This window comes from Glycine max, chromosome 6 (genome assembly GCF_000004515.6).
Source record: "Glycine max cultivar Williams 82 chromosome 6, Glycine_max_v4.0, whole genome shotgun sequence".
Lineage (NCBI taxonomy): Eukaryota > Viridiplantae > Streptophyta > Magnoliopsida > Fabales > Fabaceae > Glycine > Glycine max.
Window position 1 is genome coordinate 50,751,031 of NC_038242.2, and position 54,742 is coordinate 50,805,772.

The 54,742-nt window shown below is 32.1% G+C and overlaps 4 protein-coding genes across 14 annotated transcripts; 2 read left to right on the top strand and 2 right to left on the bottom strand.

Annotated features, from left to right (window-relative positions):
• Nucleotides 1–3,382: 3,382 nt before the first annotated feature.
• On the top strand, nt 3,383–12,819 carry LOC100795376 (regulator of nonsense transcripts UPF3). Of its 10 annotated transcripts, none has more exons than XM_006582381.3 (14): nt 3,384–3,747; nt 3,841–3,947; nt 4,029–4,124; nt 4,220–4,318; nt 4,589–4,668; nt 6,289–6,387; nt 7,888–7,990; nt 9,789–9,913; nt 10,252–10,747; nt 10,872–10,961; nt 11,043–11,158; nt 11,240–11,288; nt 12,036–12,145; nt 12,449–12,819. In XM_006582381.3, the coding sequence occupies exons 1-12, from the start codon at nt 3,584–3,586 to the stop codon at nt 11,276–11,278; spliced, it is 1,614 nt and encodes a 537-aa protein (XP_006582444.1). In that variant the 5' UTR covers nt 3,384–3,583; the 3' UTR covers nt 11,279–11,288; nt 12,036–12,145; nt 12,449–12,819. The 10 variants fall into 10 exon arrangements, with proteins under 10 accessions (XP_040872721.1, XP_040872723.1, XP_006582444.1 ...); XM_041016791.1 differs by having other exon boundaries at nt 3,385–3,747; nt 7,888–8,020; nt 12,036–12,351; XM_006582379.3 differs by having other exon boundaries at nt 3,385–3,747; nt 7,888–8,020.
• Nucleotides 12,820–26,479: 13,660 nt separating this feature from the next.
• Nucleotides 26,480–31,496, bottom strand: LOC100795903 (putative methylesterase 14, chloroplastic). The gene is made up of 5 exons (XM_003527537.5): nt 31,089–31,496; nt 29,959–30,198; nt 29,724–29,867; nt 28,828–28,962; nt 26,480–26,916 (listed from the first exon to the last, which is right to left on the bottom strand). Exons 1-5 carry the CDS (start codon nt 31,332–31,334, stop codon nt 26,644–26,646), a joined length of 1,038 nt encoding a protein of 345 aa, XP_003527585.1. The 5' UTR covers nt 31,335–31,496; the 3' UTR covers nt 26,480–26,643.
• A 7,232-nt stretch (nt 31,497–38,728) lies between these two features.
• LOC100789564 (uncharacterized) lies at nt 38,729–42,359 on the top strand. Its single transcript, XM_003526352.5, has 5 exons — nt 38,729–39,404; nt 39,522–39,986; nt 40,106–40,483; nt 40,560–40,627; nt 41,962–42,359. Exons 1-5 carry the CDS (start codon nt 38,883–38,885, stop codon nt 42,161–42,163), a joined length of 1,635 nt encoding a protein of 544 aa, XP_003526400.1. The 5' UTR covers nt 38,729–38,882; the 3' UTR covers nt 42,164–42,359.
• An 871-nt stretch (nt 42,360–43,230) lies between these two features.
• LOC100790094 (O-fucosyltransferase 9) lies at nt 43,231–53,625 on the bottom strand. 2 transcript variants are annotated; one of them, XM_003526353.5, is made up of 10 exons: nt 52,962–53,625; nt 52,786–52,858; nt 52,523–52,590; nt 51,627–51,715; nt 50,291–50,488; nt 48,918–49,122; nt 47,578–47,745; nt 46,104–46,271; nt 45,799–45,989; nt 43,231–43,585 (listed from the first exon to the last, which is right to left on the bottom strand). In XM_003526353.5, exons 1-10 carry the CDS (start codon nt 53,325–53,327, stop codon nt 43,411–43,413), a joined length of 1,701 nt encoding a protein of 566 aa, XP_003526401.1. In that variant the 5' UTR covers nt 53,328–53,625; the 3' UTR covers nt 43,231–43,410. The 2 variants fall into 2 exon arrangements, with proteins under 2 accessions (XP_003526401.1, XP_006582446.1); XM_006582383.4 differs by lacking the exon at nt 50,291–50,488.
• Between the last annotated feature and the right edge of the window lie 1,117 nt (nt 53,626–54,742).

The window sequence follows — 54,742 nt, forward strand, 5'->3', positions numbered from 1 at the left end:
CCGTCAAACGAAAGCAAACAATAAATTAAATACGGTGAAATTAAAAAATACAATTGACTTAAGGTCACTACTAAGAAAGTGTGCAAGTCCATGAGCAGAAGTAAACTTGACAACAACAAAAAAAAGAAAGAAAACCATACAATAATATAGTATTTCCTTCCATCAAAGTTAACTCTAAAGTATATTATTATTGTCAAATTCTAATAACCTAATACATTTAATCAATGAATGGCTTAAGAAAATTTTTTCTTCTTTCATTCAATGCCTTGGCCAAGGTCTTAATTTTATCATAGAGTTCAAACTTATTACTTAGAGTTGATGGATTCTTTCTTGATTGATCATTAATTCTACAAGTATTTAATCATATTCAATATTCATTCAACTATGTCCTAAGATATTAGATGCCCGAAATTAAAATATAATAAATAACTTGTTAATTACTTTGATAATCTCATGTCAAAGGAAATTATTATATTTCTTCTTGAGAACTTCCTATATTGACATATCAAGGTAATATTAATTATCAAGAATTCTCAATTAAGTTAGTTCAATGATGACATCCACATATACATTATCTATATATTCAATTTAATAAATAAGATCTATTAATCTTTATCCAATAAAGACAATTAAATATATATATTTATTGATTTCCTATTCACAATAATCCTACTATCAAGAATAATTTAGATTAAAATTATAAATGACTTGTCTTTTATTATCATAATCTCTATCATGATAACAATCCTCTAATTTTAATCAAGGATTTAATAAATTAACAATTTAATAAAATAATAAATATAATAATAAAATAAAGAATAATATTTTACTAAAATTGATAACATGATGAATTAAATCTTCAACATACATATTTATCAATATTTATATATGTGAAGAATGCCAATCATGGAAAGATGATGAACGCACCATAAGGCCCAAAATGCAAGGAAGGATGCAACAAATAATATAAACGCCTTAGACATGTTCAAAGTTTGTATGATAATAAGAGGAATGTTTGAGGCATCGCTGGCAAAAGAAAGAACTAGTATCATGATCACCTTCATGAAATGGTTTGTAGGTATTACCTCAATCTTGTTTTTTTAAGTTCACACATAGTTTGCTAGCATTTTTAGGTTATGGGAATGCCTAAAGTATGTGCACTTGGAGATTTCAAGAGGCTCTAGGTCATTCTGGAGGGTTTTGGGCTCTCAAAAGAAAATATTTCTCATTCATGTTTCAAGTGGTGGACTTTGTAAAATAGGTCATATCTTTGATGCTATCTTTTGGAGGTAGGACTTGGATTTGCTCAAGAATGTATGCTTATCCTAATCTGGTAGGAAGAAGCAGTTTTTTGGGAGCATTTGAAAATCTCAAGAACGACTAGTGTTGTTGATGGTTTCATCGGAGAAGAAAGAGAGTGTCTTGTCTCATAACCGAGCCGCTACGTTTGCTTCCGATATTGATGATTGTAATCTCATTACTTTGGACTAGTGTTGTAGGGGTTCACATGGAACATAACCAAATTAAAGGGGAATTAACATCCATAAGCAACTTGAAATTCTTTTGTGTGAAGGTTTTCCTCCTTATAAAGGCGATACACCCCTTTTGTTTGCTACCTAGTGTACTTATCTAGAGTGCCCAACTTTGGTTATGATTGCAAGTAGCGATATTCTGAAGGCTCTTACTAATGTTAAGGAGGACTCTTTGGTATTTAACGAAGAAAATTTTGGAAGAGTTGAAAGAAAGAAGAGGGGGTTATTGAGTTAAAGGTTCGGTTGAAAGACACGGAGAGAATTCTAGACACTATTGATTCTCTTGGTCTATTTTATCTTTATTGAAAATTGCTCAATAAGTATGATATTATTCCTTTTTAGTATATATTTGGTTGTTTGTTGCATCATATATAAATTACTTGCGTCTAATTTCTACCATCAATTCAAAATATATATGAATTAACTTCTGATTTTCACATATTTTCCTTGTGACGTGAAATCTAACAAATGTAGATTACAATAACAAAAATATTTTTATGTGCACAAAACTCAAACTGAATCTCTTATGATTATTGTCATATTCACTTATTATCATAGACACTAAGGTTATGAGTCAATAACAAGAAAATATCGATAGAATTTTGAATGAAAGTGAAATTGTTGTTTTTGCTAAGGAGTATTGGTGAAAGTTGTTATTAAAGAGATTGTATTTTTATTTTTTTCTAAAAAATATTTTTCAAATATTTACAATAATAATTGTTTACAAAATAATTTTTAAAAACCAAAAAGGTCAAAATAGATTCTAACAAACATACTGACTTCTTTGATAAACCTATCGATAAAAATTCAAAAAAAAATCTTACTAATTTGAGAAAAATTAAAATTAAAAATGAAACACTAGATATTAATAAAACCACTTTACATAATTAAAAATAGTATATAATTTATAGGTTTCCATCATCTAAAAGTAAATATTCAAATTTATTATAATATAAAAATAAATGCATAAGATTTTCATATAATATAAAATATAAAATATGAGAATTGACAATAAAAAAATAAATAATTTGATGCGAGATTTATTATTATTATTATTATTATTTTCTTTCCCATATAATGGTAAAGTTATTCTTTTCTTTGTGTTTTTTCTCGTAAAAAATGAAACTTTAATTTTTAGGAGATATAAATAAAAGAGATAAATAATCCTTTTCTCACTCAATGTGTAGAGCACTTATAAATTTGTTCCCTGAAAAATAAAAATTCAAGTTTTAGTCACCAAAAATGAAAAAAAAAATACAATAAATCTGTTAATGAAAGAGCTTATGTGACACATAGATAATTTGTCATTGTTCTACACACATTCAGAGACGAAAATGGGTTATTTATCTAAAATATAATTTAATCTTCATTTCCTCATTTTTTTAATCGTTACAAACATGATATTGAAATAAGCACTTAAAAAAGAAAAACAAATATAAATTACCACAAACATAATAATAAACATAGTATTAATTAATAAACATAATTTATTTATTGTTATGAAATTTCTACTGTTACAACATGTAGTAAAAAAAATAAGTTAGAGTCTATTTTTTTTTATAAAGATTAACTTAATAGTTATACATTATTTGTAAGGATTAACTTAATTATTATTATGTTTATTATTATATTTGTTATAATTTATGCTTTCTTTTTAATTTTTAAATATTTAATACAATGATATATTTGTAATAATTAAAAAAAGAAGTTAAAGAATAAATTATATATTGAATAAATAATGATTTTTATCTTTAAATATATTCAGGGCCACCAAATTGTTCTGTGTCACATATGTTATTCCATACTAACAAAGTTTATCTATGAATAGAATTGTCACATTTACTACCATCTAAAATTTGAGTATTAAAAAAATAAAAAGAATAAAAAAAACAGACGTCTGGAGAAAGTCGATGCGATACCAAGAGCGAATTAGGAAACGTTGGCTGGGAATTGGGTGGTAAAGTAAAGAAAGGGTTGAGGCCGAGTTGGTTTCGTGGAAGGAAGAAACCAAGAAATTAACAGAGAAAATAAGAATAAGAATGGTGTGGTGAATGGTGATGGAAAAGAAGATGAAGGTCCGTTCGGAAAGGGAAAAGACGAAAGTTGTGATTAGGCATTTGCCCCCTTCTCTCTCTCAATCCGATCTCTCCCAACACATCGATTCTCACTTCGCTTCTCGCTACAATTGGTTCTCTTTCCGTCCCGGCAACAACAGGTATCAATTACCATTCATTCAAACCATCAATTCGCTCGCTACCATTACCTCTGTCTCTCTCTACCCTAACCCTAACCCTAACCCTTATTGCAGTCACACTCGTCAGAGGCATTCCCGTGCCTATATAGACTTCAAGTGTCCCGATGACGTTTTCGAGTTCGCCGAGTTCTTTGATGGACACGTTTTTGTTAACGAGCGAGGTATTTTATATTTATATTTCGTTTCTCTAACTCTTCAACCCTCTTGAATGACATCGTTTTTACCCTTGAATGTACAATCAGGTGCCCAGCATAAAGTTATAGTTGAGTACGCTCCTTCTCAGCGTGTTCCAAAGCCTAGTGCCAAAAAGGATGGACGTGAAGGGACTATATACAAAGGTTGATATCTTGTTAATTTATTTGTGTAAAATGCTACAACATGTGCTCTTTTTATTCATGATTTTCATTTTTCTTTTAATTTTTCATAAGGACAGATCCAGACTATCTTGAGTTCCTCAAACTAATTGCAAAGCCTCAAGAGCATCTTCCTAGTGCAGAGGTACAATTGGAAAGAAAAGAAGCTGAGCAAGCTGGTTAGTTACTATTTCACCAACTGGATTTGAAATTGAATTGATAAATAAGCATTAGAAAAAACACCATGATCACATAGTTCTCTGACATTACGGGTTCATCTGCCATTGCCTGATAATGTTATGATGGTGTATGTCTTTGTCTCCATTAGTTCTATTGTAAATGTGTTTTAAAGGATCTTAGTACTGGCTTCTAGGCTAAATGTGGTCATTGGGATTTATCTGATGACAGATTTCAGTATCATTGGTCTCATATTGTATCATCCTTTCCAGGGGCTAACAAGGAAACACGAATTGTCACACCCCTGATGGAATTTGTTCGTCAGAGACGTGCTGTTGACAGTGGTATGCAGGTAATGATTCTGGGTCTGCAGAGTCTTTCTTTTTTGTCTTTTCTTTTGTGTTGTGTTTAGGTTCTCCAGGGTGCATTAACTTTATTGATTAAGAGAATGCTTCACCTTGTGTTATTCTCATTTGTGTTATTTGAAACTCTGTACCTTGTAAATTGAGCCTAAAATGCAGATGCACTTGATGCAAAGCTCTCAAATAAATAAAGAAGATAATACATGTGTGTTTATCAAGAGACCTACGAATATTGTTGGTTTGCATGCTTTCTGTCTAATCTAATGGGCTAATGAGAATAAGAAAGGCATTTGACAACATTTTGTGCATTTTTTATTACATACCTTAGTAGTTAATCATGTGCAATAGTTGTGCTATTGTGCCAGAGTGTCGCGTCATGGCACTCTACTGCTCCTCCAAGGGTCATCGCGTCGCACCTGGCCATCATGGCTGGAGGCCTGGAGCAGTGCTTTTGAGGCCAAAATTGTGAAAAATGGTGGCTAGAGTGGGCAAATCATGCTGCACTGCAGTTCTGAAGCTTCCATTGACTGTTCCACTCTCATGGCTGCACTTGCTGTTAGTGGGCCAGAAAAGAGAGATGACCCTATTCACAACCCTAACTCTAAACTGAGACCATTTTTTTTTTTTTAATAACTTGTGTTTTAGTTCCAAGACAAATTGTATTTGGACCTGGACCATCAGTTTTAACATTGCTGGACCGTCAGTTTTAACTATTGGGCCCTTATTCATATTTTCTTACCTCTTTTAATAACAAAAAAAGAAAATCAAAATTCAAATTTGATGTATTATAATCAAACTTGATTTTCTAATCAAAATTTAAATAGATATTTTCTAATGAAGATATTTTAGAAACTGAAATAAAAATATTATAACTAAGATATTTTAAAATTTCAGGTTTAATTTAATAACAGAAAGCTAGAGCATTCAATCAACTTATAAACAGAACGTATCAAGTATTGTTTAGTATCAAACAAAAATTATTTAAATGACGTGATATCTTTTTTCACATACTAATATTTAATTAATAAATTAGTAGCAGAATATTTATTATAATTTTAATGTTATTCTACTATAATATTAAAATATCAGCCATCCCACTATAGCGTTTTGTTTTGTGGGGGAGGGGGGGCTTCACGTTGCTATCTGCTTACTAACTCTTCTGAAGTTAAGACAAATGCAGTGTTATGATTCATGCTATATATTTTCCTCATCATAACATACGTTCGTTGATCATAAATTGATATTGGGAAGGTTTTCTAAATATAATAATTATACTTGAGCTACTAAAGATGATGATATTGGATTTCTAACTTTCAGCCTATCCAAAAGCATGCATTTACAACTGTTTCATATTGTTTAGTGTATGTACTTCAAATTTTGCTTACTTTTTTTAGCTTTTCACTAGATTTTGGGTCTTCAGTGGGTGCATGTGATGAATTTTTTATTTCATAAAATATGGCTAATGTATTACCTCAAAAAATTTGCAGTTTATCACATGCACCCTTCATTTATATTTATAACTTTATATAATTATAATAGCTTATAACTTCCTCTCCTGCTGTGCTGGGTGAAATTATTCTGGTATTATATCTATGTAATTTATTGTATAGGCTTCATCAGCGGTGGCAAAAGTTAGCAGAAGATCCAGAGCTGCTTTGCCTGGCAAGCCTGGCTCAGGCAATACTAAACGAGGATCTGAAAAGAAAAAGGTAAATCTTTGTAATTAAATGCATATGTACTGTTATTGCTGTTGTGGATGTTTAATCACTTGGGTCATTTTGAAGCTTTGACTTCATTCTCATAAAAACTGTAATTTTTCTGTTCATAAAAGAAAGCCAAGAGCCAAGATAAACTATGTTGTTATTGGCTTATTGCCTCCTAATCTGCCCTTGTTAGCTTTTAATGTTCAGTAACAGTATTGATCTAATGAGTGGCCGAGCGAAGAATTTCAAGGAAACTTATTGATGCCTAAAACCAATCTGTTTGTGAACTAAAAGTCAAGCCTATAGAAATGGTTAAATACGTGTATGGGCATACATGTAGTTATCTATTTGCTTTTATAGTACCGTCCAACTTTTTTATCACAAGGATAAAACTGTTAAAAAAAAACTAGTAACTCTCATAGTTATTAGTACTGGCTTATAGTGGTGCTATCATGATGAAGCAGCAGAGGGCATGTCTCTGCTTTCAAAAGCTAGTTGTGTTTCACGCAAGTTTATGGCTAGCCAAATTGGTTTCTGAAGTGCAGCATCACAGCCTGGATAGCAGGAGTTGCTGCTGTGCTTTAGATATTGAAATATTTGAAATATTTTCTTTGCCCGTGCCTAATTGTACCTTTTTTACTGTTAAGGGGATTTTTGGTCTCCTATATCCATCCATGCAGTGAGGCATTTAAGGATTAGCAGCCTCTGTTCTTTATTACACAAACTCATCACACATTGTGAGCCATAGGAATTTCACAGCCTACTGTTCTCATAAACACAAGGAATTTGCATAGCTCACCACCTGGTACAGCAGATTGCCACTACTTCACCCCTGTTTTTGCAATTGCAAAGCTGCATATGCCTGTTTCTCACTCTCTGTACTTTACATCTCACAAGTTCCCAGCAGCCAAACCAAAACACCTGTTTCATGTAGTTTCTTGCTGTGTTTGTCTCTGTACCCTCTGCATTTTCCTGTCCCTCAGCCTCTCTTTCATCCTTTTCCAGCCAAGCGCAGAACTGTTTCACAGTTTCTCCAGTTTTAATTTGAGTACTTAAGTTTTGAGCATGTTTAATATATAGAAACTATTTGCTTTGTGTCCTCTATCTTTGGTATGCTGCTGCTTTGCTGCACCATTTAGGGGGTCAGGTTCACACTATAATTTGGGGGTATTTTATTGCTTTGACTACATGACCAAGGTGTATAGTTTTTACTCTGTAGTATTTGAAAATACTACCAAGCTTTTGCTTTTGGATAAATTTACTTGTGCAACTACAATTCAATTAGGTATCCTTCAATATAAAAAGTTATTGTCTTCTTAACATTTTTCTTTGCATTTTGACTTCCTTTTTTCTAAAGCTAATGATGTTGAAGATTTTTGGTCTTTGGCTTATGTCTGAGTAGTCTGACTTATTCTTTTGTTGATATATGGATATAGATGTTCTATTTATGCTTGCTAAAAGAGCAGTGGGCTGTGTAACTTAATGAATATTGGTTTTGATTGTCAGTATGTTCAGAAGGACAATGCCAAGGGTGTTGCTCGCAAAGAGTCAAAAGACAAGTCAGCCTTTGTTGTGGTCCCCCGGCGAGACAATCAATCAGCTGAATCAAGTATAAAAGGAATTTCTGAAATTGAAACTTGTAATTCATTTTGTTTTATTAGTTATTCTGCATCTCCACATCTAATGTTTTATTATCAACTTTCACTGCATGAACAGAATGCCAAGTGGCATTTCCGTCCCCCCCCAACCCCCCCAAAAAAAAGTTGTATAGTTGCATCCATATTTGAGTTAAAGATGCCTGGCATGTGGTGTAACATGACCTCAGCGTTTGTCTCTCCAGTATCTTCTAACCCATAATCATATTTGCTCATTGCTTATGATTTAGTTCCTAAATTGTACTTACAAAATGCTGTATGATGGCATGATGTGTTGATTAGTATAAACCATTGCATGTCTTAAAATGCATGGACTATCCAATAGGATGGACTAATTACATATTAGATTAAAAACCGTTGCATATCTTAAAAATGCATGGACTATCCAATAGGATGGACTAATTAGTCAATGAGGACAATATTTGATTGATATTTGAATTCAGATATGCTTTAAAGACGGATTATAGAAAAAGACTAATGTGAAGTCTTTCACACTATTTTATAGCAAAGTATTGTGAAAGGAAAAGTACTCCACTGTACCTGGGGTGAGGATAAGGTGCCCTGAACATTTCAAATTAAAAAAGTTCCCAGAACTAAAGATACAGAGGAACCTCGAGTACAGCTTGGCTGCCCTATTATCCTTCTATGACCATTGAAACAGCCAGTTATGAGCAGAACATAGTAGGGGGCTAAAACAAAAATGCCTATCCTGAAGTATATTTAGAAGAGAGCTCAATATTGCTAGTTTTTTCTAGGAGAAAGACGAATAATAGGCTGAATGAAAATGGGCAAAGTAGGGAGAAGGACCTGTGGGTTTATGGAAGGATAAGTAATAAGGGGAAATGATGGGAAATACAGTAACTACATGTAAATTGATGAAGAGTTTCTGTTACTTAGTGGGACAGCTGACACTATGTCAATGATGAAGGAATTTCTGGTATCATACCAAAATGAGGGGACATTATTGGAAAGGGGGGATAGAGAACAGAGAGGGGGACATGCTGAACAGTGATAATCAGGTGATGTGGTAGAGTGAGGAAACAAGGAGCTGTTTTTTCTCAGGGTTTATCTCTTTCATTTCCTTGTATTTCTTTTCTGCAAATCTCTGGTAGTGTCTATTAGATGGCTTACTCTGAGATCAAGGAGCTAGTCTCCAATTCCTATAAAAATTTACACAAATTTTGATTAGCTTTTCTTGTCCTAAACCTTTGAATTTAACTAGCAAAAAATGCTTTAAAATAGAGGCACGTATCCAATGCTTCAAAGACAGGTAAGTTGCCTTTAGTGTACATATGCGTCATGCTTCTGAATGTCAGTTTCACAAAACCTTGCTAATGCTTCAAATTCCAAGAACTCTTAAGTCCCAAGTGCTGTACTCGGGATTATTTTGTGGTGTGTAGATTGAGTTCTGAAACTAGTTCCCATTTGTTTTTGCATTGCTCAGTATTTTACTCTTTCCTTTTTGAATATCATATCTATTATATTGAAGGATCTGGATTCCCTATGGTAATCGTCTCTCTCTAAATGTTAGTGGATCTGATTTTTGAAAATGCTGGTTTGAACCAACCCACTTTTGGAGAGAAACAAAAACTTAGAACTAAGATTAGCAGGGCATCCAATCATTCATCTTTAATTTTCACATTTTTATAAGATTCAGCTATAGTAAATCATTGCTTAAGTTTCTAATTGATATTTATATATTTTAGCTCATAAGTGTTTTAAATTTCTTATTTGTAATTGATGAATATGCAGTGCATGGTATTGAAGGTCCCTTTTCTGGAATTTCACTGACTTCTGACTCAGGAAAGAAAAAAATCCTTCTTCTTAAAGGGAAACAGCGGGAAATTCCCAGTGTAGGTTTTGTTTTACCAATTAAGGTTTCATTTCTTTTCAACAATATCTTCTTATATCCATTTTGCTTGCTTTTGATAATTAAATTGACATCTCTTATTTCCTTCTAAAAAGATGCTCTTCATACTAATCTAGATTTTAAAAAGTATATTTTTCTCCCCTGCTAGGTCTATGAGTTAGTGTGTGTTTGAGCAGACACCAGAATTATTTTTTTCTGGTTGAAAGTAATTTGAGTGCTACTTCTTCCTGAAAGTTATTTCAAAGCTGTTAAATCACTCAAGTGTACTCTGAAACCTTCATTCAAACAATAATAAACTCATCATTGAAAATTTGTTATTATGAACATTTTTTATGGAATTTTCAGGCTATTGAGGGCACAGTAAAACAGCAAAACATACAATCTGGAAATTCTCCTATTTCTGCTCCTGCAAAACAGAACCAGAGACGTGAAGCTAGTGGAAGATTGATTAGGAGCATACTTCTAAATAATGAATCTCGTCAGAGTCTGTCTACAACTGGTGCCCAACATAAAATTCAAATTTTAAGTTCTGAAAATGGGAAGCGACCCCCTCGTACTTTTGGCTCAAGGTCTGGGTTAAATGATCAAGTCTCGAATAATGATGCTGCACAAGTTAATTCTGAAGGGGATTCCAAAATGGCATTGGACAAAAAGTTCGTAAAAAGGGATCTGCATGGTTTGGGTAGCGGTGAGAAAACAGAAAAACGTACTAGAAACAAGGATAGACCTGATCGTGGTGTTTGGACACCCCTTCGCCGTTCTGATGTTTCAAATGCTGGTAATGACCATTCATCATCCTCATTGGCACAGCCTACTCAGTCAAATCCTGAATCTGCTGAAGGTATGACTAGTGACTAGGCATTGAGTTGTTTGCAAACAAAGTAGATGATATATTGTTTTCCAATATTTAGCATATTGCCATAAAAATAAAGCCGAGTCTTCTGGTGATTTTCTTGTCTCAACAGGAGAAGTAAAAGAAAATGTTCCTTCTGGAAACAGGGGAGGCGAATTCTCTGCTTCTGCAGGTGGACGTGGGAATCCTTCCATTGAGAATGGTTGGTGTCTCTTTACTAGTTATTGTTAATAAATCAAAGACTAATGGAAATGTGTTTCAACTGTACTTTTGAACTTTCTAGATTCTCAGAGAAATTTTACTCGCCGTGGCGCTTCCTATATAGTGAAGGATGATGGTGCAGTCAGTATAAGTGAAGGGAAACCTTCCAAGAAAAGTGTTGGGCATAGCGCTCACGAGGTATACATGTTATATGCTGAAGTATTTTGTATTGTCTTTTTGGTTGATTCATTGTGTGTAAAGTACTTATTTTGTCTGCAGAAGCAAGTCTGGGTTCAGAAATCTTCTTCAGGGTCATAAAATATCTCTGGTAAGCCTTATTTGCATTTATTCTATTTTGTCTCTTGTGCCTGAGATTCAGTGCTTATTGTATTGGAGGGATTAGGCGATTAGTACCTCGTTCTAATATAATAATTGATCACTTTGAAAATCTTTAGTGAAATTGGTGGTTACTTGTGGCTTTTTTTGTGATTGCTTTGGACTGTTTTTGCTTTATAAATAGGTTAGCGATGTTGGTCCTCAACTGCATATCTTGCTCCCTTAACTTGATGGCTCTTTATAACTTTTTTTAAGATATAGTTGTAGAAACTATAGCGCACATCAATGGCAAGTGCTTCCATTAATTCTAATTTAGTTAAAAGTAATAAGGATGTAAAGGCCATGGTGGAACTTACACCATACTCATAAGATTACTAGGTCAAGCCTTTGTTTCACACACCATCTGCATTTTTTTCTCTATACCAGCATTAATTACCAAAACATCTGCCCGTCTTCCTCTCCAGTAGAATTTCGATTGATATATATTTTCAAGTTCTATTTCATTTCTAAGTGTTTTTCATTTGACATCTGGTATTGTAGTTGAGTTATCCTTACATCCATACTGGAAGATTTGACAAAGGATTTTTGCTACTTTAAATTTTAACCTTGTTCTTTCATTGTTGAACAAATGTGTTCAAAGCTGTTGCTTTACCTTTATTGAGGTTGCACATTCATCTAGCGGTTTAAGAGTGTTGTTTACATCCAATATTGCAATTAATTTTTCTAATGCTATAAACAGATTACGGACACTCAGTCAGGGCATCATTCCTGCTATGTTGAGCTATGGTCTCCATTTAGGACATCATTCACAAGTAATTCAGGTCAACCTGAATCTAAGTGACTTGAACGGTATGTGAATGTTCTACTTTTTGCTAAAAGTTGAATAGTTGAATACTGGTTCTTAAAAAGGATGGTTCATTGTATGAGGCTCACCGGGGAAGTTGGGGGATGATAGATATATGCCGCCCTGCCCCCACAACATGAGAGGTTGTTTATAGAATTAGAACCTGTGACCTTCAAGTTACAAGTAACCTTACTGATTCTCATAGGCTAAGGTCTAGGGATCACTTCCTTTCACATATGATCAGTTTTCATTCTTACTTTCTGAAAAAAATTTGGCTTCTGATCAATGTCACATTTGGATTTTTGCAGTAAAATGATCCAGTTGTTTGCCTGACGGAGCCTGCACAATAAAGGGAATGCAAAGTTACAGACCCCAATGACATGATTATTACTGAAAACAGATTGGCATTGTTAACCATGTTGGCAGGTTTAAACCCATTATGGTTCATGTCTCCATAAATTGAATATTTCAGTGTAAGGAAATGTTTGTGTTTTGGGATGTTACTGTAAAGTTCTTGGTATATAACATGGGATAGTTTGTTGGAAAGAGTGAAAAGTCTTGTCTTGTTCAGTGGACAAGTAGTTATATAGTGTTTTGTATTGAAGGCTTATACAGTTATACTTTAGTGCACATGGTGCACGTGTTATTCTAAGGGTATTAGAACGTCTTTGGTCCTCAAGAATCACCCCTATTCCATACTCTTTCCATGAATGTGGATATTTTTTTTTATTAGATAAAGGAGGAACAGAAAATTTGCCAGATGAAAAGGAGTTCTCAACAAAGAGGGCCATGTTATTCTCACCCCAGTTTTTTTTAATAAAATATCTCCTATTCTACCCTTTTCTTCACAATTCTTCCCCTCTTTTAAGTTTTAACCCTTTTTTCTCTTCCCTCTCACCACTACTCTTCCTCACGAGACACCCCTTTCTCTTTTCGTCTTTTTGCTTTTTACCGATTTGACAGAGATAAGTTTCCGTTTTGTATGTAAAATAATATATAGTAGAAACCTGTTTCTGTAGTGTTAAATTAGATTTGTTAAAAATTTAACACTGAAAATATGTTTTTGTTTTGATAGATTATTTAAAACAACTGAGATTTGTTTCTATTGTTTTCATTGTGTATTTTAGACAGACACCACATGTCATTAGAAATATAAGTTTTTCTTTTAAAAAAAATAGTCTTTTAATAGTAACCAAATTAATTATGATACAAAATGTTTTTCAATTGAAATTAAGATTAATTATGAAAAATTATCCCTAGTATGATACAAATTATGTTTAATTAAAATTAAATTAATTTATGATATAAATTACTATTTTTAACAGTAATTGAATTAATTACAATGCAAATTGTTTTCTTGATTGAAATTGAATTAACTATCATACAAGTTAGAATTTTAAAAGTAATCGAATTATTTACTTATAAAAAAATATCCCTTTTAATAGTAATCTAATTAAGTATGAAATAAATTATTTTTGTAAATAAAATTAAATTAGTTTACGATATAAATTACTTTTTTTAACGGTAAATGAATTAATTACGATACAAATATTTTTTTTATTGAAATTGAATTAACTATCATACAAGGTAGCATTTTTTCATATTAATTATGATACAAATATATTTTTAATTGTAATTGAATTAATTATAATATAGATTACCTTTTTAAAAAATTGATTCACTATTATTTTGATTATAATTAAAATGATGATTTATATTTTAATACAATTGAATTATTTAACACACTCATTTAAGGTACCATAGAAAATAATTTAATTAATTAAAATATAAGAAATAAATTATGCAATGAGAATTGGCCCAAAATTTTAAATTTTTTAAAATGAAAAATCATCCGCGAGAAGAAAAATAGAAAGACTAAAATTGTTGATAAAAAATTAAAGAAGATTAAAATTGTAATTTTATTTATTGGTTCTAAAATACTAAAATGAATGTCAGTGATTAAAAGTAATATTTTAAAAAAAAATGGAGAAATAAAAAAAAAATTATCTTACTAAGACCAAAATAAAAATTTAATCATTTTACAAAAAGATAAAAAAAAATAAAAATTTAAAATTTTAGAAGAATAAAAACAAAATTAAAAATTAGAGATGAAGCTGAAATTTGCATTCACATTCACAAGAAAGAAACATTTTTTTCTTGAGGAAGGACCGTGCCTTCACGTCCATCAATTAATCTTGTTTATTGTGCAGTAGTCATAGTCATACACAACACTCTCTAGTCTCTACTTTGTGGCAGAGTAGAATATCCCTTATTCCAATGCGGAAACTAGGCAAACCACCAAATAGTGGTCGACCTCCATGAAAAACCCTTGAGTTGGAATAAAAAAGAAAAGTGAGTGCCAGTTCCAAAAAAATTAAATTAAATCAAAAGATGAAAAAAGGAGAAAAGTTCTAAAAACATTTAAATTATCTTCTTTGGCTTGCCTCCTCTCCTGCATCTCTCCGACATTGCATTTGCACCAACGTGGAGATCATTTGTGACTACTTGCCTCCTCTCCCGCTTCTCCGTTATATCCTTTGCATTGGCCTAGAGGTGATTTGCAACATCTTGTTAGCACCAACGTGAAGGTCAAGTTAGCGAATGACTCAATGACCTTTTCTCTCACTTTCAATTTCTTCAAGATAAAGGCCATAAATAGCATTTCTTCTATGGAAGGCGTTTGTTCCCCCATAGAAAGGTCCTTGAAGTCCTGCCATGCCTATCATAATGTTTTGCATTTAACAAAACAAAGAAAATGTTAGTTTATAGAGCTCCATAGTTCATAAATTTTACCAATGAAGAGCAACTTAGAAGTTAGAACTTTCATTTAAAAGCTGAAAAACACCTCAAATAAAAGTTTAGAATGTTTTGTCATCTATACTATCTAGTACAAAAAGTACCAATGATTTGATGGACAAAGTGTAGAATGTTGTGTAGGATTCCATAGATTTTTCAATAGAGAAATAATTATTGGATGGAAATTGGATAATTAGTGAAGGAGAGAAAAGAATGTTTCAACAGACATATTAAGGACATATATGATAAAGAATTAAAGATAATTAATAATTCCTTGAGTTTTTGTTTTAAAATCAAGTCTTTTCAAAATAGAATCTAGCAAAATCATAAACTTACTTAATTGCGTATAATGATATGCAATATGAAAGGTTGTTCCTTATTAATATGGAAGGTACATTATCAATGACTCAATTATTTGAAGGCTAGCTACTTATTGATATGGTCAAACTTCTGACCTACATAAATTTCTTTGTTTCTTATTGAATCATATGTCTACCTGTAAACTTATATTGTAGTGGCTTACCTTAAATGTCCAACATAGATGAAGATAAACATTTGGACACTTATGTATTCCATCAATTCATTTCTTGTTGACTTTTGTAAATCATATGAATCAAATATTGTTGAAGTTATGTTGTCAATAAGTATGTATGATGAGAAGGTTTTCAAATATGAAAGTTTTTCATTAGCAGTTGTTACTATAGGGAACCTGAATTTCTTGTTACTATAGGGAACCTGAATTTCTTGCTACTATAATTGCAGGGTCTGATGTCTTTTAGGAGTTATAGAAAGATGTAGACAAGATGTTATGAATTGTGGTTCAACTTGCTCTTGAAAATAAGAAAGCTTAGAGTAACATTTTTTGTTTGTGTGAAGTTATTCCTTTCTTGTACTAAAAAACAAGAAACAACTTAGTTTCTTTCGAATCTTGTACTAAACTTAACCATCTTATTCTTATCATGAATATAAATTTTCATCATATAATGTGCCTAAATTTAAAACAATAATAAGAGTTAGGATGTGCATTATACACTTATCAAATCATTTAGGATCATCATTTTTTTGTAGTTTCTAATAAAAGTATAAATATAAAATGAAATTCAATCAAATGTAATCACTTAAGTTATTAATGTAATCTTAACTTTGTGCATAACTAACCAGTAAATGTAGCTTTTGTTATCCCCATATGATAGAAGTTGAATTATTCTTAGATAACATGACACATGCTTTCCTCAAATAAGTTTAGTCTTTGATGCATAAGACAAATAAATTTTTGTTCACATGTGACTTTTGAATAGTAATATTAGAAAGGCTACAATTAACCACCAATGATAAAAGGATAACATGTATTTATTATAAATTTAACCACCTTATTCATATCATGAATACAAGTTTTCATCATATGGTGTGCCTAAATTTAAAACAATTGCAAGAGTTAACATGTGTATTATACACTTGCCAAATCATTTCGAATCATCATTTTTTGTAATTTTTAATGAAAGTTTAGATGTAAAGTGAAATTCAATCCATTATGACCACTTATAAGTTACTAAAGTAACATTAACTTTGGACATAAATAACTAGTAAAAGTAGCTCTTGTAATTTCCTTGGTACTCAGATTATATGACACACACTTTGATCATACAATTTTAGTCTTTCAGGCATGAGCTAAAGAAATTCATGTTCACATGTGACTTTTGAGTAATAATATTATAAATCTTAGAATTAACCACAAAGGATAAGATGTTAACAATTATTTATGATAGACTTGATCACATTATTCATAGCATAAATACAAATTTTCATATGTTATTGTATCTAAATTTAAAATAAATATAAGAGTTACTAAGTATATTATACAATTATCAAATTATTTAGGATAGTCATTTTTTGTAATTTCTAGTGAAAGTTTGGATACAAAATGAAATTCAATCAAATGTAATCACTTAAGTGACTGATATAACCATAACTTTGGACATAACAAACCAACAAAAGTTTTAATGTAAAATGAAATCCAATTGAATGTAATCATGTAAGTTACTAAAGTAACATTAACTTTCGACATAATTAACTAGTAAAAATTTGGATGTAAAACAAAATCTAAATCGAGTGTAACCACTTAAGTTATTAAAGTCACATTAACTTTTGACATAGCTAACCAGTGAAAGTTTATATGTAAAACAAAAATCCAATAGAATGTAATCACTTAAATTATTACACTAACCTTAACTTTTGGCATAATTAACCGTGAAAGTTTGAGTATAAAATGAAATTCAATCAAATGTAATCACTAAAATTATTAAAGTAACCTTAATTTTATGCATAACAAACCAATAAATGTTGTTGGTGTGATCCCCGTATGATAAAGGTTGAATTATTCTCTAATGACATGACACATGTTTATTCATATAAGTTCAGTCTTTGATGCATAAGACAAACAAATTCATGTTCACAAGTGATTTTAGAGTAATAATATTAGAAGGATTAGAGTTAACCACCAATGATAAAAAAAAAAGATAACATTTGTTTATTATAGATTTAACCACCTTATTCATAACATGAATAAAAAATTTTAACATATGATATGCTTAAATTTAAAATAATAGTAAGGGTTAACATGTGTAGTATACATTTATCAAATCATTTAGGATCATTATTTTTTGTAATTTTTAATGAAAGTTTAAATGTAAAATGAAATCTAATCCAATGTAATCACTTAAGTTAATAATGTAACCTTAATTTTGCGCATAAGTAACTAGTAAAAGTCGTTATACACTTATACCCATGTGATAGAGGTTGAATTATTCTCAGAATATATAACACATGTTTTCCTCATATAAGTTCAATCCTTCATGCATCAGACAAACAAATTCATGTCCACGTGACTTTTGAATAATTATATTAAAAGGATTGTAGTTAAACCACCAACTAGAAAGGGTTAATCATTTTTTATTATAGACTTATCCACCTTATTTATAGCATGAGTACAAATTTTCATTATAAGAGTTACCAAGTATATTATATATTTACTAAATTATTTAGGATGATTATTTTTTGTAGTTTCTAGTGAAAGTTTGACTATAGAACAAAATTCAATCGAATCTAAGAACTTGAGTTACTTTGCATATAACTAATTAGTGAAAGTTTGGATAAAAAATAAATCAAATCAAATGTAACTACTTAAGTTATTAAACTAACCTTAACATTAGGCATAAATAACTAGTAAATGTTTGGATGTAAAACAAAACAGAATCAAACATAACCACTTATGGTAATGGGGAGCAGTGGGAAGTTACTTGCGTATGTCATAAGGCGTGCTATGGAGGAATGATGATAACAAGAGGATGGCGTAAATTTGTAAGGGACAACGATCTATCAGAAGGAAATCCTTATGTATTAGAGTTGATCAAGATTCAAGACCAACTCGCTTGTGCTTAAACTTACTGTGATGGGTGCACATGAATATGACAATGATCACGTCCGCACTGAACAAACACTTGATGCATGTTTTCTTTTGAATTGGATCCACATCCATCACAACTCAGAAGCTACGACAATCTGCGCGTTATTTTGGTTATTGGATGAGAGGGCACTGATCTGTGCAAGTGAAGTCGTTCTAAATATTTATCTTCTATTTTACTAGTAATAGCAGCTGTTAATCTATCGGTGAGAAATTATGATCATATATCAAGCTTGGTGCCGGTCAAAAAAATATGATGTTTTGTTTTCACCGTTCAAAGTGATGTTTAAACATTTAAAGAAAAAGGAAGAAAAGTGCAATAATGTAAATAAAAACAATAAATTGAATTAAAAGACGATTAGCAAGAGTGCAAATGAACTGTATTGAAAAGTGGGTGAGAACATATATGTTACTCGTAGAAACAATAGCCATGATATGATGGGTTGATGTTGGTGGTGTTACAGAGTTAATGCAAATGTTTCAACCAAAGCATGAATCCCTATTTATATACTTTTCGTCATAATTGTTGAATGATTAAGATTTACACTCGTGTAAAACTGCTTAGGATCAACCACTTAAGTTGTCTTAAAAATTTTTTTTTCTTCAAGTGTCTCAACACGGCCATTTTTCTTCCACTTAAACTCAGACATGAACATTTATCTTTGTTTTTGGAAAAAATTTCAAGTGAATCTTGATCCTACCAAACATATGAATTTCATCAAAAGATTTTTTTTCTTTTCCATTGTCTCAAGGAAGCTTGTCAGCTTTCACTTATTCGTTATTATATGGAAAAGTCTTAAATCTTCGTCACTTAAAAAAAATTCAATTGACACCAGCGCAATAAAGTAACTTAACTTTATTTTTTTATAAGAAGTTTCCTGCAGGATTATAGAGTTTTAGAAGATTTTTCAAGAACAAATAGGAGGCATAGTGTAGATCATGAACTCCTTCACCTTGTGCAAATGGGTTAGACATCTTTTTTTTATTGTTGTCTAGACCATCACTATTCAAACACTACCATTAGACTAATATTAGACACCTTTTAATGTAACTACATTCTTATGGACTTGATTAATTAAGATCACTTAGGTTAGAACATTTTTTTTAAGATAATTTATGAGTTGATTGTTTAAAAGTATATTTTATGTTTGAAGGTCAATTTAGGCTAGTATATTTTGGGGCTGATCTGGGTTGGACTAACTTAACAAGCTATACATTTACTAGTTTGGCCCAACTGCGTTGTTAAATAAGTTCACCTATAAACTTATTCTTTTTTTTTGTTTGAAGATTAAGCTTATTCTTTCTTAAAATTTGAATTTTTATTGATGAAAATTAGGAGAGAGAGATAAAAAAAAAACTTTATATTTTCAGGTATTTAAATCCAAATTAACCTTTTTAACTCATTTTTGTTAGTTTTAACCCCAAAAATTCAAAATCAAGCTCAAATAGAAAAAAGTGGCTAAACTGTATTAAAAAGAATAAGAAAATAGATAAATCATAGGATTATCAATTCTTTCAACAATTAAGGTCGTTAAAATCACAATTAACAAGTCCTTTGAAATATCTGCATGTGCTTCACTATCAGTAGGCCCTCTAGCTACACTGCATCAATTCCTAAAATCCAATTGGAAAAGTCTCTTAATTGATTATCACCTTGATTCATGTTACCTCATTGTATCCTCTTGTTTTTTCGTTAACAATTATCCCAAAAGTATGATGAATTTATAGTGGCAAAAATAATATGAAATATACCCTCTCTTAGAATTATTAGAGAATCTATTAGAAATTATCTCGAAAAATATTTGTCTTCCCATAGAACACCTCATTTGAACTATTTGGAATAAAACACCCCTATGACGCCTTATCCTAAATTATCAATTTAGTCACAACTAATAACTCAGATGACTCTGATTCTTGCTTAATTTTACATAAAGATAATAGAATGTCAATATTGAGAACATTGTACCAACACTTGGTAGAAGAATGCTGCCTACAATATTTGCTAAAGGCTAAATAATAAGGACATCTCCTCTAAATGAGAATTCTCTACACAACTGTCTTAAATATCCTTTTTGCAAATATGATAAGCACAAGATGATCAAACTATTTTTTAAAAACAAAAATATTTGAAAGTGTTGCTAATAATAGTCGTTGCAACTTGCAACATAGGTAGGCCGAACGTGTTAAAAGGTTGAAAATTGTGATATCACTTGCAATTCACGCTCCCCAAGGCTGCAACAACGTAACGTCCACTCACCTGTACTGTGACTGTGAAGAGAGAGAGGCTTCTGTGGCATTCAATGCAATGCAATGCAGCCTGGGCGGAGAAGAGAATCCAAGCATTTTCTCATGATCATACTTCCCTCACCCATTCATGCCAACCAAATGGTAACAATATTTAAGTTTTTCTATTTGAGTCTGTTTGAGATACATACTTTGTGACTTTTCTTTATGTTTGGATATTCAGTTTTTTTAACAGTACTAGTTATATTATATATGTACGTACTATATCTTCTAAAATGCATGCATGCATACATATATACTCCAGCGTAAAACAGTCACTATTATTGTTATTGCACGTGACCACTTGTTTCTTGGTTCTTCTTTTCTTTTCAATACTTATGAAGAAACCAATAGGGAAAGTGTTGCAACTTAAACTATCTTCGTAGCCTATTAAGCAATTTGTGTGAGTAACTTAAATTTAAGAAAATCTCATAGACGTGTCACACTAGCTATAACTGATGAGTTCTAACTAATTTAAGAAAAGGTCACTGAGGATTCCCGAGGAACTTATAACAAGATTTGGAGATGAACTATCAAATGTTGCTACAGTTACTGTTCTGGATGGTCGTGTTGAGAAAATGAGATTGATGTAATGTCGTAAAGACGTTTTGTTCTGCAGCAAATGGCAACAGTTTGTAAAATACTATTCTGTAGGCTATGGTTCCTACCTGGTTTTCAGATATGAAGCGAATCGTGTTATGATATTTGATATTACTTCTGCTGAGATATGTTTTGATTTGCAGTATGTGGGAACTGAGTTTTGCTAACAAGTATCCGAAGCCAAATGTTTGTATGAGGGTCCAAAATTGTAATGAGCGCGCTATGGAGGAATGTTGATAACAAGAGGATGGCCTAAATTGTGTGTTGGAGTTCATCAAGACCAACCCGCTTGTGCTTAAACTTACTCTGCACTCAACACTGTAATCTGTTTTTCATAGCATTTTAGAGAAGGAAAGGAAGTGAGTAGAGCAAACAACATTCTTTTTCTCTAAGCTCTACTCTTTATTTCTTCAAGCTGTTGTTAAACCTTAATTTACCTTTTTAACTAATGTTTTGTTAGTTTGAACCCCAAAATTCAAAGATCAAGATCAAGTATATAAGTCCAAGTTAAGTAGACTAATTATATTTTAAATTATTATACAAAAATTGGACTAGTGGGCTGCAGGTCAAAGTTATGGATTGTAGAAATTCAAATTAAACTATATTTGCCAAAAATTAAATTTAATCCATATTTTTTTACTAGACTACACAAGCCAATCATTGGACTCGACTCATTTTTTCCAGCACCAATTAATACTATGATTTAATTTTTTTATAAAAATATTAGTTATAGGAATTAGTTGATTTTTTTGTGGATTAAATATAAATTTTATTAAAAACAAATTAATTTTAATTTTTATAAAAATAAATAAACAAAAAAAAAACCAAAAAGCAAAAATAAATAAATGATACAATGAAAAACCAATGTAGAAAAAAAACAAAAATTAAAATGCAAAATATATAATATTATAAAAATGAAATGAAAAAAAAAAATAATAAAAGGCATGTTGAGAAATCGGTGCATAACCAATTTCCCAACATTGAAAACAATATTTTTTTTTCCTGCAGAAATCGATATGTAAATAATAATGATTTCTATCATTTTGATAAATATTTTAGCACATATATTATTATTTGTGTAAGTTTTTTATTTTTTATTTTTGTATTTGTGGAGTCAAAAACTCATTTGTTGCATCAATAAGAAAATTAAAATACATATAAGAATATGTCAAGAAATACTGAATCCAATTTAAACCATATTGGATTGAATTGGATTAGATCCAATCAAATTTTTATTTTAAAAAGTCATTCAAATTGAATGTTTCTTTTTTTGTTTAATTTTTTTAGTTGCATTTCTATTATTAATTTCTGGACTTTTATTTTTATTTTTAGTTTCTTATTTTTTTCCACCCTCCTATTCTTACCTTTAGTTTCTTAATAAATAAGAATTTAGGAATTAAAAATAAAAATTCTAAAAAACTTAAGGACTAAAAAATTAAAGAAAAAAAAAACTGATCCAAGAATTCTGATCCGCGAATACACCAACTATTTTATTGTTTTAATTTTTATTTTAAGTTTTTCTTTTCTAAATTATGAGAAATCTTAGGAACACAATTTCTTTAATGATATTGTTTCTATTAGTTAAAAATGATTGAAACTTAAAAATCTTCTCTAAAAACATAAATATACCGTAGGATCCATGTTCAATCGATTAAAAAAGTGAGTGTGATATAGTATACTATTTTCTCATAAAGTAAAGACAATGGCTTTACGTCAATTAATATTGTTGAAGATATATTTTTGTAACTGCATAATATTTTAGTCTTTAAAATAGGACTTAGTAAATAAGTTGGTTTCCTATATTTCAAGAGTAAGTAAGTTTTAATGGATTAGCTTAGTCAATAAGTGATTCCTATCTTTAAGGAGCAAGTTAGTTTTAATATTCTGTTTTGCAAATATCTTGTTATCTAATTAGTTTATCTTTTGTTATTTATTGTATCGCTGCTGATAACAATTTGAGTTAAAATAGAATAATTCTATTTCCTCCGCATACGTATTGTCTCTCTTTTCTCCTCTGTTTTTTTTTTTTATAATTTCCTCCACAAAACCAACAATTGGTATCGAAAGTCTTATTCTTACAGGACTTCTACCATGGAAGGTGAAGCAAGTTTTTCCCACATAACTCTTCCAATCTTTGATGGAGAGAATTATGATATGTGGGAAGTGAAAATGCAATCCTACATGGAATCTTTAGATTTGTGGGATGTTGTGGAAGAGGATTATGAAATATATTCGCTGCCTGAAAATCCCACCATGGCCCAAATTAAAAATCACAAGGAAAGAAAAATGAAGACAAAGGCGAGGTCATGTTTGTTTACTAGTGTTTCACAAATGATATTCATCAGAATCATGACTCTTAAATCACCCAAAGCAATTTGGGATTATCTGAAAGAGGAATACGTTGGAGATGATAGAATATGAAGCATGCAAGTGCTGAATTTATGGAGGGAATTTGAGCTTCAAAGGATGGAAGAGTCATAGACAATCAAAGAATACTCAAACAAACTGTTGGGTATTGCCAACAAGATAAAGTTGTTGGGAAGTGATTTTGCTTATTCGAGAATTGTAGAGAAAATTTTGGTAACGATGCCGAAGAGGTATGAAGCATCTATAGCTTCATTGGAGAACACAAAGGATCTGTCGAAAATCACATTGGCAGAAGTGCTACATGCCCTGCAAGCTCAAGAGCAGCGAAGGTTGATGAGACAAGATCGTGTCGTCGAAGGTGCTTTGCCCGCTAAACATCATGAAGTTGATGAAAACAAAAAGGATTTTTTCAAGAAGAATCAACCAGCAAGCAACGAAAATAGTGCAAACAACCAAAACAAAGATAAGGATAAAAACAAAAATTATCCACCTTGTCAGCATTATGGCAAAAAAGGTCATGCACCTTTCAGATGTTGGAGGAGACCAGATGTAAAATGTAACAAGTGCAACCAGATAGGGCATGAAGCGGTGATCTGCCCCAACAAAAATCACCATGATAAAGGAGCTCAGATTGCTAATCAAGACGAGGAGGACCAACTATTTGTGGCCACATGCTTCTTGAGTAGTGAATCAAGTGAAAGTTGGTTGATTGATAGTGGTTGTACGAACCACATGACATATGATAAGACTCTATTCAAGGATTTGAAGCCAACTAATGTCTCAAAGGTTAGAATTGGGAATGGTGGCTATATTCCTGTAAAAGGAAAAGGAACTGTTGCAATTTCAACGTGTTCAGGTATCATATTAATATCAGATGTTCTTTATGTACCTAACATTGACCAAAACTTGCTAAGTGTAGGCCAGTTGATTAAAAAGGGATTTAAAGTGTCCTTTGAACATCAACATTGCTTTATCTATGACATTGTTGGCCGGGAAGTTCTAAGGGTTAAAATGAAAGGTAAAAGCTTCTCATTTGATCCAGCAGAGGAAGAGCATACAACCTATTTCACTCAAGTCACACCCACGGAACTCTGGCACAAGAGACTTGGTCATTGCCATCTTGAAAGAATGCTAAACATGAAAAAAAGGAAATATGCAAAAGAAAATTTGAAGAAGTTTCAAATGGAGGAATGCAAATCTGTTAGCACACCAATGAATCAAAAGGAGAAGTTCAACAAGGAAGAAGGTGTTGATAACATTGATGAAGGATATTACGGGAGCTTGATTGGATGTCTAATGTATCTCACTACAATAAGGTCAAACATTTTATTTTCTCAAAAGAACAAAATTGGAATTTTTGTTGACAATCAAGTAGTCATTGCTATTGCAAACAATCCTGTGTGTCATGGGAAGACTAAACATTTCAACATCAAGGTTTATTATTTGATAAAGATGCAACAAAGTGGAAAATTGAACTTAATTTACTGCAAGTCTAAAGATCAATTGGCTGACATGTTTACAAAATCACTACCTATCAACAAACTTGAACTCAAAGAATTGGAGTTTGCAGTTCCAAAAGCAAGGAGGAGTGTTGAAGATATACTTTTGTAACTGCATGATATTTTAGTTTTTAAAATAGGACTTAGTAAATAAGTTGGTTTCCTATATTTTAGGAGTAGGTCAGTTTTAATGGATTAGCTTAGTCAATAAGTGATTCATATCTTTAAGGAGCAAGTTAGTTTTAATATTCTGTTTTGCAAATATCTTGTTATCTAATTAGTTTATCTTTTGTTATTTATTGTATCACTGCTGAGAACAATTTGAATTAGAATAGAATAATTTTATTTCTTCCGTATACGTATTGTCTCTCTTTTCTCCTCTATTTCTTTTATAATTTCCTCCACAAAATCAACAAATATTCAACATTGAGTAGTTTCTAGTGAGTGGTCTCTGGTCTGGATAGATAGAATCCCTTATTCCAATTCTGATTCGGCGGAGAGGGAATCTAAGCATTTTCTGAAGATCATACTTCCCTCACCCATCCATGCCTACCAGAAGGAGATCAAGACCACCCCGCTTGTGCTAAAATTCACGCTGCACTAAACATTTGGTGTCAGCTTGGTGGTGGTTTAAAAATGTATTATGTACCATATTTGAATGTTATAGGTTATATTAATCAGTTCCATATGTTGTTTGCTTACGCCTCCTAAATGAAAACTGTAGAAATATCGGACTTGTACCGTTTTATTTATTAGGTGATGCGTCAGTGACTTTTCTTAACGAGTAAGGCTATTTTTCATCTCTTCTTTTTCAACACGTGAAGTGAGCGGACCATGAGACAAAAGGAGTGATGCAATGAACAGAAATAACTATTATTGAAAGTATTGTGTGAAAAATAAGACCAAATAAATGTTTTGTTAGTTTCAGCCACATAAATTCACAGATTAAGCTCAAATAAATAAGACCAATATAAGTAGACTAGTTATATAAAAAATATTTTTGCATTAGTTAAGGAAGGAAAGTGTATATTCCATCACAAGGAGAATCTTTGAGAAGTGACAGTGTAAAAGATACATTATGGCAGTATATATTTTTGAAACAGAGGCTAACAACTTTAACAGAAAATTTAAATAAATAAAGTATCATGTATCCGAATCAATTAAACCTCAACAATTGTTTATGTACTTTTTTCTTTAATATTGCTAACAATAAAACAGAGTTGTCAAAGCCAAAATGAAAAGTACAAAAGTTAATACATTACTATACACATGAACCGAAAAGGAAAAAGACTTCCTTAAGCCACTTACTAATTAAATAATACTTTTGTCTTAAATGCGAAGAAATCATGCTCCTTCCTCTATTATATTTCACGATTAGAAAAAGTAAAAATACTTCTCCCAATTGGGCCTCTTTGTTTGATGGTCAAGCCATATCAACTCTACAATCTTGTAATCCTATGGGATGGAAAGATAAAAACAAATCCTGTTGAGCATTAAGCTAAGGAATTTGAGCTATTTCCACCAAAATTTTGTGAAGAGATTGTGGCTTAGAAAAGAATGGACAGTGGTCACTGCCTTTGATCTTGAAAACTCCTTCAGGTGGATTTTCCCTCACAAGCTTCTCTTGGACATCTGGTGAAAGCGCACGATCATCCAATGTTTGAATGTAAAACCGGCGACCAGTTCCATATTTGTCAGCAGATAAACACATCTTCTCCATTATTGGACCAAGAGGGCTATGTCTCATGGAAACCATGGCTAAAGCAACATCCTGAAATACACCTCATTTTAAATATTATCAGGCCTAATACATACATTATCCGAAATTCGAAAGTACTAATATAACAACCAGGTGAAGTGACTACAAGATTAAATGATTTTACCTTCCTAATTCCTTCAATTAGGACTCAGTTTACATAATACAAATATATATATATATATATATATATTATCTGAATACTTTTAGATGAAGCATGGAACATGAAAAATAAGGATTGAAAATGTTTTGATATGTATGTATTAGTAATTAGTAATAAGTAATGTTTACTGAAGTTATAGGACATAGTATTAGGAAATTAGAAACATATTAACATACCAGGTGATTTCTGAAGTTATGTAGAGTATTAATCCATAAAAACAAAAAAGAATAAAAAAATAAAATAAAATAAGCATTTGGGTATCAGGAAAAGAAAAAATCCCACCTTAACATAACAATACTAGGAAATATAAAAGCAATGAATATATAAGAACAATTTCACTCATACATGAAATAGTCTCGTTAGATTAGTCACAAAGCCAATACTTTCAAGCTGGATCCGAGCTAAGCTTAGTAGAACAAGAAACTATTTAGGAACACCTATAAATCAAAGAACTCTGCTCCTTTTCTGTCAAAAAGACTAGTAGTGTTTCTTTCTCTACATATGAGTCGCATAGTAGCTGGGTAGCAACCCTCTTTGTCAACCATGCTCATACTTGGGTAAAACAGCATCCGTTGATGACTTAACATTGGAAGACATTGTAAGATTGTTAGCGAAGTCAGGTATGAGTAAGGGGAGGATAAGACATCCACCAAAACAGAAAAGAAGACAAGAACAAGGAAAGAGACGCAAACAAAGAAATATAATCAAGAATGTAACAGGGATGTTCAGTCCAACATATCAGCAATAGTTATTCCCATGAAACAACTATGACTATGAGAGCACTAGAAAGAAACCATAAACACAACACTACCCCCAAAATGAAACAAGGGACGAAGAGAGAACTTGAAAAATATGGATTTTGCTCTAACCAAATAAAACACAGATCTGCAAACACAGCACATTGCAACAAAAGTTTTGTCTCCATATTTCTTGCAGAACCCTAAAACCTAACCAACAGTCAGTAGATCAAACTCTACTATTTTGATAACAGAATAAAAGTGAGAAGCATCGAATGAAAGCAAAAATCAAAAGGGATTGAATCCCAAATTCCCAATGTTCTCCCTATCATTCAAGTCACATCTATGTGGTCATCACAATCAATATTACAATCCTGAATTAAGTATAAACTTTGGATGAGTGACTCACGTAAACACAACAAACTATAAAAAAAATGAGATGTCTCTGAAAAAGGAATAGTTCCCACCTATACATCCACCCAAAATAAGATCCAAAAATCATCTTATCTCCCAATTCAAAAGAAGCACATACCCTTGACATAAGCATCCAAGGATTATCGCGTGACTTATTTCTGTTTACTGTTTAGTGTTATCTGCTTTACAAACTTGTTTCTTAAACTTTTATGGAAACAACTTTAAAAAACAAAAAAAAAGTAGTTGAAGAAATCATTTGGAATATTTGTTCAATAAGGCATGTATTTCTTAAAGGAAAAATAATTATAAAAATTGCATTTTTCAGTTCCACTATAGGTGGTGGAACAGCGTTGTGTTTGCCCTTATTGCACGAGATTGGTCAGCAATGGGGGCTGAAGTCAGCCAGTTACTCAATTGTACTCGTTATAAATCTTCTATATAAACAAGGAGATTGCAAGTGGAGTAACAATGAAGGAGATCAAAGATATGATCATCTTTGAGGGTAGATGGGGACAAGTCGTGTACAGCTTCAAGTGGCTAATTTGAATGGACAGTAGCAGCTACAAAATTTAGGAGGAAAAAAAGTTAGAAATAGACTTAAATCCTGCATACCTTTGCTGGGGATTGGTTAAAATATAACCCTTTCATCTGCTCTTTCTCAAACATAAATCCTGTTGGGGGCTTTTCTTTACCATTCCCATGGATCAAAAACTTAGATTCTTGCATAAAACGTTCAGCAGATCCTAGCTGCAATGTAGATAATTTGTGAGAACTTCCAAGAAAAATGCAAAACAAGATGAAATTAAAATAATAGTAATAATAAATTTAAAAAAACATGTTCATTCAGCAATGAAAATACAACATAAAGATCCTTTACTTTGGCTGATATTACTTTTAGTGTCTATGCAGTAAGAAAACAACAGATCTAATTACGAACACATTTGAATGTGCTTTTAGCTTTGTCAGAACAGTCTGTTACATTTTTTGCTTGTTCAAGAGCTTATGTATTTAGCTTTTCCAAGTTTTTGCTATTCTAGCAAAAAAAAGTATTATTTTGCCAACAAAAATTATGTAAGAAGGCAGAAAAGTCAAGAAATGAAGTAGGCTGAGTGGCACATTATAGCAATAAAAGATTCACTGGAAAGTTGGTCAAGACTTCAAATTATGCCCATGGAATCAGAGTTATTAAAATTAAAACAGTCAAGTGATAGTAAATTTGTGATAACAGATTAAAATATTGCACTAAAAGCAATATATCCAAAAATTAAATCAGGACAGAACGGCATGGTATTACATTTTTTTTCTCTAGAAATAGTATATTTGAGGTTGCACAACCATCGTGAAAGGATGAAGAGCAATATATGTTCCTCATAATAACATAATTGCTAAAAATTGGTTACAAACTTGGAAAACATTTGTTATTAATTTAAGTTTGATTATATTCACCGCATATGAACTCTAAAAAATTCAACTGATCACAAAATTAAATGAAGAAACTAACTAGATACCTCTTCAGAAAAAACATCAAAAGGTTTTTGGCCATCAGAAACCATCGTAGCACAAAGGAAAATTGCTTTTGAGATCTTCTGTGGATAATGTTCCAATGCGTAAGAAATACATGCACCACCAATGCTATGACCAACAAGAATAACCTGCAAAATTTCCATCTTCATGAAATATAACAGCATGGTGGACAATAACATGCTTCAAGTAGAACATATATTCAATATCAAACATCCAAACCTGTTCATCCTCAGGAAGGTTTTGCAGATAAACAGTTAAAGGTTTTGAATAATCTGCCAATGTAGTAACGCTGTTAGTGTCCGTGAGATCAATTCCAGAGCCTGTAAGATCTAAGGCAACAGGAAGCAGCCCTGCTTCTTCTAGAAGGGCAACAGTCTTGTACCAACACCATGCTCCAAAACCTTCTCCATGGATTAGTACAAACTTCTTTATTTTAATGTTCTCCAGATTTACTGGAACCTGCACAGGACATACAGGCAAGTCAGGAAAATATTTCAAAAAAAATACAGGGGGCATAAGAACTAGAAGATATAAGGTTGGCCCAATGGTTGGAGAGAAAAAGGAGGGGAGAGAAGTCGCTCCAATCCCCCAACTAACACATTTCCTTTCCATTTTAGGTCCTAGCAAACATTTGCATACAACGAGTATATATTAATTTTAAGTCTACGCATAAATTCAAACAGCATTCCAAAGATCCCTTAAAATAAGGAGTTCATTTACAATAAATAATTAGCAAAATCCAAATGTACAAGTACTAACATAATTAAGCACCAGCAGCTCAGATTGGGATTTCAACAAAAGTCTCAAAACAATCTGGCTCCAAACATGAAACAGACCCAATTTTCCCTTTAGACAATTGTGGTAGACTCTCCTGAAAAAGGTGGAGAAAAGAATCTTCCCATGACGCTTAAGAATAACTGAGGTCAAAATGCATAAGCATATAGTGGAGTCAAGGAAGTGGGGTATGTTAACTAGTAGAACAAGATACATGCGACTAATCAAAAAATAAATCGCATCTGCTTTTCAAAGCACAGTGATTTGGCCCTGTACTTTTCTAGATGCACCTTTTGAGGCATAAAAAAGAACAAGCTTCCCTTTTTCCCCCACAATAGAAAAAAAGAATAAGAAAAAAGTAGCCCTTGATTTCTTTTTGTATGTGCACTTTGCTGCCATGGCTTGTTATGCTGACTCAATTGAAAAAACAGTAGTTTTCACTTCCACCCAACTACCCATATATAGATAAAGATCTTAATCATGATAGCCCACTAATGAAATGATTCAAAAATCCAAACTTTTCAATCAAAAAGCCACAAATCATGGCAAACATATAATATAATAACAAAAGAGACCTGCTTGTTGGCTGAAAAAGATTCAGAGACGGCGTGCCTTCTGGAGGAGCCAACTCTCCGAGACATGGAGCCTTCAAACCTCTGAGACAATTGATGCTGTTGAAGCGCCATAGAAAGTGCCTGAAGATGCAGCTCTTCCTCACTCACTGTCACAAGCTTCCTCTGTGATCTACCCATTCTCTTGCTACCTCTCGATCCAACATCTTTGGACTCCTTCTTCGTCATGCAAATAAAACGATTACCCATCTTGTCAAATTGAGCAAAGCCTCCTCGGAGGGTTGGAGGAGTTGTTAAGTTGTTGTTGGGTATGAATGAAACAACAGCTCAAAGTCTTCTTGAAGCCCCAACTGATTTTAGAGATTATTAAATGCGTTACATTTCATAATTCAATTTCAACCTAACCAACGATAATAGGCCTTTTTTAATTACTCCTACTTATTATTGCAGAGTTTTTTAATTAATTTTATTACGGTGCAGCCTAGCCAGTAGTCAAGACGAGACAGATTGAGCTGAAAATAAGCACATGATCTGTAGACGGTTTTCAACGTGCAGTAAAGTGCAACAGATGTCATCTTTTCTTTCTTTTCTCCCGTTATATTTAAATTTAAAATTGCTTTAATAAGGTCAAACGTTACGTCTTCTTCTGTGCGCTTGTAAAAGTTTAAGGAAACTTCTTGGGAGACCATGTACCTTTCGTGACGTTAAACTGTTACTTAGGATTGAATTGAGAAAGACTGAAAGACAGTGACAAAAAAAATGGTGGATTAGTTGAAATAGAAATGAGAAAGCATAATCTACGCGCGTTCCACCAAAATTTGTTTTTCTTCGTCTCAACACAGTAGTGAAATGTAATGCAAATTGGCACAATTGATAGTAGAGAGTGTAACATTAATATTAATGTTAGAATAAATAGTCACTTTGACACGTCAAAATGTAATTCAGTGTCATTCAGGTTCCTGAAAATATATATAAAAAAAAAACTTTGAAAGCATCCCTAAACGTGTGTAAAATGATTCCTATTTTACTCCTCCATTAATTGAGATACGTTAAACATAATGTGCGTACTTCTGTGGCACGTTATTTCTATAGCACATTACTTAGTACACATACGATGCAACGTTGGGGATATCCAACTTTTTTACAGACCCAAAATAGACACGTGACAATCCTTAATCACATTTCCTTTACTGCGCCAATGACTAAATTGGAGAACCAGAACGTCTTCTATACTCAGGCTTCAAGAAGCCTTGTGCAATCCATGTTCAAACAAGAAAGTCGGACATTAGAGCATCTCCAAGGATTGAAGTCGGACATTAGGACATTAGGCTTCAAGCTTATTTCTAACAAAATTGAAGCTCTTTTTTTTAACTTTTCAAGGACTACTAACATGCTTTATTTGGAGTTCTGTAGTATCCTATAGGTCCTGCACAAGATAGATAGGTCAAGTAAGCGTAAAATTAAAAAATAAGCAACAATTCTCAATTAAGTACAAACATTTACCTAAAACCAAAATTGAGTTAAGGTGAGAAAATAAGAGTCAAAGAAAGGTCAAATAAGTTAAGAAGAATAGAAAAATATTAAACTACAAATATTCAATTAATGACGAATAATGACTCTTAATTATTTTGATTAGATGCAAATATATATAAATGATAAAAGTCGTGTATGATATGTTATCTCTATGCCTATGAAGTTTTTAGACGATACACTCGTAAGACGATTTGATATAACATTTAAGTAGTGCATTTAAGACTTTCATTTAATACTTTTTGTTTGAGATTTTTTCATGTAGAAAATATTATCCTAGAATCTATCAAAGTCTTATGAAGAATAAATGAAGTCCACAGTCTCAAAGGTGTTGATCATCATCAAAAGGCGTGTTTTGTTATTGCATACTTACTAAGATGAAAAAAGTGACTTCTCCGTTGAAGTACAAGACACACTAACTTATCAGTATGGACTTTGCATGAAGAAGAGATGTGCATTTAATGCAATCATTAAATGTTTCAACGGGCTAAAGACCACATACGAAGAACATAATGAAAAAATCCAACCATTGAAAAACAATAGATACTTGAAGATGAAGGTTATATTTAGAAGAAACTTTGAAGAAACAAGATTCGAATTACCTACACGAATCATTCTTTCTTGTAAAGCTTTCTGTAAATTCATGTGAAGATACAATGCTCTCAAAATGTTTTATATACTTTGAGAGAAACAACTAAAGGTGTTAAGTGATATATTCGTTTGTAAGACAATCATAAATTTCAGTCAGTATGCAATCTTCCAACAAATCTAGTTGATTTGTTTAGAGCCAACAATGGCTTAGTAGGACAAAGAATATAAGTTTTAAGTCAAGCTTGTGATAGAACTTGCAAGTGTAAAGAACTAGGAGTAACACTGAGTAATACTTATAACTTTGATAACTTAGTGAAAATTTAGTGGTTGTAAAAAATTGGACATAATTTTGAGGTTGAGACAAACTAATATAAATTCATTGTGTGTTTTCTTGATGTTTAACTAACAAATGATTTTGAATTTGTTTTTAGATCTTATGCATTATTTTGTTTTTCAAATAAAATTGTTTTTTCTCATCATTTGATACAATCTATATCAAAACCTTTATAAGTGTTTATATTTATATTCATCGGACGATAAATATGTTTTTTAGTCTTAAGAAAAAATTTTAAATTTATAAAAATATAATTCAATCCCTTTTTTGTGTTATTTGCTCTTGTAGAGAGAAATTAGCTCCTCGTTGTCACGAGAAACCACCAAGAATTACAAAGAACAATGGGAAAAGGAAGAAGAATGGTGAACAATTGAAGGAATGGTGATCTAATGTTGATTCCAATGAAAAGACACTTTAAATAGGTGGAGAATTTTGTTGTCTTTTTTGCATAAAAACACTTCTGGCTTAGCGACCAACAACTGCCAAGCAAATTAAAATAAATTATAATTTCTTACTTTTGCAAAGAGAGTTACTTGCTAAGCAATTTTGATACTTCTAATGTGGCCTCTTTTGCTTTCATCCCACTAAGCGAACAAAACTTCTCGGTTAGCCTTCAAATTATCATGTATTTTCTTTTACACAAGTTTCCTCGTTCAACGACAACATAAACTCGCTAAGCAAGCAATCTTCAAATTCCACTCTTTAGCTCTTCTTCACGACACTCCAAAACACAATTAAAATCTAATAAATTTCCTAAAATTAACTACATAAAAATTACTAGCTTTGTCCCTATTTATGAGATCCAACTTTTTAAAGTTGTTTGTTCTACTCAATCCATTATGTTTCATGTATTACTTATTTTTATATTAAAATAGCCCTAATTAAAATATGAGAGAGGTTATATTGACATGCATTTAGGAGAGGGAGGGAGGGAGAGAGATATTAAGGAAAATGCTATTTTTAGAAAAATTATATAAATTTAGGTAAGTTTTATTGCAATAAACTAAATTAACTAGTTTTTCTAATAATCTTGGTGAATTAGGTAGATGTGCCTTATAAATAGAAACAAAAAACAAATTATAGTCAAATGGGGCCAAACAAAGCAACACCTAAAAAAAATAGTGAAATAATTGTTGTGAAAATTGAGTGTAGTTACAAGTATGTACAATAATTATCAACAATTGACATTCAAAGTTATTGAAATTATTAACTCCTCCCTCCGATATATAAGAAAAAAGAAAAATGCAGGCTAACAAGAAAGTTAGTCAATTTTAATTAAAAATTAAATCTTTTTCCAACTTATCATTCATTGAAACCTGATATTAAGAATAAAAATGAGTCAATAAAATTAGAACCTCAATTAAATGAGGTAAAGTTAGTTTAAACTTTCTTATATTTTGGACAAAAAATACATATTTTTCTTATATTTGATATTGAAGTTGTATCTGTACTAATTAAAAACATAATGATAATAACTCAAATAGAAATTAGCATTCTTGACCCTAAAATTATAAGTACTTTTATTAAAAGAGGAAAAAGAAATAGGAAAAGCATATAAGGTAGTAACTCTATTAAAAAAATTAAAATAAAAATGCGTTTGTGATTCCTAATAAATATTTATATTTTGTGTTTGTTTTCTAATTTTTTTATTGTTTATCCTTGATAAAAAAAAACAAATTATTTTTGGTTCTTAACACTTTTATTTCATTTATGATAAATTAACAAATTTTATATTTATTCATTGATAATTTTTTTTATTTGTTATTAGTTTTTTTAAAAAAAGACTAATAACAAATAAAAATAATAATGAGGATTAAAAAAGTGTTAATAAACAAAAATAAAATTATTATTTTATAAAACTCAATGCAAATAAATTTTTTATCAGAAAAAAACATAAAATTCAAATATTTTTTAGGATCACAAAACATATTTTAACAAAAAAAATTAGCCAAAAACATATTTTTAAGTGATGAATTGAATTGCTTTTAAAAAGATAAAGAAAAGTCATAACAAAATTATAGGAATAACATTTAACATTATAATATATTATACACCCGAAATATTAGTCATAATTTCAATTGTTATTTTTATTTTTTTTCCCATAATTCATTTTTAAATAAGAAAAAAATAGATTTTTGGTCTCTAAATTTTCAATCAAACATAATTTTGGTTACCATATTTTCAAATTAATGAATTTAGTCATCTAACTTAAAAATAATAGGTGAATATAGTTCCTAATTCAACTTTGTAACGTTACAAAAATGTCACTAAATGCATATTTTCAAGAGTTGTTTTTTCTCCTTGCGTTAAAAAAAAAAAGAACTTATATGTCGTGGATTGCATGCGTCGGTTCATTTAAATTTAAATTTTAAAATATGTAATTAAGAATATTATTTCATAAAAATATTTTATTTTGTTGTAACTAAAATCTCTCTATCATATTGATTGAAATAGTATTTCCTAATAATTATTTAAATATTAGCACCTTACCTAACCGAAAATGATTTTTATTTCTCTCATTTATGATTTATTATTTTAAAAACTATAAATAATTAACCATATGCTATAATCAACTGTATATTATAATAGAAAACAATAACTAATAATTAAAAATATTATACTTGTTTCTAAATATATATTTTTCTTTTTTAATAAAATATATTTTTATTTTAAAAATAATTAATAAATTATAGTTTGAATTTTATAAAAAAATAAATATAATTTTAAATTTGAGTCTTATAATGAAGAATAAAGAAAATACTTTATAATTTATAATTAAATAAAATTTTTCCTAATAAGTATAAGACATTTGTTAAGAAACTAAAAAATTAAGTATTTATTATAAAAATTGAAAATTATAAAAGAGGATAAAAAAATCATAAATAATATAATTTTGTGTATTTTAATAATTTTTTCTTTTAATTGCTTGATCAATATCTTAAAAGTATTAGTAAATTTGTGCCTTAAAATAAATAATGATAATGTGTCAGTATCTGATTTTGAGGAATTTTTTTTGTTTTATTTTAAATTATGATGATGTGTCAGTATGTGATATTCCCTCGTGTCAAGACTAAGGTACATTTTAATATGAAAAAGACTTGGCAATTGGTAATCACTAATCCCTCCTTTTCTGAAACCGCTTTGATGACTTTTGTCCCACTCACAGCCTTATTCTCCTCCCAATGTCTGACACTCTGTCTTGTATTCGGGTTCTGCTTAATGTAATTTTTTTGGTTCACATTAATGTAATCTACAATGATTTGAAAAATAAATAAATATAGAGATTAAACAAGCAATAGAAGCATAGCTAAAAATGAAGAGCAACAGAAGATAAAAATAACTTTCATACTAAAAAAATATAAAATATAATTTTTTAAATTAAAAATATATATTTTTTATTTGAAATCTAATTAGAATTTACTAAAATGTAAATATTTTTTATATTATATTCATAACAATTTTACACAAAAAAGAGATAGTATAAAATGTTTACATCCTGACCTGAGAAACAAAGTCCTCGGTGCTTGAGCAAATAACAGCAAGCTGATATCTGTAATGTAAATGTATCATTAACTACTGTTTTTGCAATTGATATTGGTGGCAAACATTGGTGGAGTCCTCTATTTGGTGTATAGTGTATAGCCATAACTTCTGCGTCTAAAGTCCTTACTAGACCTCCAAAACCCGTTCTTCCCATTTCTATTCGGCTGCCATACATGACACAACCCAACTTTGCTACTGTGGGGAGTTAGATATATCATCGCATTGTGGAAACACGCAAAGCCTAAATGAATAAAAAAACTTATTTGAAGTAAAATAGTCAAATCTCTATTTCTAATCTTAAATCACACTTATATATCATCGCATTGTGGAAACAAGCAAAGCCTTTTTTTTTTTCTTTCATAAACCTCTCTATTAGATTTTTGTTTTGTTTTATTTATCCATTTGTTTATTTTAAATATCACAATTTTTTATTTGATTGTTCATTTTTTCCGGTAATAATAAAATTTGAATTTAAGATCTTGTACAAAGTATCCAAACTTTCTCACTAGGTTATTCTTATTGTTTTTTTATTGTTTATTTATAAAGGAAAATATAACAAGAATGTTAGTAGATTTGTTATTTTAAAATTTTCTAAACTTTTTCTTAAAAGAAAACTATAGTTTGATGTGGATTTAAAAGCAGATAATGAGCTTTTGCACACAGATAAGACAATAATAACAAATTTTGTAAAAATGTTTCTTTTCACAATAAAATTAAATTCAAATTGTAAGTCATTATAAGACACATAATTTTATACTAGTTTGTTTTTACCACTAATATTAGGTCTAATTTTTTACAACTCATCAAGTTTCATTCATTTTGTCAAAATTTTAAGTATTGTTCAATGTTATTTTTGCTTTTACAATCCAAACTTATCACCAAACCTAAAATAATATAGTATTTTTTATTCTACTAAACTACTATTGTTTCTAGATAAATAAGAAGATTCATTGTTAGTTGATTTATTCATCAACTAGCTCTTAATGTTTTACAGACAAAAATACAGCTTAAATACTTTAGAATTTTCTCTTTGGATATATAAGATTTTTTGAAAACTTTTACAACTTTACAAATATACATAAATGGAGATTGAGAAGACACAACTAAAAATTTGAATGATTTGTGTGTTGTTCATCACTTCTATTCTTCCAAACTTGTTGTATTTATAAGTCATTATTCAACAAGTATCCATTGTCTTTGGACAGTTGGATTTTTTTTTGTTGAAAACTTGTGTTTGAATATTTTATTTATTTAAACGATGAATTTGTTACAATCAAATATAAAATTTTATTCCAGTAAGATTTTTCTTATGAAATTTATATCTTCATCAATTAAAAATTATTTTGAGAATTTAGACTTAAGAGAGAAAACATATTTAAAGTTTTGATGGTATCTTTTAAAGAACCCAAAGAATAGACAAGAAATAAGTATAAAATTCTAATGAAAATAATTAAATAATACACATAACATATGATAAGGGTAATTTAATAATTATATGCCAGAGATATGAGAATAATTTTTGGACAACGTACACAACTAAACAAGGATTAGTAATTTATTATCAGTTTTGTTTATCTAATTATTTCTGTAATTAAAAAAGTTAATATGATTGTATTTGTGTCAGTGAGGGAATAGAGTTTGAAACCCTCTGAATTCTCTCCTTTTGTATTGGGGTGTGTGTATGTGTGTATCCACTTGGGTTGTGAATAGAATACTCCTCTCTCTTACTGAGAGGCTAAACCTAAAACCCTTACCTTTCCTTCCCGCTCTCATAATGAGGGACAGAAACTGAGAGTGAAATGCAGAAACTGCTACGCCCTTCTTCTTCTCCGGTCGCCATCCTCTCTATCTCCGTCACCGTGGCTACTCCCTTTCTCTCGTTGCCCCCCAAAGTTTCAAACTTGGTACCAATGTCAGCAGCGTTCACTTCTTCTTCCCTCAATCCCCAACTTTCTTATTCTCGCTATTTGGCTCTCTCTACCAACACTTGCTCTGTCTGCAGGTGTCTCAGTCTAACCCACTCCCACACCAGGAACAACAACAAGACCCTTCTTCTTCTTAACCCCTCTAGAAACCTCTCCTTACATTCGGCTTCAGAAGGCTCCTTCATCACCCAACATGACCCTGTTGAGGACGCAAAAGAGAAGAAGCCCTTTAACTTCAGGCTCAATAGGAGGCAAAAGGGTTCTTCTTCTTCCTCCCCAGCTCCGTCAAATCCTGATTTGCTGGCCATCCCCGGTGTGGGTCCCAGAAATTTCAGAAAGCTCGTTCAGAAAGGCATCGCTGGTGTTGCGCAACTCAAGCAACTCTACAAGGATAAGGTCTCTCTCTCTGTTCTGTTTAGATGACTAGGATAAACATTTACTAGGAAACAATTATAAATGATTCCTAAGAATGTTATATTAATCTGTATGTTCTGTTTGGGTCATGTGCTGTAGTTCTTTGGAAAATCTAGTGACAAGATGGTTGAGTATCTACAGAGTTCCGTTGGAATAATCCACAAGAACCATGCTGAAAGTATAACTACTTTCATTAAAAAGAGTGTTGACGACGACGAGGAGAAGTTGGAAGACAATTCCTCCTCCTCTGTGCAGAAGAAGCGCTTAACATTCTGTGTTGAGGGTAATATCAGTGTTGGCAAGACTACTTTCCTTCAGAGAATAGCAAACGAAACAATTGAATTGCGTGATCTTGTTGAGGTGGTTCCTGAACCCATTAGCAAGTGGCAGGATGTTGGACCTGATCACTTCAACATTTTGGATGCTTTTTACGCCGAACCGCAAAGGTATGCCTACACCTTCCAGAACTATGTGTTTGTCACAAGGGTCATGCAGGAAAGAGAGTCATCTGTTGGAATCAAGCCTCTTCGTTTGATGGAGAGGAGCGTTTTCAGTGACAGGATGGTGAGTGTTCTGTTCGCCCCTTTCGTATTAATCTTGTTTCTTTCCTTTGATTATGAAGGGAATCCTTTTTTCTTAAGAGTATAAAGGCTTATGCTCTTTTATCTCACTGTTCGATGAAGGTTTTTGTACGAGCTGTCCATGAAGCTAACTGGATGAATGGGATGGAGATCAGTATCTATGACTCGTGGTTTGATCCTGTAGTATCCTCCTTGCCTGGACTTATTCCTGATGGTTTTATCTATCTTAGGGCAAGTCCTGATACTTGCCATAAGAGAATGATGTTAAGAAAAAGAGCAGAAGAAGGTGGAGTCAGCCTTGACTATCTCCGTGACCTTCATGAAAAGCACGAAAGCTGGTTATTTCCCTCCCAAAGTGGTAACCATGGAGTATTATCAGTCAATCAGCTGCCTCATCATATTGACAACTCTTTACACCCTGATATAAGAGACCGTGTTTTTTATCTGGAGGGTGGTCACATGCATTCAAGCATTCAGAAGGTACAATATTTGGAAGTCCCATGTCCGAATTTATTATTTGTTATGGTATTGACTTAACCATTTTAACTATAAACAGGTTCCTGCTTTGGTTTTGGACTGTGAACCCAATATTGATTTCAGCAAGGATATTGAAGCGAAGAGGCAGTAAGATAACTATCTTTTACTCAGATATTTGTTTAAATTTGCTTACCGTGGACTTAAAATTTTGTTCTGTCCAACATTTTTTGCCTCTGTTTCTATATTATGACTCCTAACTGTCCTGAGAAGTCTTATTATGTTAGGATTGAAGCAAAGGTTAATGTCTCCTCATACAGCCTAATAAAGTATTGGTTTTATTTTACATGCTTCCAACTTTAAAATATTGAATATGCTGCTAGTTTGTTAAGGTCTTTGGCAAAGTTTATAAATGGGTTTAAATGTTCACAAGCTCGTGCACAGAATTAGAAAAGTGAGCTATATGTTGAGCAATTTGTCTTAAACTGAGTCATTTTTCTGATGTTAGGCATAGTCCCCAAACCTTATCCTGATGGCCATAGCCTCATTTATTACATCCAGGTGTTTTATATATATGAGTGATTGGTGTGTATGAATCATTGTCCAACATAATCCTGAGAAACAAATGTAGCATGTGTGGAGAAGTACCAAGGTTAAAGGGGTGTTCATAGATGGAATGGAATCCAAGAGTGTATTGGTGTGATGCTAATGGGTGCCTTAGTTTTGCAAGGATATGTTTTATGTAACATGAGACCAAATGTGAATAGTAAGTACTTCAAAGTATAGCTAAATAATACAGTTAGAGAGCCATTACACTACAGGACTACATGAATTTGCATCCAAGCAAAATTACAAAAATGAATTACCATTAATATAAATTAAGTTATCAGTTACTTCAAATCCCACAAGAAAGCTTCTAAAACATAGGGGACTTAGAGTGTGTTTGGGTAACTGTTCAATTAAGCACGACTTGTTGAATAAGGTCTAGTTTGGATTAACTTATTCAAAAACACTTATAAAAGAAGAAATACAGAGGTAAAATTAATCAAACTTATAAGTTAAAATCAACCTATGCACTTCAGCTTTTGGAGAAATTAGCCAAGAGAGCTTCTAAAAAAGGTAAAGTGCAGAATTTGATTTTAACTTGTGAGTTATGGCTGAAGTTTTTCCTTTTACTGCTTTATTTTCTTCTTCCATGAGTGCTTATTGAAAAATTTATCCAAACTGCACCTTAAAGCAATGAAGATTTCCTTGCAATGTTTGCCTGTCACTCTTCACTTGCAAGTGGCAAATCTGTAACTTGAGTTCTCACTGGTTCTTTATAATGGTAGTGAAATATTACATTTGCTGTTTCTGATATAACTGGAAGTAGACCCCTAGGTAACCAAATTCTTTGGATTTTTTACCATGCTAGAGAATTCCATTGCTGAGACGTTAATCCATTGATTCCTAATGCATTGTAATTATTGTTGTCTGAGTTGCAGATATGCACGCCAAGTTGCAGAATTTTTTGAATTTGTGAAGAAAAGGAACGAGGTTTCATCCAAGGAAGGAAGTAGCCAAGCCCAACCACAGGTGCTGCTACCTCATGAGGGTGGCCTGTGGCTACCAGATGGAAAGCCTTTTCCCCAGGAAGCCCTCAAATCTTTGGACTTCAGACGAGCAGCGTCGTTCATGTCTGGCTAGTGACTGCTAAACCTTGTGATTCTGGGCAAAGATATACTACTAATGTCCCCTTGTTGATGTATTCACGGTTTTTATTGCATGTAAAGATTGACTTTGGACCTTGACTGATGTAAAACAGTGGCGGTATTTACGGTTGCCTAATGCTTTGCTGACACACTACTTGGTCGTAGATTATATATTCTTATTGCTGTGATTAGAAAGATTGTCTTTATAATTTATTATTATTCCCTCGAGCATATAATTTTTGCCCACTCCTTGTGTTTATATCAGCATCTGTTCTCCGAAGTCTTCTTTCAAGAACCAAGTGTGGTGTGTTTTTAAGAAAGTATAGGAACATCAGATTTTGTCGGAAGGGTTGAGTTCTATATATGGATATATTGTGGAGCATGGGCTAGAACTGTCTCGTTAGCTTTAGGCTACCTTTGCATTTGAAATTTCTCATTAATTTCTAATTCTCTTGGCTTTAATGTTATTGTTATATATTAAGGCAAAATCGTTAACTATGAACTGCCAATAAAACTCCAATAGTACATTTCAGCTGCGTCATGAAATCTTGACATTCTAAACTTTTCATTAATTCTCATTCTAAATTCCTACTCTTCTCATCTCGCATTCTGACTTCAAAATTTCATGCAATATTATTAATTTTATTTTACTTAAATGTGAATCCATAGTATTTTGTCAACTATTTACTTGACTCTAGTCTTTAATTTTTTGTGTAATTATTCGTCTCTTTTAGGTATGGCTTTCTTATCTTCATCTAAATAAGAACAAAAGGTAATAACAAAGATCGTATGAAGATCTGGATAAGTGCATAAGGAAATATAAAAAAGAATCCTATAGATATCAAGTACGAAGAATGTGCAAAGTTCACGCTTGCCTCACAAATATGATATTCCAAAACCACTTTTAATAATGAATGATATAAATTAGCAGTATATTAACATTCTACATCTCATTTATATTTCAACCAATTGATATTATTTATCACTTGCAAATTGAACATTTTGGTTTAATAAATTAAATTATCACACAACTCATCGGTCGTCCAAAAGTAAATATGATAATCACGTGAAAGTCTATCTCAGATTACAATGAATCTCATGTACAATGAATCCCGTGTACAATATACAATAATAATGATTATGAATTCACAGCTAACTTTCACTAGAAAAAAAAAGTGTAATGGTACAAAATAAATTACAAGTATTGAACAATTTGATTTCCTAAAGACGATTCCTTTACATTTATAGCTTAATATATTTCGTCATGTTACCGTTTTCACTTTTGGGTTCTACCTGTTTACACATGCAATCTGGCATGGGAAAAGTATATAGAGACCCACCAGCCTTTTTTATTTCAGTTCCCTTTTGATCACTATGACGAAGCATGTCTGTCATTTGCTGCTTGAATACTTCCCATCTGCAAAATCAGTAAAAAATAAAATAAAATCTAGTGGTAAACTTTATAACGAGTACAAAAACTATTAAGGTATCGAAATATAGGGTAAGAATCTGATGGGTGGACATGAGTTCGGTAGAATAATAACATCAACATTTTATACGTGAAAAGTAGTCGATAAAGAACATTTACAGGTCTATTTGAGAATTGACATTAATACTTAGAAAGCAGACAAATCTAAAAGGCTGAACTCCAGTTTGTCCCATTAATGAAAATAATGCGGGCTCATCTTTCATCATTGTTGAACCTTCATCTTTTCAGTCAATTATGAAAAAATTGGACCTAGAAGTTTGCACCTCTTTGTATTTGATACTATCAGAAAAGACAAAGCACAGTCATAGTACCAAGGGCAGTTATCTCTATGGAGGAGTACCGGAGCCACATTTTGCAGCCATGTTATTGATTTGAGTTCTTCAGTAGTGGGATGTAATGTAATAGACTTCTTTAGACAATTATTAACAATATAACCATCAGCACTTATTGCATTCCAAATTCCATATGAATTGTACATTAACAAGAATCGTTTGTCGTTAATATTTTATTGTATTTTGAGACTAATGCATATGAATTGTAGATATGACTAAATGAGCAAGAATATCCAGACGACAACCAACCTTTATTTTTCCATCAACACTGAGGTATTTGAATAATTAAATCTTTAGAGAATGTGCAGAAAAGTTAGTATAATTGATTAGAAATCTATTCAATATTGGTTGATTAGAAGATTTCTTTGCATAATAATATACAACAACTAAGCCTTTTCCCATCAGGTAAGGTTGGCTATATGAATCATATAATGTCATAAAGCTTCGTGATGTATTAAGTACAAAGATAGACCATTTACCTCTAAATCTCTATATAATTTTCCCTACCTATTAACAATTGCACTATCTTCCATCTGGTCAACCCTCTTCAGCGGTGCTCCTACAGGTCTTCTTCACCCATGTCCAAACCATTTAAGATGAGAATTTACTTTTTTTGTACAATGGGAGCTACCACAACTTTCTCTTCAACAATTGTTTTCCTAATTGTATCTCAATTGAGCTAGCCCAAGCCTTTTCTAATTCTTGCCAACACTCAAAAAGTTTTAATTCTACATCTAGGAATTAAAATCCTGTTCAATCCAAAAAACAGAACACCTACCTCTCCTGCTTGTTCAAAGAATTTGACAAAATTTGACAAGGTATGCATCTCCTGCATTATAAACCATCTTTATCTCTATTGTTGATAGATATCAGCTGGGACAATCATAATTGAATTGTTTACCATCTGTTGGATGGTTAGTTTTCAAAGTATTAACCTACATGCAACTATCCCCGCAACACCTAAACAGTCACCTACTATCTCTCTACAGTCCCTCGGGCCATCACTACATGATTTGATATTTGGCAAATAGATACTCTTTTATTTCCTCTTATGCAAACAAAATCAATATTACATGAAAGTGAAATGCAGAAAAACAAATACTTTATATTTTTTAATGTCAGATTTATAACTCATTTTATTTTATTTTAAATTATAGATCTAAGATCCTAACAATTGAACTTAGAACTATGATTCTACACTTTAATTCTTTACACAACTCAAACATAGAAATTATAATTCTAAATCAATTCTATTTTTGAAAGAATTATAATTGAAAATAAAAATCTGAACTGTAGTTTCCATTTTGTCATCCAAACAAACCCTTAATTTGAGAGAATTCTAGCATTAATTCATGTTTTAGCTTTATCTCCTTCAACGTTCAAGCATGAACCAATTTCATTAGTACTTATTCAAACAGATACCAAACAAGGCATTTTTATTTCTTAAAGGAAGTAAGAAATATGTCCTTATTCTTCTTAAGGAAATTCGAAATCTTGGGTGTAAGCCTGTAAGGTTGTCATTGTGCCATTGAGTAGAACCACAACATGAAAAATAAACTATAAAGTCCCAAGGTTGATAGAACTCAATATTCTGGTAGGGAAATTGATATATCAGGCTCATACTAGACCAGATTTGGCATATGTTGTCAAAATTGTTAGTTAATTCATACATGACCTGAGGGTGAGATACTTATATGTTGTGGACAATATTCTACTCTATTTAAAACTACACATAGGAGAGGATTGCCACTTAGAAGAGATGAAAACTTGTCTATGAAGATACTGATGATGATTATGCAGAAGTTGTACCTTATATTAGGATTATCGAATAATAGAGCCAATCTTCTCTTGTCAGGTTTTATTGTCTTTGCATGCCCACCATACATATAGCGCCTGTGACCCATCAAGAAGTGGGGAAAATTTCCACCCTGGGTTGTAATAAATACTTCACTATGAAGGCAAACAGTATAATCAAGAGCGGCCAACCTAGTCGAATGCCCCTACATCATAAACATGTGGATTATAGAATTATGCCCCCCTTGAATCACCTTTCTTTTGTACAAAAAAAAAATGAATTTTTTCTTGTTTTAAACAAGCATAGATCACTTAAATACCATAAATTGAGCAAGCTCTTCTGGTGTTGCCAGCGTATTCTTGGTTTGTAATCGTGGAAACATCTGTTTAAGTGGTGCCATGTACTTTTGTTCTTTATAAATCTTTCCTGCTGCAACATATACTGAGGTTGTGTTATCAAAACCCATGCCTCTAAGCATCATTCCCACCTACAGCATCAAACAAAATGAGGCATGAAAATCATAACCAAGACTCAATTTTCTTTACAAGATTGTTTTTTCTACTTTAATTTTGCATTTCAATATTTCTAAAGCTCAATTTTTATATCTCCTCTTTTCCTTCTCAAAAGAATTTCTAGTATCCCTATCATGGGAATCTACGATTGATTGCTATGGATCATATTAAAATTTCAATTTGCATCTTAGGGAAGCCTAACTAAATTAGCAGGAATAAAAACAGGAAAACAAATGCCCATTTAATATCATGGAATGTATAGATTCTTGCCCAGCTACTATCACCACTACTGCCCCCACTGATGCATCTGATTGACCTCTTTAGAACAGAAAAAAACAGAGAATATTTAAAATTCAGAGGAGTTCTATTTAATAATCGTTCAGAATATATTACACTTGGGTGTCTAAGTTGTATGTTCAAATCAAATTTCTAGGAAAAAATTGCAACAGAATATTTAGGTTTTAAAGCATCAAGCATCTTGGGGGATGTGTGGGATCAATCATACAAGATGATGGTGTGAAATTAATGAGGATGTCACACATAGGATACAAGCAAGATGGCTTAAATGGAGAAAAGCATTGGGAGCTATTTGTGATCACAAAGTGCTTACCAAACTCGAAGGCAAGTTTTATCGTCGTACAACTATATGTCCAACTATACTATATGGTAGTTAAAGTTGGGCTTTAAAGGGACAACATGAGAGAAAAGTCGGAGTAGCAGAAATGAAAATGTTAAGATGGATGTGGTCATACAAGAAAATATAGAATATGGAATGATGTTATACGAGAGAAGATTGGTGTAGTACCCATTGAGGAAAAGATGACAGAAAATCAGTTAAGGTGGTTTGAGCATGTACAAAGAAGGCCACAAGAGGCGCTTGTTAGAAGAGTAGATTGCATGATTCTTAGCCTAGGAAAAAGGAGAAGAGGGAAACCAAAAAGGACGTAAGAGGAAATCATCAAGGGAGATCTTAGACTTAATATTTCTGAAACTACGGTTTTTAACCATGCCAAATGGCGTTATGTGATCCACGTAGCCGACCTCACCTAGTGGAGTAAGGCTTTGTTGTTGTTGTGTAATGTATCAAGCATTCCGTTTTTTCTCAAATAAAAAATGCATAATCATACAGCCAAGGCACAAGCAACAAATAATTTCAAAAGGTTGCATTTGCTTTTTTCATTTTATTTTCCTAAGGATATTAAACGGCACAAATATGAGGAAAAGAAATGGAAACAATGAAGAAACCAAACAAAGGAAGGACAAGAATTTGTAACCACGTACCTCTAATGGAGTCAATGGGCATCTTCCATCCACGCGATTTGCACCAGGCTTTATTATCCTATGCTTTCTTCTGAATTTACCTCGCCAACTCCTTTCACGAGCAATATCCATTTCAAGTTTCTCCTCCTTCCCACCATCATACTCACAGCATGAAAATGCAACCATATCCTTTATACAGAAAAAAAAATTATAATAAATAACATATAACTAATATAAAACTAAAGAACCAAAACACAAAAAAAATTCATAATTGACAAAAGCCTATTTATTAACAATTTGCAAAAGATAGCAGCAAAAAGCAACTGATGGGTATTAAATCTTAGGTTAGACATATAGTCAACTCCAATCAGATAAACAAATACCACAAGCTAAACTAAATTAACATATACAGATATAAGGGAAAATCATAAAAATAACCTAAATTATCCTAAACTATATTTATTCCATATCATTATCCTCCTCTGTTAAAACTCTATTCTGCAGAGGTAAACATCTATCACTATTCCAAGAGGCTCAACAAGAAAATGTTATATCCCCTCATATGCAATTTACAGAGAGCAATAGAGAAGTCTCATGCAGGCTTATCCATTGCTCAGAACAGCGTATCCTCAAGAAAAGAGATGCAAACAACCATTCACGTATTTGATGGTGTTGGAGACCATTAAGTGCCTCCTGGATCTGATTTTGTTTTATTCATTGAACATCTCCCCTGGAGGGATTTCAGAGAAGATCCAGAAATTTAAGACTAGACGAGCTCATTTCAGCAGCCTTCTATGACACAATAAGACATTGGTGCCATTTTCATCGTTCTTGATCAGTGAGTAGCATTCAGTGGATGAAGAAATGAATATTTGCAATATCAACAAGTGTGTTGTGTGTATTCCTGGCACACAGAAACTTTAGTACTTGCCCAATTTACAAAAAATTGTCGGAGAAAAGTCTTTTGGTGCAATGGGTAGTTTGAACTTGCAGGACTAGGCTCTGAATAGCAATTGATGTAGAACCAAGGGGCCAAAACACACAGGAAACTCAAGAGTTGACAATAGTCTGTTTATCAATAATTTGCAAGTGTTGGTCTGTTTTGCAAGAAAAGAGACCAACATAAAACAATCAATAGGGTATTTATAAGTCATAATCAGAAAGTAGGCATATAGTCAACCTCACTTCAAATATCAAAGCTAAAATATAATGATTTATCTAGGGAATAGGGATGAGGTAAAATGCTTTAACTATCATAAGTACAATTAACAAATATTATTCTAAATTATGCTTATCCATTATGCATCAATACTGTATCTAGTAAATCCAACATCTTAAGTACAAAGATATTAGAAAAACACCTCCTCGAAACGAAGATGCACCGAAACATATTTCCCTCCACTTTGGGAGCTGTATTTAACCATCCGATCAACCAAGCTTTCTGCAAGTGTTCGTATAGGTTCTGAAAATCTAAGAGCTCCAAAATTGGCAAAGCACCTAAGCCCTTGGATTTTTGAGGGTACTGCTTGAGCTAATCTATTGGAGAAAGGTGCAATGCGAACAGCCCTGCAACAAGCATGAGCAAATTCCTCTTAGGAGCCATGCACAATATATGGCAGGCTGCAAGAAAATAAAGAATAGTGGTAGTAATAATAATAAAATATCATATTCAATAAAATGACTACAAAAGTACTTTTTTGGGGGGTCAGGGCAACTAGGGGTTGGGGGGGGGGGGATCTCTTGTGAGCACCACAAAACCAATGAATCTTTAGGCATTTAGATATTCAAATTCAAATCATCAACTCAAACTTTGATATAATGTTATCCTACTGCATTTCAACTTCCATTTTTTAAATGTGTGTTTGCATAAGCAGATTTCTAAAGACATTACCACCAAGTAATCAGAAAATTATTGTTGTATGACAGCAAAATATTCATCAAACTGGAGTGAGATTTAGATGACAGAACAAAATTATAGTACAATTCAAGCACATCTATAAAAAGATTCTGCATTAGAGCATAGGAGAAACTTTTGTTCTGCGAATACCTAAGTGTATTGTCCGTTACACTTCTTTCTTATTTATACTGTAAGAATGGGTTGTGTACAACATGTTAGTAAAAATGCAGAAAAGTCAGTAAAGTAGTATTACCATATACAGCTACTAAGATGGCGGGGATACTACTTTACTGACTTTTCTGCATGTTAGTAAAAATGCAGAAAAGTCAGTAAAGTAGTATTACTGTACAGTAATTAGCTGTTACTTGTTGGGGGACCAAAAATCAGGAATTTAGCAGCGTCTATGTTCTATGTATAGGCTTTGGATTATTAAGTCCTTTCCTTAAACTGGTTTTTATTGTTTGGGATTTTATTTACGTTAATGGGTCGTAGAGTTATCGTTCCCCCAGTTATGACTAATCCAATTCAAAGAAGGCACGCATTCAGCCATTAAAGTATCAGTGAATGAAGAGATTATATCTACGGAAACTCAAGCAGCCAAACATGAGATGAAAATTATTTTTGATTTGTGAACATGACATATTTCTATCGTATCTGGCTACCATCTTACATCTTTATCATATGAAAAATATATTAATTACTATTGAAAATAATTGAACTTAATTGAAAAGATAATAATATTCAAAAATACAGCAGAAACTGCTTTAATGCTAGAAGAATTGGAAGCCAACCAATGGTGAGGAAACAGAAGAAGATATAAACTACATAGGCACACACCCCATTTTCAAAAGCTGAGGAAGGACCTTCTGAAGATAGTGAGCTGAACTGGACCAACCTTTTACTCTAAGATTGACAATATTACTTATGTTATTGTCAAATCGTTGAAGTATGTCATCAGGGAGTTCTCTCACCACATGCACACGATTTCCAAGTGATTGTATGAAGAAATTTTCATTGAAAATGTCACCAAAATTGCTGCCAGATATTAAGATGAAGCATAAATTTTCAAATTTATAATACACAAACAACATCACTAAGCATTAGCGTGGAATCAAGGATTATATAATGACCTTTCCATTAACTTTGATTGCACAAGAAATATATATTAAAAGAAAATTCCATATAGATTATTATAAAACTAAGGGACTCTGTTCTACATATACAAAACTTAACCAAGGTTGCACTTCAGATATATCGGTTATCTACAAAAAAGGAGTCAAGGCATCCTATCCAAAAGTAGTTCCTTTAAATGCTTTAGAATAAGCCACTGGCAAGTGGCAACTAATGTAATGGACTCTCAGTTCAATATTTGTAACTGTCACTGTGAGCTTGGCATCTGTACCACTAAGTTTAAGATAACTTCTGAAGTTCAGAAGGTTAAAGTGGTTTGCTGTTCCAAGAATGTGCTACCAACATTTTCAATGGTCACAAAAAATGTCAGAAAGTAGAAGACCAAAACCAAACTGACTTATGCAGTGCATATTTATTCCCAATGTCCAAAACTTATCAATTTGTCTACAAAGATAAATTATAGAGAATGGAGGTTACAAGTAAAAATTAAGAAATTGTCCATTGTAGAAAAACAGAAGGATGTTCTGCACGGTACCTAACCAGATAACCTCAAAACAGCAAAAGTCATACTAAGGTTAAAGATATGCCTTCAGCCCTTCACTGAGATGTGTGGCATTGGTTGATTAGTTTCTTCCTATCATCTGATGCATAAATTACAGTCCTTAAACTTAAAGCCCAATCCAAATATTTCATCTAAAAAGAAATCAAATACAAGATGATCTTCCATCTTCATACCCCTTAACCTTTCTGAGCTGATATCCTATCTACCAATCCTGCATGCAAGTCATATAAATGGAAAGCATAGAAAAAGTAGAATAATGAAACATGATCCATTTTACAAATTCAGACTCCTAGTATGTAAATGATATGGTTTAAGAAAAAAAATGGTATTAGAGCTACAGCAATGAGGTTTAACAGCCATTACAATGACAACAACAAAGCCTTATCCCACTAGGTTTAACAGCCATTAAACATTAATAAACTATGCAACCACCATAATCATGTCATCAATTTTAAAATTAAGCATAATAAACGCAACTACCTTGAGTCTCGCCATACACTATTTAAATGAAATATAGGAATAAGAAGAGTTGCATTTAGTAGTCCAGCCACAGCAACTGCATCACATATCTGCACAAAGAGTAGTATGATAAGTGAAAAAACAATAAGGATATGTGATGTAGTAGATACTAGATAGCAATTTGCAGCATCAATGTCCATCTAATTTCATTATTCATGCGAGCATGACAGTCTATCACCATACATCCATTCAGAGCAAAATGGCACAAGGACAAACACCAGGAGGAAAAAATATACACCAACCTCATAAAGCCCTCTAGATTTAACTCATTAGGTATCCATTTTCGAAACAAATGATTGTTGTAGAAAATCACCATTCCAATCCCTCCTACCTACATGATTCAAATTCCCGTGCACCCAATCACATGTTTCATATACAGAATGGTGATTCCATACGATGACTGATGAAAATGGAATGAAATGGCCATTTCCATTTTCCAGTACAGTTTGGTACATGCAAACAAAGATAAAAAACAAGGAACATTCAGGTTTATTTATTCACAACTCAAAAACAAACTATTGTTCAGAAAAGAAGAGCAACATTATTCTTTGTGAGGAAAGGAAAAAGGTAAGTGTGTAAAACAATATTTGTAACAAGAAATAATGAAGTGTGCAAAGCCATTTTGTAAAATAGAATGAGTTTTCTCATTTCATAGAGCATGAAATCTCAATTCTATTTCTCTGAGGTAATGGTATTCCATGCTTCATTCATGGTTCTATATAACGAGGCCTAGAATTGAATGGGAATCCCTCATTACATGGAATGGAATCACCATTCATGTGTACTTAACATGATGTGAGAATCCCAGATAAATAAATCAGTAAGAATAAAATCTTTGGTTTTATCAATAGGCATACCGACAAGCGTTGCTGATTCAATCCACCATTTGCTTCAATTATAAGGAACCCATTTGACTTTGGCAATTCTATAAGATGACAAGAAAAGAGTTGGCAAAATAAATAATCAAGATTCTAGAGCTAAAAAGTGAACTTGAAAATAAATTGAATGGGAGAGAGGCACATGCCAAAGAAACAAAATTGACTAAAAGTGGTAAAAAAAACTATTATGCAACAAAACAAGCAACAAGTTTGGACAATTTGTTTTCCAGAGAAGAAAAGACCTGTTTCAGGAAGACTTGCGTTGGCACAGGGCTTCCACTCTCTAAGCTCGTTTTTAGTCCATGCTTTCATCAACTGCAGTTAATTAATTCGAGTTAGGAAAGCAGTGCAGCAGACATGGGATTGTATTGAATTGAAGATAGATAGACAATGGAATAGTGATAGAAAGAAAAGATACCACATTGAGTGTAGTTCCATTATCAGCCTCCATGAGAGGCCACAAGTTTTGAAAGAGCTGAGGACTCCTATAAACAGAACCGGGAGGAGCACGCTTGTGTACAAGAACGACACCGTTCTTTATACTGACAACATCGAAGCTCAAGGAACCCATATACAACAGCATTCCCGAAATGTACAACAAAGGCGCGAAGAGAAGCAAACCTCGCCTTCTGAAAACTGCCGACATAAGAATAAAGACCAACTTCTCCATGGAATTGCTCTCCTTCGACGAACCCCAGCCTCTGCTCTTGCTCCGACCGTGCCGGAACCGCGGCGACGACGGTGGCGACCGCGCTGCTCCGCCCAGGCGACTGTAACCATGCATTTGGATTGGAGGATTTGATTAGAGATCCGACAACGCCAACGAGAGAGAGAGAGATCCCAATTTCAGCCAAAATTACCACCCAGACAGACACATTACAAGGGATTTGAGTGCGTGTGGTTGAAATGGGAAAGGAAAGGCGAAAATTGGGCTTTACAAAATAAAAAGTTCCGAGAAAAGGGAAAGTGTTTGTCGGTAAAGAATGAGCGTGCGAGAGACGAGTACCCACTTACTCGCAGTCCGTATTGGTGTTGGAAATTTGGTAGGAAGTACTGAAGATGATCACGTGCAATCTGCGTGTCCATTTTACAAACACATAACATCACTTGATTTGTTCCTCAACCATTCGATCGAGTTCAATTTATATGTTTGAGAGTAGGTTTGATTCTTTAAATAAGGCATGTTTAAATTTTATAAGTTTGATGAATACATTTTTTCCCCTTTTCTAGTTGTGAAATGTTCAATTAAAAACATTAATAGGAACTTACTTTATATGTAGACATGTCATTTTTGGTAGAATTCCACCATGTGTAATACTGTGATTTTTTTAATTACATGATTAAATATTTTTCTTGTGTTGACCTACAATGAATATACTCATTTTTGCTAGTTTTGATAATGTTTTTTAGGTTTGGTGAGGTGTTGTTGGACTTCAGGTTTTTCTTTTCTCTCATCTCTTCAAAACCTTAGCTTGAAGATCCATAGGTAAGCAAAGTTTTACCTTGTTTTAGATTCCATGATTGGTATAATTTTGGATTTGGAAATAGTTGTTTCAATGTTAGATTATGTTGGAATTGTGTTTATGTGAAGTTGTATTAGTTTTGGAGACATTTGGGGAACGATTTGAAGAAAAAAAATTGGGTTTCAAAGTCCTCTAACAAGGCTTAAGCATGTTCATTCAAAGCCAAGCTTAAGCAGGCAGCTTAAACATGTCCATTCAGTGGTCAAGCTTAAGTGAGCGACTTAAGCATGTCCATTTTAAGGTCATGCTTAAGTGAACTATATTTTTAAAAGCTTTTTAAATGACATTCTAAAAGGAATCCAAATGAATACACCCTTTTGTTATGAGCTTTTATAAAGAGATTAAAGTTGTTTTGCAATGAGATTATGTAATTTATAGCTAAATGAGAATTATTTCCTCGTTTAAGATGTTGTTATGAAAATGTGAACTTATATGAATTGAGAATGCTATAAATGATTACTTTGTTGTTGGGTTTATCATATTGATGTTAAGGTGTTTATGTATTGTTGAGATGACTATGATTCAATGAGGTGAACTATTTTGATGTTATAAGGCTTTGAAAGAAGATTGATGTATCCTTTTATTTTGAAGTTTCTATTTGCTTTTTAAGAGGAGAAGTAACAACCTTATTCTTGATGCGATGTTCATATTAATTGTTAACAACCTTATTACAATT

Bases quoted from the DNA above. Each gene is read 5' to 3' on its own strand.
- LOC100789564 (XM_003526352.5), top strand. From the start codon at position 38,883: ATGCAGAAACTGCTACGCCCTTCTTCTTCTCCGGTCGCCATCCTCTCT. The intron at 39,405-39,521 runs GTCTCTCTCTCT...CATGTGCTGTAG, and splicing joins AGCAACTCTACAAGGATAAG to TTCTTTGGAAAATCTAGTGA. The intron at 40,484-40,559 runs GTACAATATTTG...AACTATAAACAG, and splicing joins TGCATTCAAGCATTCAGAAG to GTTCCTGCTTTGGTTTTGGA.
- LOC100795376 (XM_041016787.1), top strand. From the start codon at position 3,584: ATGGTGATGGAAAAGAAGATGAAGGTCCGTTCGGAAAGGGAAAAGACG. The intron at 6,388-7,887 runs GTAAATCTTTGT...TTTGATTGTCAG, and splicing joins GAGGATCTGAAAAGAAAAAG to TATGTTCAGAAGGACAATGC. The intron at 9,914-10,251 runs GTTTCATTTCTT...TGGAATTTTCAG, and splicing joins GTTTTGTTTTACCAATTAAG to GCTATTGAGGGCACAGTAAA.
- LOC100790094 (XM_003526353.5), bottom strand. From the start codon at position 53,327: ATGCATGGTTACAGTCGCCTGGGCGGAGCAGCGCGGTCGCCACCGTCG. The intron at 52,859-52,961 runs GTATCTTTTCTT...AATTAACTGCAG, and splicing joins ATGGAACTACACTCAATGTG to TTGATGAAAGCATGGACTAA. The intron at 46,272-47,577 runs GTACGTGGTTAC...TTGATGCTGTAG, and splicing joins GCCCATTGACTCCATTAGAG to GTGGGAATGATGCTTAGAGG.
- LOC100795903 (XM_003527537.5), bottom strand. From the start codon at position 31,334: ATGGGTAATCGTTTTATTTGCATGACGAAGAAGGAGTCCAAAGATGTT. The intron at 29,868-29,958 runs GTTTGGATGTTT...GAAATTTTGCAG, and splicing joins ACCTTCCTGAGGATGAACAG to GTTATTCTTGTTGGTCATAG. The intron at 26,917-28,827 runs GTATGCAGGATT...GGTGTATTTCAG, and splicing joins TTAACCAATCCCCAGCAAAG to GATGTTGCTTTAGCCATGGT.